At 40.9% G+C, this 71,373-nt stretch overlaps 5 protein-coding genes across 7 annotated transcripts; 2 read left to right on the top strand and 3 right to left on the bottom strand.

Annotated features, from left to right (window-relative positions):
* Positions 1-14,165: 14,165 nt before the first annotated feature.
* LOC6591496 lies at positions 14,166-31,705 on the top strand. Of its 3 annotated transcripts, XM_026994881.1 has the most exons (5): positions 14,166-14,182; positions 30,159-30,335; positions 30,392-30,568; positions 30,643-30,757; positions 30,952-31,705. In XM_026994881.1, the coding sequence occupies exons 2-5, from the start codon at positions 30,260-30,262 to the stop codon at positions 31,091-31,093; spliced, it is 510 nt and encodes a 169-aa protein (XP_026850682.1). In that variant the 5' UTR covers positions 14,166-14,182; positions 30,159-30,259; the 3' UTR covers positions 31,094-31,705. The 3 variants fall into 3 exon arrangements, with proteins under 3 accessions (XP_026850682.1, XP_026850683.1, XP_002016880.1); XM_026994882.1 differs by lacking the exon at positions 14,166-14,182 and having other exon boundaries at positions 30,103-30,335; positions 30,404-30,568; XM_002016844.2 differs by lacking the exon at positions 14,166-14,182 and having other exon boundaries at positions 30,103-30,335.
* Positions 31,706-32,671: 966 nt separating this feature from the next.
* Positions 32,672-33,271, top strand: LOC6591495 (natterin-3). Its single transcript, XM_002016843.2, has 2 exons — positions 32,672-32,693; positions 32,759-33,271. The coding sequence occupies exons 1-2, from the start codon at positions 32,687-32,689 to the stop codon at positions 33,196-33,198; spliced, it is 447 nt and encodes a 148-aa protein (XP_002016879.1). The 5' UTR covers positions 32,672-32,686; the 3' UTR covers positions 33,199-33,271.
* Positions 33,272-34,255: 984 nt separating this feature from the next.
* On the bottom strand, positions 34,256-35,813 carry LOC6591494 (protein HGH1 homolog). Its single transcript, XM_026994880.1, has 5 exons — positions 35,696-35,813; positions 35,402-35,589; positions 34,837-35,340; positions 34,546-34,763; positions 34,256-34,481 (listed from the first exon to the last, which is right to left on the bottom strand). The coding sequence occupies exons 1-5, from the start codon at positions 35,778-35,780 to the stop codon at positions 34,370-34,372; spliced, it is 1,107 nt and encodes a 368-aa protein (XP_026850681.1). The 5' UTR covers positions 35,781-35,813; the 3' UTR covers positions 34,256-34,369.
* A 611-nt stretch (positions 35,814-36,424) lies between these two features.
* LOC6591493 (proteasome subunit beta type-7) lies at positions 36,425-37,681 on the bottom strand. The gene is made up of 3 exons (XM_002016841.2): positions 37,495-37,681; positions 37,228-37,410; positions 36,425-37,164 (listed from the first exon to the last, which is right to left on the bottom strand). Exons 1-3 carry the CDS (start codon positions 37,581-37,583, stop codon positions 36,522-36,524), a joined length of 915 nt encoding a protein of 304 aa, XP_002016877.2. The 5' UTR covers positions 37,584-37,681; the 3' UTR covers positions 36,425-36,521.
* A 329-nt stretch (positions 37,682-38,010) lies between these two features.
* LOC6591492 (seminase) lies at positions 38,011-39,004 on the bottom strand. Its single transcript, XM_002016840.2, has one exon. It carries the CDS (start codon positions 38,996-38,998, stop codon positions 38,111-38,113), a length of 888 nt encoding a protein of 295 aa, XP_002016876.1. The 5' UTR covers positions 38,999-39,004; the 3' UTR covers positions 38,011-38,110.
* Between the last annotated feature and the right edge of the window lie 32,369 nt (positions 39,005-71,373).

The raw sequence follows: 71,373 nt of genomic DNA, 5'->3' as shown, positions 1-71,373 counted from the left end.
TATAGGAGCATGCTAAGCGAATTAACAATTCTGTCACTTTCCATGCTCTGCCATTTCCTTTAGTATTTTCAGGGAGAAGCAACGAAGAGGTTTTAAATTGCCAACATTAATAAGGTTATGAATGGATTATATGAAGACACATTCATCATTCTGCTAGGGTCTTTGATATTCATGTTTGTCTACAATCAGTACTAAAATGAGCTTGTGCCTAAGGAATGTAAGAGCCTCATTAGTGATAAGATACTTGTTGAGAAAAAGAGTCTCTAGTCGAGAACGGATACATTCTGGTTAGTGTTGAAAATTATGCAAATAAGCTGACAGGTCAAGGACTGCTTGATTTAAGAAATTTCCTTCCTCTTAGTGGTTGCTGATTTTGGGAATGTTTGGCCTTCAATTGAGGAGTCTTATCGACCTACAAAATCTGAAAAGGGTTGATGTATTAGACTATCTTGCCGAAATTTCACCGCAGATGAAAGGCCAGAGCCAGAGGCAAGTTCTAAAGGAAACGGCAGCGGAAAGAGGAAGTTGTCAAAATTTCATACAAATTTGTATTGTGTAAATGACTTCCGTTAGAATGATGAGTTTTGTTTATCATCAGATATACATATGTTATATACACGTTTTTGGCGGAACAATACTACCACCACCTTTCTTGCTTTATTATACCCCGTACTGAATGAGTATACGGTACAGTGTCCCTTATTTGACGTAGGCAAAACTTATAGCACGAGAAGATGAAACAAAAGGTTCGCTAGGACTTTTTTCATTACGTAGGACAAATATTTACCTATTCGTTACAATCGTTCCATCCCCCTTTTTTGTAGGACCGGGAAAGATAAATGGTGTAACCCATGCGTAGTTTCTTATATGCGAGTAGAAATTAAGTTAAGTCCATATATATATTCATATATGTACGAATAGAATAATTCATTTCTTCTACATGATCGCATCTTAGTCCTCTCACAAAATATTTATTTAAGGTATCCGATTTTAATTTTAATTGAATTCAATTAAGAACCCAACGCACTACATTCTAGCCACAGTGTTTATTTGAGGAAGCAAAAACTATTGCATATTGCTAGGAATGCATGTTTTATGGATGCTTTTCCCTTGAAGTGCTTTGGATGAACAAAATAAAAACAACAAAATATTTCCATAAAATGTGTTTTTTTTTTTATTTTTTAATGCAGCCTGCACCCGTTGCACTACGTTGGCATCAAAAGCTTCGCTTTAATGGAAAATTCCTTTGAGGCAGTTATGTACGTGATCGAAATAAACCCAATTTCCTGACTGCCATCACATTTTCCAATCTGTTCCGCTGCAACTTGTGTTGCCCTGTTGACGGCTTTTTAATCCAACTTTGTCGACTACGAGGAACCAGGAAAAAAGAAGAGTGAACGGAAGTTCTCTCTTAGCGTGGCCGCAGACTTTCTGCCACAAGATTCCTTGTCTACAGAATGCCCTGGAGGCGGATTTCAACATATCTAGATTAAAATAGATACAGTTTTGGCTACGTTTTATTTTGGTGGGATATCCAAAAAAAGACTTTTGTTTGGTTGTTCTTCTTTCTTGCCTGCACATGTGTAAATGTAAATAGAATAAGAGGTCAGGAAACTTGATTTTAAACAAACACCTATATAACAGAACTAAAAAAAAATTAAGTGAAGACCCAGAGTCAGGCTTTCTTCTACTTGTGCGGCCCTCACTTTTTCTTGTTCATCACATTAGCATCATAGCCGTTTTCGCTTTGGCTTGTTTTTGGCCAAAAGGAAATGAGCTCTCATCAATAGGCTAAAGACGAAATGAGACAAGACTATTTGTTGCTTTCAAAAGATACATGCATACTTTTTATTCTGCAAAATTTGTTGTAAATAAGATACTTAAAGTTTTGGTAGAAAGAAAACATTCAATGGAAATAAAATATGTGAAGCTTGTCATTAGATCATCACTATTAATAATAGACTCTGTACAATTTCTTAAAGAGTCGCGTGTCTTTTCTTGATGCCATGAATCTTCTTCCTTGCGTGTCCGGCTCTAAAATTACATGCGCTCTAGATCGCGTGTTCCCTTCCTTTAGTGCTGTACTTTCACACCATTCTATATATTTTCTATTTGCTAATCACTCAGTGTTTTCTTCCGTGTCATTATTATTCCTTATATGGCTGGCTCACTGTTGCAGTTGTTCATGTAAAATGCATTTCACTAGCTAATATTGTATTACTGCTGAAGTAAAAAAGTATGGAAAGAGCCACTTTTGAAAATAAAAAAGGAAATTTTTGCCTGCGGGCATTGACTGCAGCTACTCCAGCTGAAAGTAGCATGGCCTTGTTGAAGGCATTTCAACATTGCTGGAGATTTTATAACTTTTTAGAGTTGTCGGTTGCATACTTAAGTGCATTCTGCAAAGAGGAAAAACTATGAAAAATTGTTTGCAAGCCTTTCCCCCATTCTAGTGAAAATTAATAGATATGCACTAGGAAGACGTGAAGATAAAGTGTGGACTATAAAGATAAATGGAAGATAAATGAACAGTTATGATTGCTTGAAGTGGTTTTAGTTCTAAAGGCAACAGATTCTATATCTTTTTTCAGTTCATGCGCTTCTTGGAGAATATTTTTTCCTCTTTTTCCCGAGCCAATCACAATGAACAAGGTGTATAAATCCAATGAATAGAAGAGCAACCATATAATGCATAAGGGAGTCTAAAGGAGTCCAATGAATAGAAGAGCATCCATACAATGCATAAAGGAGTCTAAGTCCCACCAATACATATCAAATTGATGTCAATGGCTGTAGAGACTTGCGAGATTTAATCACACTACCTATTATGAGAGCCTCAAAAAAAAGGAGGAGCAAAAAAAGGAGCAGCCCCCAGAGTGGGAGACTTCTTGGAAGAGAGCTAAGGAGCTTTTCAACGGCTATCAACTTACTTATCTACTGGCCAGGAGAGAAATTTTTTAGGAACGCAGAATGTGATTAGCTAATCCCGACATTTAGCAGAAAAACAAAAAACTTTTCTTTTGTTCTTTTGCGTAGGTTGGGGACTAGTATACAAATTTAAAATCCAATTTCCATCTCCGCAAAATTTCTCCACTGCTGCAGTTTAACAAATCTAATTCGTAAACCGCCTTTTGTGGTCGATATATGTATTTATTTATATGTAAATTTAGGTAAAAACCGTGCGCGAAATTCTGGTTTCCCTTGAGGAAAGAACTCATATTCAAATTATAGGTATTGCAAAATACCATGTGTAGTCATTGGATCTGCAGAAGAGTGGGAATACAAATTAGGTAGCTAATTTTACACAGATGCGTATGTATTTTGTTTAATTGTGCTCTATAAGCATTTCCATTTATATATATATCAAATATTTTGGAGGTTTTTAAGCAAATACGAGTATCAGGATGTATACACATGTGATAGAAAAGCGAACATGCTTAGTAGCCTCCGCATCAGCAGCTGCAGAAAGTAATACCATAAAATCGATTGATTTATCCTAATCAAAAGAAAATTCTACTGGCTTATAACTGTCAAAGCTGCTAGCAGGCGAGTACTCGTAATAAATCATTTTGAGCTTGGGAAAAAAGGTTGAGCTCCCATTAGTACCGTAGCCATATTTTCCTTCATAAGTTTACTTATCAAAGATTCCCATCTTGGTCTATTTTCACGCAAGTTAAAACACTTAAACGGGTTTCTTTGTCAATGCAGAATTTTCAGTATATTGATAGGCCCCGCAAATTTTATTAACCACCAGTAAGGATGGGGAGCTGAGAGTCCTCCTTTTGACAGGGGAATTACTAAATAAAACGACAATTTTCTGCATTGAAGAAATTTAATTGCTTTCCAGAACAGATGAAAATACCACTCCCTTTGGTTTTGTCATAAAAGTTACGATGTGCTAACTGTAAAATGGACTGCCCGCGAGGTTGGAGGGTTGCCTGCTTTTCCTTTTCGATTGTTGCTTGCCTTAAGCTATGGTGAAGCCTCACAATTAAGTAACTACTGGTAAAGGAGCATCAGCAGAAGCTGTTCCAAGTACACATTGATGGCCGCTAACAATGGAAAATGGAAGACTTCTGGCGGGATATGAAAAGCGGTGGCACAGTCTTTTATAAGCTCTTTATGGAGCGCAGCACAGACTGGGATCAAAATGCTCTATATGAAAAGCTGGCAAACAAAATGAACAAAAAGTTGACTTCATTTGGTCGAAGACATGGGCGGCATTTACTTTCGTTTCCACCGTGTCTCGCGTTTTCTTGGATACCATACAGAACAGGACAATGTGCTTGGCAGCTCCTTGACTACTTGTTGATTTATTAGCGAATTCGAGAAGAAACTGTTTCTAACAGACTTGATGGAGAATTGAACTCTTACGATAAAATTACATATTACAATTGCCACCTTTTTTTCTTTAAGGCAAATTTATTGTCAGAATGGGAGTATAAGTCTTTGTTTGAGCAGGTTAAGTGTCTGCATCAGATGAAGAAATCCTGCCATTTAATTAAATCATCTCCAGCTTTACTTTTAATCGAAATTACATATTAATAACCGTCAAGAAATCGACATTTTCAGTCATAACGGTCTGTGGTTAAGTCCGATTGCGGCTGCAGAGGGAGATAAATACACATACGCCGTGAGGTCCTTACTCTACTTGACAGAATGCCAGCGCAAGCGATACGTCAGCAGCACAAAATTCAAGAGGAGAAAATTGTATTTTTCCTTGGTATTATCTCGACGGGCTCAATAGAATTGATTAATACAATTGATGAAATTACATTCATCCATGTGCGCCATTGAGGCTGCATAGAACTCTTGGATTTCGGAATCGATTGTATTTCCGGAACTTAACTGAAATTATATCTTACGGAATTATTAGAAAAATTTAATTTAATCCCCTTTATTTGTTTAAAAACTAGAACTCATTTTCACACGTAGCATAAAATCTACATATGTATGCGCATTCCAGACGTATTCATTGTTTTTTTCGAGAATTTTCGTGTCTGACCTTTTATTTGGTAATTAATGTTACTGCCCTTTTCCACGGCTCATGGCCAAAGTCCTTGCCTAGCAACGAACGCTTTTATTGAGGTTCGTAGCCCCGCCATAAAGTTAACCTACTTTGTCTGGCAGGGCAGCGTACAGAGCTTTGTATATGTGTCTTTATGTATGGGGTCAAGTCCACGTGGCGTACAAGCAATAACTTTAATTAAATATTAAGTATCAGGGGGTGAACACCATATGTATATGCGAGAGAGGTAAGGCAGGATAAAATATGGATTTTAATTGAATTTTCCCAAAGTGCTCTGCTCGTAGGCTATTTCACTTTGTTCAACGGCAGAAAAATGCTTTAACAAATCACTCCAGTCTTATTCAATGACTTAAATGGAATTTTACTCGCTGAAAAGTCCGATGAAAGAAATAATTCAACAGACTATTTTTCTTTTGTAACATTTTACGTTATCTTTTAGGTTTTTAAGTTTTCAGAATTTTGTATTACCTTTGGATGAAAATAACTTAGCGATTGTATACTCAAACAATAAAAGTTTGCCGGGGCGGGTGAAATTCTACAAAAGTTTAGTCCAGCATATCTTTGAATGGGCTCAGTGTTACGCCTGCCTTTAGTCAACCCACCTGCGAAGGTTTAAACAATTTGTTTGTGGGGCATAGGCCTGGCATATTTGGTGCAAAATATATATGCTGGTGCGCACCCGGATGTCAGCCACTGCCACATTGACCTCAGTGGCCACGTTCTGTGTCCGCAATGGGCCAGAGGCTGTGGTCATATTTCAGCAGTGCGACATGTTGGTGTTGTTCAGGCTCTAAATTCTCACTGGGAACCACAAAACAATCCAATTAAACCCTCGCTTCACTGCGAGTTACGTGCTAATTGCTTTGCCAAATGTTTGGCCAATAATAAGAATCGATTCTGAATGAAAACTGAATTTGATTGCAGGTGCCATAGGTCCATGTGGTGCGGGAAATTTCCAATAGTTTGGCTATCAATTTTGTGATGGGAAAAATTTTGACCTGACTGTATAACTATTTTAAGCTGTGCAGCAGGATGTGAAAAAACTTCATATGAAAATTGTGAAAACAAGACATTTAGAAAGCAGTCTACAGCTTATCGAATGTTAAGCAGAAAGCTTCCGACTGACTTGGCTGACTTGTTTCAATCATCCTGCGACCAGTATCGACCTGCACATGCCATAAAAAATTCAGTATTAGAGCTATTAAGTTGGCTATAAAAAGTAAAAAAAAGACTGCCGGTGAGAAGTGGAAACCTTAGAAAACTCATATGAAGGATTTGCCACTGAACGCCCCTGTAACATGTATAATTTTGCTGTACAAGAAAATCTTTTGAGAAAGTCAAATACTCGTAGAAAAAAAAGAATAAAGTTGCTTGCTTTGTCAAAATATTTAGCACGGAAATAGCATCCCCAACAAGAGCAGCCATCGCAGAAGAGGATTCGTGATGTGGTGTGATAATTAAGTTCCCACAAAAAGAGTAACGAAACTTTTGTAATCAAGTTGCGGATGCAATGCGCCAAGCGAAAGTAATCGATGGTGGGGCATGGTAGCAAGAACGGTAAAGCGGAGAGTGTTTCTGCATGCCTCACCGAATAACAATCTAATTGTAGCTTTTTGCACACCACAAAGTTATTTTCTATACAAACCAATTTCATGAAACGAGAGCTGAAAGAAAATTGTATTTCGACTTGCATGCAGCAGAGACTTAGCTTGATTAAATCCCCAAATTTACCTTCACCTTACACTAAAACCATTTTTAACATCCAAATACGAATACCTTTTTTCCTGTACCTTTTGTTACATTTTCCAACTTACGGTACCAGCTGTTTCATTGTGGGACCAAAGTAAATATTTATCTGCCGTATTTTAAATTAGGGATTTCGGCAGCAGGTTTACGGTTGCCGCAACTCACGGACAGGACCCCCAACTTTGTTTCGGCTTCATTTGGGGCCTGTTTGTCTGCAAAAGCCTTTGTTGACTGTACGTTCTTCGGCTTTAATTAATTTTAAGATGAAAATGCAGATTTTTTTCTGTTGATATTATTGTTTGCTGACAGGTAGCACAATCTTTTATCGAAGTGTGTACCTTTTCCCCTAATACCTCGCTTAACTCTTCTAAGAGGTTAGGCAGGTTAGGAATTTAACTGAAAAAATACAGTAAAATCTGATTTAGTAAATTTTAGAATCAATGTTATCCATATCTTTCAATAATTCTCAATTATGGGATAAATCGTTCTATCTGGTAACTGTTATTATAATCGTATAGATAAATAATTAAAAACTCATCTTTCATCGTCTATGACATATCCTTCTGTATACACTATGTTGTCTTGATAATCTTTATTTCCCTATGTGTTTAGAAACTTTCAATTATATAAACTCTGAAATTGGTTTATGGCCCAAACGTTTGGGATTGGGAAATTGGGAAATGGAGCGAAAATAAAAAGAGCGTGAGCGTAGTAGATAAAGGTGGTAGCGAGAAATTTAGAGTCTTAAGTATAGGTATATAAACTAATTGGAATCAGCAAGGATTTCTGTGAATTCTCGAGTTTACGAATCTTGTAAATTGATTGTTAAGTGATACCACTTAGTCATAAAGAGATATTGTATTGATTGTGTGGATATCCGATTACGTAAAAAAATGCTGCCCTGTTTAAAAGCACGAAGTTCCGGCAAATCAGTTGAAAAAAATCCCATGGCAATTTGAATGTCGATTTCCCGTCCAACTCTTTGCAGAGGAAACAAGCAATTTCCCGATGTGCGGGAAAGTGCTTCAACGGACTGCGTTAGTGGTTGTTTTGGGTGTTGCCTATTGGTTTTGTTGCTACGCACAATTACGCGGGCAAAAGGCGCATCAAAGCAGCGTGGATGAGGGAATTGCAATAGAGGAAAACTGACAAACAGACAAGTGGGACGTGGCCCGATACACAGACTGATAGACGGGCACAACCTCCACTGCGTGCACTCCAATTTCCGCTGGGGAATGGGGCGGCAGTTGAGTACTTTAAAGTCTTGCTACGAATTTCGGTCACAGTCAAACGGTATTGCTGAAACCCCTTGGCGTACTGCGCTTCACTCAATGTAGTCAATCAAATGTACGTAGCAACTTTAGTGAATGCATTGCAAAATGTATTATACCCTTTGAAACACACTCTTTCTCCCCAAATCGAATTGACTTGCTTGCTTTCTCCAAATTGCATTCATTCCCATCTTAAAGATCCTAAGCCTTTCCGTTTTGTCCATTTCCCTAAACTTAAAGTAATAGTAAGCTCTTGATTTTCAATTTGTAGGGCATTTTTTCAGAAGCAATGAATAAGTTGTAATAAAGTAATATTTATCTTTTAATTACCTGTCCCCCGCCATTCATGGCACACTAGCTATGTTTTTAATTGCGATAAGTTCACTAAAATTTGTCAATTATTCAAACAGCAGGAGGAGGAAGGGAGAGAGTTACCCAACTGCTTCTTCACCAGAGACTCTTGTTCTGTCGTTAGTGTCAAAAAATGCTAACCTTCCTTCTGAAGTACTCCTTGAACATGTTTCCAACAGGCATCGGCCATAAATATGTCGATGTCGCTCTGGAATTGCGTGTGTGTTGGCATCCTAATTACATTTTATTGCCGAATCGGTAATGGAACTCCCTCTGACGATGATAATGTTTATGCCAGAGCATAAGAGCATAAACGCAAAAGTTGTTGACAGATCTGTTTTCATGCGTAATCTTTAATCTTTTTACGAGAAAAGCTACAGCAGCAAGGTAAAAAAATAAAAAAGACACCTATTTCTAAAATACTTGAGATACGTATTTTTAAGAGATTAGAGGATCTATTTCGATTTCCCGAATGGAAAACTCAAGTCAGTTGAAGAATGAAGAAACACGATGGTATAATATATGTATATAGAAACCCGCATATGCATTTTGTGCTCAGGCGGGGAGAATGATTGACACAGAGAAATGTGCGATTATTTATTTTCTTCAGAAAAAGACATCATCTGCATTCGACGCCACACAGCCAAAGCAGCAGCAGCCTCGAATATATACATATCTCATATTTCCTTCCACACCTCTGGCAGGCTGCTTGTGTTAAATATGATGATGATTGTGATGGCAGCGAAAGTAGTTTGTTCTATTGTCACCATCCACTTGACATATTCCGTGCTTGCTTTTTCCCCGTCGCGTCGACGGAGGCATTTGTCTGTGTCCCTATCAGCACTGACACATGTCACACCAGTCCTCCACTCCAGTCCTGAATGACTGGGTAATAACCAGCTCGAATTCCCCATTTCACACGTCGAGCCTCGAAAAGAACCGTGGAACTTGTATAAAAGTGTGGTCATGACACGAGTGTGAAATATTCTTCACATACCTCGAACGAAGATGCACCTTTCTGGTTATGAATTGAAAAATTTGTAAAACTTTCTGAATACAATTTCTGGCTTATAATTTACACATGGCAGTGTGTAACTCCAACCGTGCTTCCCGTGCAGCTGAATGCGTTCTAAGGGACACCATAGTTGTCGTATTTAATGAAAATAATGAAATGTGCATAAAAGCACAGAAAGAAAGAAATAATTAAAAGCATAATAAAGAATAAAAGAAGACCACAAGGCAAAAGGCAGCCAACATTAGCATATATGAATCGACAATGAGAGGAGGGACAATGTGGCAGAAGGGGAAACCGGTAGAGACCCTCCATGAGGCCATGGCAGTTTCAAATTCCTGGTGTTTGTATGCTCCACATTACGTATACGCAGTGTGCACACAGACAAATTACCAACAGTCACGTATTCAACCCCCATTTCTTTGTGTGCAGCTATATGTGTGTGTGTGTTGCATGTATGTAATAAAAGGCATTTTAATAATTGTTGGAGCATTTCTCTGGTACTAAAGTCCTCCCTCTTTGAATTCGGTCAGCTGGAATACGGGTATTGCCCCAGTCAGTGGTAATAAAAAGAGTGCTTTTCATAAAGTTCTGCAACTCTGGGGTACATGAGACCCCAGACCATCAGACCGGAATGATTTGGAAATTCAACAGTTGCATGTGAAAATAAATTAATTATATTCTGTTTTGAAGGATTTTTGGCGCAATTCGATATTGAGCTTCTAAAAATTCATAATTCATAATCATTATTGAATTCCATCAGAGATGCTAACAAAATTGTTTATTAACCTCTTTGAACTTTAATTTGTGTTTCAATAATATTACCTATAGTAGTATAGAACACAGACATAAATGAAAACTTTTGCTATTTAATTCCCAATGATAAGAGTCCAAAAAGAGTGTCTGCAGCAGAAATTTAAAAATTTCAATTTTGAAAATAATGCGCATAAGCAGGTGTTTAGTGCCCAGATTAGGAGGCCGACACCAAATGTTAATGCGGCCTTTTTGTCGGGCGTGTTGAGCCAGATGTGTGGCTGTTAAAACAAAGTTTGCCTCTTGTCACCTGAGATAGACACAACGGAAGGACGACAGACTGCGGATAGCCTCTTTTCTGCTGGCTTCATTTTCATGTTACAAATATTAAAATGCCGTTGTAATCCTTTACACACGTTTCCCGGAAGCTTATGCGACAAGTGTTGTTGAGATATTAGAGCTCTGGATTCTTTGCGGCTGAGTGGCTCATCACATGTTAGTCCTTTTTCAAGGCTCTATCATATTACCTATGGTATTATGTGGTTTAATTAAAAATAGGTAAAAGTGGGGTACTAATTAGATTACCCCTTCAGAGCATCTCACATCTCTCTTAAATTGTTTATTGGTTTATTCTGACAACGAGGACATATTTCCACCACATAATCGACAATGCTACAAATTAATAAATTGTATAAAACTATAATTTTCATCTGCGGTTGCCAAAGGGAATTTTCATTTAATTTTTGTGACGCTGCGTGACAGAAAGCGAAGAATAAGCTGATTTTAATGAAAACAACCAGGATCTGGTGATTGGCCTTCTATTCAAGTTACGGCTTCTGCTGCTGCTGGTCAGTTATATAACCCACCAGTGTGGGCATGTGTTCCATGGAGTTTTGCATAAGCCATCGTTAAACTAAAAACAACCAAAATTCTGTTTTTTATCTGTGCTGGTCACTTCATCCTGTGGCACATCGCCTGTCCGGTGCACACACGAAACCAAACTTTACCTCTATGGAAATGGCATATTGCTGACTAGGATATTTGAGACACACATTTGACGAACATTTCATTTACGAAAGCCAGATTATTTTCAAAATACAGAAATACAGAATATAACAGAACTTTAAGACTTTACTTTACTTAAAAAACTTACGTTTTCTCCAGACTTTTCACTGTGTCTGTCACAGGCAGTAAGCCAATTGTTCTTTCGTCTCTATGAAATGAGCTGGTGGCTTAAACCAAATTAAAGCAGAATATTTCCCATAAGGCGCATATACTCGTGAGTAACTTTCCTAATATGCTCTGGACCATTCGGTACCATTCATGAATAGTTCTAGGGGGTTATGGAATAACATTTTCGCCAGATGTTTTTCTTATTAATTTCTTGTTTTCCGTTAATAATGAAAATGCTTGTAAGATGGTTAGCTTTAATGTTTAGATTTAATGTTATTTATGATCCATAAATGATTGGTAGAAATCAGAGTGCGTTATTTAATTAACAAAAGCACTTCCAGATTACGCCAATGTTTTTCCACGTCACTGCCCTATTTCCTTTTGCTAGAAAACACTTCCCCCCAACATTTTATTCTGAATTCTGAAAAAGGAACAATGCAGAAGTGGGCGAAATAAAAACAAACAGTAGCCACTAATTTCATGAAAAAAAAACAAAAAACTGTAGATAATTAAAACTCAAATTGATGATGGTATTCCATTGATTCATTAAATATTTATTCATATGTATGTTTACATTTATCAGTACAGAATTCTTAAAACAATTTGAAGCTAAAAAAAGAAGTGACATAGATCTTAAGGGAGTCTTCGATGCCGCATCGCCATTTGGTTTAAATTAAATTGGATTAGATTGGGTTACTGGTCAGGATATATTTAGTAATACAAAATTAAAGAAGTATTACAAATCACTTTTGATACCCTTGAGCTAGCGATATCGTCTGCACTCAGAAATCGATACAAACCAGATGAGTGCGCAACTGGTTCTCAGTTTGCTTTAAGATTGGGAATCTTTTTGGCTGTCTGGCATACCAAGTAAGTGTTTGAAAATGTCCTCCAGCAATTGCCCTGTTAGCAGCCAATAAGGCGTATCTCGCACAAAAAAAAAGAACCTTTGTTATGTCTCATTATGCCAGGAATGGTCCCAAGTACAGTCTGTCTGGGACTTTTATTACGCTTCATGATTGTGGCAACATCTGGCAAACGGCCACCACACAATGTAGCTGTAATTGTGGCGGAAATGGATGGATGGAAGAGGAATGGAAAAATGGATTCGTGCCAGCTGGCAGAGGACAAATAGTTGTAGCCGCAGTTCACCGTCATAACGACGAACCATTTTAATATTTAAAATATCGTTTACTATTCGGAAATAGAACAGGGCTGCAGCTGAATAATTTAGCGGGCGAGGATAATAATGGAAGGGATATGCCTGAAATATCCTTCCCGTCTGTCTTGCATATAAATATACGAAGCTGAAAAATTTCTTAGAGGGGTATAATTAAAGTATTCCAATGTACGGTGTCAATAGACTCTTTTCTGGATTCTGGAAATGTGGAAAAAGGTATATTCAGGGCGGCATTAGTTATGCAAATTCAATTATGTACGAGGGAAAAAAGCATTGGGAACATACCCAATAAACTGTCTGAAGCTTTAAGAAAAGAGAATAAATAAGTTAAGATTTAAAAAACGGTAACTAATTTGGAAATCTCACAATATAGGCCATAATTTAAGATTTTCTCAGAAGCCATTTTTCACTAGCTCTGCCTTTGGCATATTTAAAAGCTAATCTTCGGCTCTACATTCTACTTAATCGAAGGACCCAAAAGGTGTTTAAAAAAGTTACAATAGCGGGGGTACATCCAATCATCAGAAATCTCCACCTTTCTGTCAAATTATTTATTGAGAGGGTCGCAAGGAAACACAATTTTTTGTGTGGCTGACCAGAAAGGTTTTTATATTCAATCTGACAATGATGAATGATGGTGATTTCTCACCTTAGAAGCAACAGTCACAAACCAATGAGGTGGAAACACGAGTTTCCTATTGATGCTTGCTGGGTAAATAAGTTGGATAATTCTGTAAAAGGTACATATCCTTAAAAAGGCGAATGAACGGAGGTGAGCAGCCATTGATTTCTTATATTTAAGGGTCTGGCTTTTGCAATCAATCCTCTAAATTCGGCTTATTAAAATGATAAATTATAGTCAATTAACAAAAAGAAAATTAAACACAATAGAAGTGGAATAGTTAACAACCAAATGAATGCCTTAAATGAATGCAAGAAGGCAGCAGGTGTCTTTTTATGTACAATGCAAAATCATTTCATGAGAATATTGTGCGTAATTCATATTCTTCTGAATTCCTTAACTTTAAAGTGATTGTAGCTTGTACATTGCTGTTCGGGTAGAGTGAGCACATCAAATGTATTTTCCACCATGTAAACAGCAAAAGTTAAAAATAGGAGGAAACAGAAAAAAAATCAAAGCCAAACAATGCACGAAAAGTAAAAATAAAAACTCTGCACTCAATTAAGTTTCATAGTGTAATCAAAAGTTGCCCGTATTGCACAAATTATTGAGATCATTTTTGGAAACCAACAGTTGATTATCGACAGTCATTTTGCCACGAGTATCCACATTAATATGCATTTATAATTTAAATTTCCCTAATATTTATAAATTGTATATACTATTAAAATTAAAACTGGGGTTTCCTTTACTTTCAGGTATAAACAGCAACACTTTGGACTTCGTTTCATACCTCTGGCACCATTGGCGTGTTAAATTTGTTTTCATTTTCACGGCTTTTCCTGCGCAGACTCCCACCGCGTGCGTCGCAGTTAGCAGAGCTGCCTCTGCTATAGTCTCTGTCCCAACTGAAATCAGTCGACAGCCCGATGAGACTTCAGTCATTATGCGGCTTTCATGAGCAACGCAACGGAGAGGCACAGCACGCAACAGAACAATACGCCACGTGGCTGAACTACGTAAAGAGCTGCGTAAGGCGACACGTGTATGTGGAACAAAATATAAAATTCTATTCGGAGAAAATTAAAATTAAAAAAGCACTGCATTGAAATTGTAGGAGACCGAAAGTAAATTAACGGAGACTAAAAAGATAAATTGTGTTCCCTAGCACTTTTACTGTCACTTTTTCCATAAATTTAAGTTAAAACACCTTTACACAGTCATTCATATATACCATTCATTCACACATTCATACAGACAGCAGAGCTCCTAGCGCCTTTTATTTTTACCGACCTTTTTACTATCCAAGGAGCGAGGCGCTTTAGGCCTTTCACCCACAATTACTCGCGTGTGCTATATTTTAACGAAAAAAAATCGACCCGCTTCGCAATGAACATACGAGTAATAACCTATGATGGAAAATTTAAATGAAAATCGTAAAGTAAAACGAAGTCGAGTGGCTCCTCTATAAAACAAATCTTTTTTATATTCCCATTGACTTCCTTGTGATGTGAATTACTATCTAAATCAAGTGAATTCCAAAATCCGAAAATACGTTAATTTATAAGAGAAACAGCTGCAACGGAGATTTGAGAATTTTAATTAATTATAGAATTTAGTTAAAATAAAAAAAAAATTACAGTGAGTATTTGTGCAAACAATGAATATAAATATCTCAATAGTTTTCTAAGATAATGCCATATGTTCAAACAGATGATTATATGGAATTTCTACAACTTCACTCAATTATTTCCTAAGACTCAAAAGTTACTCAAACTAACCAAAAATGTACGCTAGTAGCGACCGTTTGGGGGAGGTAACAAATATAATATATAAATATAAATATAAAATATTTGTATATCACCCCAAACACTATTTCAAACTTTAATGAGTATTGTTGTTTTATACAGAGCGTTAGCTAAAGTTATATAGAGCGAACTTATATACCAGAAATAACAATAAAAGGGTAATAAAAAACAAAAATAAAACAATAACGAAACGGAGGGAAAACAACAAAAGAACCTGTAACCTGGCAACATTTGTGTTACCAGAAAAACTGAGGGGGGAGCCACATAAACGCCATAATAATATGGATAAACGCGATGAAACGGTAGGCAGAGAGAGAACGCAAGCCGCCAGAAATCCCATGTGGAACCTGAATGGAGAACCACTCGCAAATGTCGTGCGTTAGAGGTGCATCAGGACATGTTTAGTATGGGGTGCCACCATATTACGTATACGCAGTGTGAACGAAAATTACCAACAGTCACGTAGCAAAGCGAACCCCAAGTCCACTTTTAGTACACACGCGTGACCCTAAAGTATTCGTGTGTGTGAGGCTTAGCCACCATCATAATAATTGTTGGGGGCACTTTTCCGACCAAGACTGACCAATGTCCCGCCCCATCCATTTCGGCAGTCGACAGGAATAATTACATACACATTTGGCTGTCATATAAAGCCAATTTGTTGAAATGTTGAACTGGAATGACAGCCAGACAACATTTGGCACATTTTGTTGTGTATTTTGATAGTCGCAGACCATATCTCTTCTCTCCCACAGTTCGTTCGAAAAGAAAGAGCTCTTGTTTTTATTTCGAATCAGATTTGCATTATATTCAATTGCTGTCATGCTGTCAATACATTTAAGCTCTCAGATCTATTTGCATATCGTTCGATGGAATATTTGTAAAATTTATTCAAATAAAGGAACATCAATAAGGTTATTTTCATAAATTACAGCAAATCCTGTCTATGTTCATACTTATTCGACCAGCAATTAAAAAAAAAATGTAGTCTATATATATACTTAAGGTGTTGCTTATTTTATTGATATATTGCTGACATCTAGGTGCCACCACAAACCATTTTTCTTTTGTTTTACCTCTCTCAATCACCTTCACGACCCGCAGGAATCAGATTCGAAAAATTCCACAGATAGGTGTCAAGTAAGTGGTGACAGCCGCACCAGAAACACCTTTGGCGTTCATCAGCATTAAAATCGAGAACAGAATCCAAAGAACGAAAACGGAAACACGCTAATTTCCACAATAGTTTCAACGTGTCTGTCACTTTTTCAGCTTAACATATGCGCTTCGGGGCAGAGAGAGATAAAGGAGGGCAGGGCTCAAGAAATGGCTGGAATCCTGCTTGGGGACCAGCTGCTGCCGCCTGTCTCTATCCATAATGATGATGTTGCTTGTTCGCGAAGAAGAAGAAAGGAGTCTGACATAAGGACGACTCATGTACCATGCAACCCACATCCAGACACCCATTTCTCAGTGTCAAGACAGCTCGAAGGAATGCATGAATCGTTTGTTGCTCCATGCAACTGTCATTGCGTCAGTCTGTCATTCTGTCAGTACGTTAGCCATCCTCCATGGGCCATGCTTTGAAATTTATGTTCCGCATCCTGTGTGTATGTGTGTGTGTTTCTGCAATGTCATCCGACTGGAGACTTAAATTTGAGAAAGTTATCTTTTCGTTTGACTTATCTACGGTGCCAGATGCAGGATAAGTAACTCAAGCTACTATGCTGGAGGCCAATACATAAAATACAATGCTTAAAAGCATTTTCTACGGAAAATCCCTATACCGCAGGTGTTCTCCGTTTCCATTGTAACCAATCTGCCATGTTTATTGGTCGCCACAATTAAAGAACTGATACTCTGAATGGAAAACCACAAAAACTGTTCAGCCATCCGGTCCTACTCCCCTCACACAAAAAACGTCACCTTCGAAGGATAATGGACTGACTAGACCAAGAAACCTTTTAACATTTGAACAGCCGAAAAAATTGAAAAACAATTTGCCAGAGCTTTGCCACTCGCTCCCTCTGGCAAGGAATTGGTTGAGGGTCTTAAAAAGGATTTCCATGCTGAATGTTTGAGTTTGTTTCTCGACAGCAATTGGATTTCCATGTTTTCCACCTTCTTTGCGCTGCTCAGGTGGAAAATTGACATCATTGATCGGTGTCAGATTGAATATGAAATCCTTACGGAACTGTCACATACTCGTATCGAATTGAATTGTTTGAGGAGTTTGGTAGGTGTTGAGCCCTTAAACTTTTGTGTGCATATTTCTATCGATTCTACATTCCCAATGACAGAAGAGACAGACAGAAAAGCAGGCGAATTCAACAGGTTTAAACTTGTCTTTAATAATAAGATCTGAAGCTTATAGCCCAATAAAGTTTTCCTGTAAATGGGAGCATATATTTCGAAGTATAATTAGATAAAGTGAAAGCTAAAGGCAAATATAAGTATGAAAATTCTTAAAGAAATACGGGTGTTTCGCAATGAAATTTGTATTTGTCTCTGTTTTCTGAGCGGTTCTAAGATCCAAGGAAAACTTTTTGCCAAATGCCGTCGGCGAAGTGGTAAACTTGTTTCGAAATGGCAAAGAAAAACTCATGCATATCATTTTCTTGTCGTATATTTTATTGTCTTTATGCACCCTCCTCCCTTAACACAATTCAAGTTTTCCTTTTGCTCGTAATGAAATTTGAATTTTGCTAACCCGCAAAAACAATAACAATCAGTGGTTGAGGAATGCGGTGTTTTTATTTTTATTTTTTTGCATGCTGCGGAAGTAAATTATAATTTTGACTTTCTTGGCCGGAAAATTTATGGCCTTTCCTTTTCCCTTTTTGCCATGGTGTGGCTCTTTCCCACACGTCGTGTATACACAACAAACGCGAGTTTCCCGTTTGATGGAACAGTTTGCATAGAATGCGGTACCTTAAGTTCCTAGCATTGACTGCTCCGTAATTTACATATTTTATGACGTCCTGCAGCGATTTCGGTGTGTCCTGTGGTGGCCTGGCTTAGCACTATAAGACCTCTCCTGTTGCTGCCTTCTGGCAATATCCTCTCCTCTCAGGACATGCGTTGGGGCTTTCATATGCAAATCACTTGAGCTATAAAGATTCCTCAGGCCTGAAAATATTCCTTCTGTTATTGTTGTCACTTTTTCAGGCGGCTCTGCTCTTCTGATATTATATTCCATGCACTGTTAAATGTCTTTTTTAGAGTCGTACCTCTTGGTCGATCCTATACTGCTTTAAGACAGTGGCCTTATATGCCCTGATGATTTCTAAATGGATTATTCGAGAAATGGCTTTTCTTTTCTGAGCTTTGGTGTTTCAACCCATTCTAGACAAAATTTACATTCAAGAGAACAAAATTCAGGAAATTACATACTTGAAGGTATTTTATTTTGTGGCTACTTTGAAATGCAAAACACGTATATACTTCAACACTCGTATAAAACTTAGGTTTTCGTCTTTTAACCCCTTCCTCGTAGGGTCATGTGCGAGTCCGGGCCCCAGTCCTGACATTCGAGTTTATTGTCTGCAAATTTCTAGCCATTACTCAAAGACTTTGATAGAACGCAAAACACACACTGGCCAAGTTTTGTAATAAATATATGAGCGGACATCAAGCAGAGGAATGGCAACTTCTGGACTCTGTCAGACATCTGCACTGCCTTTATTAATGATACCTTGACATGGTCCGAATGGATCCCAGAGACATAGCATATGGTACTCCGTTTGTCAAACAGTTTCTTAACTGTTTCCCTTAACTTTATGAAGAAGCATTTGTTCCCATTAGGGAGAGCTCATTTTCAGCAAGGGGAGATCAAAGATCATCTAGTTAGATACACAAATATAATCTTTTGATTGCTGTCGATTTACATTTCGCTTCACTTTTCTTTTTTCTTTTCTCATACTCGTTTTTTCCTCTCTGCCTTTTCGATTTTCTCTTCGTCCCTTTTCTTTTTTCTCACTTTGTTTGCTTTGGTAATCGTTTCTGGCATTCTGGCTTTCTGTCTCACTTCCCCATTCATTTCTCTCGCCTGTAACTTGGCTCTCCGGCGTCCAATTCAATAAAAATGGAGTACGTGTTTCTTGGGCTAATCGATGTTGGCTTGGGCTTTGTTTTTCCCCAGTTTGACCCACAAAAAAGTTACTTTTCATCAGGGAAATGGACCACGGCCAAGCCTTTACTGGGGCATTTGGTGAGCATGTAAGACAAAAGGAAAACAATGCAGCTTTTTTAATTAAATCGCATGAGACTGTATACCATATAAGGCGAGATCTTAAGTTGAATAGTATAATATATATATTATATCTGATGGAAGCTGGATTATTTGTTTCTTCAGAGATAGACAAAAATGTGCCCAGACCCCATAGCACGTGGATTTCTAGTATAAATTGCAAGTTTATTAGTATTTACTACAAATCGAAGCAGAAAATGTAATATATTTCAGAAAGGAAATTTCAACAGTTTGCCGAAGAATGGCTGCCAGGACATAGAACATGGTGTCATTTGTTGGTATAATCTAACCACTTTTTGGCAAATTCGCCACATTTCTCGGGGAAGAACAAACATAAGCATGAAAGTGAGGCTAAAGTTTTCCTCGGTTGCCAACCGCCCATCCTACCCATTCTGTTATGTCAACAAAAGAAAAAGTGTCAAAGCAAACAGAGAAACAGAAATGGGAAATGGGAAAACCGACTATGTTGCATTGTAAGACTAATGACGTGCAAAATGGGTTGTGTTTTTTTCATTCACGCCTCAATATAAAAGTGCTTCATATGGTTGACTTTTGAGTAACGTTTAACCCTTCCCATCCTGAAATTTGTTCATTGATGCCATTAATAAGTCGTTAACTTGTTTGCACTCTATTCAATCAATTAATCAGAATTATCCTGTACTTAAACTTAATTTAAAGTCAACTGCCAGACCACTTCAAAGAGACCACAAAGCAGCTGTTTGTCTGGTCAGCTCATTAATTTTACTCAACCCAAAGTGAATACGGGAGACAGATGCTTGGGAAAATAATAATAAAATCGCCTTTGAAAACTACATTACACCCACCAGCACACAGATGATGGGGAAAGTGCCTGGCAAGCAATTTTACAGGAATTTCACAGGACGCTCAATGGGGTCTGGTCTCCTCGACCCTCCTCCTTCCCACGAAACTTTCCCATTTTGCAGCTGATGCTTGTTGTAGTTTTTTGCTGTTTGCTCTGTGTTATGTGTTCTGTGTTCTGTTAGTTTATTTTTCGTTGTTGGATACCAGTTCTCAGGGGAACAGACCCATTTTCCTTTTCGGTCTGGTCTGGCTTTTGTTTAAATTTTTAAACTAGCATAGTAAACTTTCTCCAACCAGCTTCCATCATTCAACTCTCTCCAAAAGTTTGGCCATTCATTGTTTCGCTGTTGTTTTGTTGGTTTATGGCTTTCGCTGCTATTTTTTTGTTTAGCCACAGTATCTTTTTATTTCGTTGTCTGTTTTCCATCTGCCTTTCCAGAGCAGTTTTCAACTTTTAGCTTTCTGTCCTGGACTTATTTCATGTCTTGTGGCTTAGTTTCCCTTGGAAGGTAGGCTTTACACCCCAATTTGCAGTTAAAGATCGTTTAGTTTGACTCTAATTGGCTGCCACTTTCATTATCTCTTTACCCTCTTCGTTGCCTGGCCATTTGCGAGCACGTTCTGGCCATAAAGCTCAAGTCACTAAGCCAATTTCAGAGTGTTAGTTACACGGGGCAGTGTGCCTGTCACTATGAAGAAAGACGGCAATAAAACAAAACTAAGAAAACTCTGTTCTGTTAGCCAATCTTAGGTTCACCTAAGTGGATGTAAAGTCGTCACTTGCTGACAACTTTATTTCCTTCTCTGGCAATTCCTTCAGGTGTTACAAAACAGGGACAATGAATAATGTGAACCTAAATTACCATCATTAATAAGGCGATGAAGAACATGGTACACTTAGCAGCCATTGCAGCGTTTGGATTAAGTCTTGGCTCTCTATCCTGTAACAAACTCATTTGCCTTTAGGATACGGAAGTGCCTCATCAGAAATGAAAAATTACTGAAAGATATAGAATTTTTTAGGGAAAATCAAGTACGGCCACCGGAATTAAGTGGCCAGACCTGCCATTATTGAAATGAGCTGTCAGGTGAATGCCCTTGGTTTTTTCTTTTATTTTTAAATTTCCGGGTTTTTGGAGTTTGCACAAAATGAACAAAGGGTTGATGAAATTTCGCACTACCTCCTCGTAATTTTCTCCGCAGATGAAACGACATCGCCAGAGGCAAGATCTGAAGGAAATGGCAGCGGAAAGACTCAGTCGGCAACATTGCTTCAAAATTTGGGTAGATTTCTTCCGTTGGCGGATGGGTTTTGTGTATGTTCACGCCCCTTAATTTAGGGATATTGCAAACACTTCCTTCTCCTTTCTCACGTAATTTTTCATGCCGCCTTGTGTACTTATGATTTATCGTGGTACTAAAAAGTATTGAAGAAATTACGGACCTTAAAAATAATATTTACAAGTGTAGGAAGGTGGCACAAATGGAAATCCCTCCATTAACATTTCCAGCTAATTCCAACAAAGTGTCGCACAATTATTGAAATCCTCTGCACACTGCTAACTCCTCCAGGCTCCACCTCCTCTCAAGGTCTCTGCCATTCGAGTGCTAATGAAATTTTGCTTGAATAATTATGCAAATTTATGGGATTTTTATTGGCTTGCGCCTGTGCCGTTTTACTCATTTCTTGGCCACTTCTGTTTAGTGTTTTGGTTCACTTTGAATTTTGCAGTGTTTTCGTTTGGTTTAAGTAAATATTATTCAAAAGTCTTTAGTATAAATAAATGAACTTGAATGAAAAATAATCAGTAAATAAGAACATATGCTGAATGTGGATGAAGTCGGAATGTTTTCGTGCTGTGAATTCTATTGATAACATGAATGACCTGACGATATAAATATTTTTCTCACACTTTAAATATACAATAGAAGAATATGTGACTCATCAGTCCCGAGAGAGCAAACAACTGTGAGGCACCCAAAAAGGAATCAGACCACTAAACAACCTATATACGAATATTTATAAAAATTACAGCTTGGTTGATATCATGTAGATGTTTAGTTTTGTAAGAATCTCTACAAAACATGATGAATGGGGATTTAGTGGAGTAGTTAGAGCGAAAAGATTGGATCTTATAGGCCACCACCGGCAAACTCCCAAAATGTAACCCATTTACATTCCATTCAATCATCCGAACAGCCGCAGCAGCATCAAGAGTTGCACTCAGATTGAAAACTCCTCTCAGCCGGCTACGTGCCCGAAACAAACCCAATGTCCTACTGCCAATCCAATCTGTCCTGTTGCAGGATGAGTTGCTCTGTTGACGGCTTTTTAATCAAACTTTGTCGAGTGCCAGGAACCAGAAAAAAGGAGGTAGAGTGGAGTTTAACTTTTGCTGTGGTAGCTGACTTTTTGCCATAAAATTCCTTGTCTATCCAAGGCCCAGGAGGCGGTGCTCCTGTACACAATTCTCACAGGCAGCTGAAGGTGTGCGTAAAAAAGGTCACTCCACAGAAATTAATTTCATGGCTTTTTAGGTCTCGTTAAGGTCCCATTTTTACACATAATTACAATAATCCCTGATGTGGCTTTTGTTAATTAATATTTGTGTTTGATATAAGTTTTTATACCATCATTTTTTGCATAACAAGTCGGGAAAAATTAATTACTTGTGTGAAATATAGTAATTTGCAATATTTGTTTATGTGGCTCAAATATTTTGCAGTATGCTTTTAATAATTTTCTGCGATTTTACAAAAAATCGAACAATCAATTAAATGAAATTTATGTAATAAACAAAACCCTGACATAAAAGAAAATTTAGGTAAGCCCCCAAGAGCAGGAAAGCTGTGAAATTTGACGCTCTCAAGTTTTTGTGGCAGAGAAAATGAGGCTCAAGTGGAGGAAACCTGACGTTGTTAAATCTGGTGCCAAATTAATTTTGAATAAAGGAAAAGAATCTCTAGAAAAATTATGCGGCATTAAGAGTACTTTTACCTCTCTAAACAAGTAATAAACTGCGGATTTTTTATAGGATGATATTCCGCTGCCATAAAGCGACCAAAGCAAATGTGAAATACATGTACAGAGTTATTCAGTTCATGGCACTTTTAAAGTCCCATCAAAGCATACCAAGACAATTTCCCAATGTCCTTTGATATACATTTGTGTGGAGCAATACCTTTTGATTGATGTAACCCCTTTTATGAAATTTCAGACGTACGCGTAAGTCAAACATCAATCGCTTATGCAATATTTATTTGTATTTTTTGCCGCATAGCAGCCACGCCCTCGCCCTGTCGTGAGAATGGAATCACATAGCTCCATGTATTATTTATTTCAAACCTTTTCCCAAAACAAATGGAGGAGGCCTGAAGGCTCCGTCACCAACGACTTCCTGGCTTCCTTTTTATATAAATTCCTGTTGCCCTTTTTATGGTCGTCTCGCTTTTTATTGCGGCTTCTATATGTACTTCCATAAACAACATGGTAGTACCTCTGTTTGTGGTGGCATCGATTTCTCTTCGATTTTCCCGACTTCAATCGATGAAGGCGTTGGCTACGACTTCGACCCTGATGAGGTTGAGGGCGAGGACATCGACATCCTCGGGTTCATTACTCCAAGTGCCATTGGCCATTGACTGCCTGCGTGCAGTTTCTGTTCATATTGATGATTTTTTCAATTACTTTTATTGGCTGATCATAAATTGTTGTGTTTCTTGTGTCCTTGGCAGCCGCTTGCTACACTCGGACTCTGATATGTACATATATAAATTTTTCAACTTAAACCTCTTTAACTTCTTCTTCAAGCCATTATCCCCTTGACTGAATTCGCTTCGGATTGTTTTTGGCAGGTCCGCGTATTGAAAAACTTTCGCACCGACATCTTCTTTGCAAAAGTTTCACGGAAAAGTTTCACTTAAATAGCAACAACTTTCTGCATTTTCAACGGCATTTCATAATTTCGTGGCAGTTTCTCCTTCTGCTTCCCAATCCCCTCCGTTCTGCAGATGAATTTCAACAAGTCCATTACTTGTTCAGCGCACGCCTTAATTATTTTTTTATTTCTGTACTAAGACAAATTGAATTCCTTTAAGTGCAAAAGAGTTAGTTGGAAAAGGGAATATTATCATAATCTTTTAAGTACTATCTGTTATTAAGAAATGGGTGTGGTGTGGCTCTTGAATAAAATAAATTTTCATAAATTTCTTTGGAGAGTCGTAAATAGGCACATAATACGATAAATCTTCTTTCCATTTCACGTTTTCTGCTCTGAAGTTGCATGTATGCTTTTAAGGTAACTTCTGCAAGTGTCCTGCTGTTGCCATTCTAATCAATTATTTTATCTCCTTCCTCTATTATTGTCCTACATGTGCCCCAACGTACATGCAATTTAATTTATTTACAATGCAGTTTCACTGTGGAAAATAAATATATATTTCTACTAGCTAAATTCAGACTTAATTCAACTCGACTGCAAATTTTCTTAGCTCCAAATGGCTCTGGAGGAAACATTTATACATTGTTTCCAGAGAGAATTTCCAACTTTCCACTCTTGCTAGTTGCGTACTTTATGGCATGCTGCAATGTTTTGTATAAAGAGAAGGAAAAACTAAGAAAAATTGGTTGGGCACCTTGAAAAATATACTATAGAGAAAATGGGAGAAAAGAAAGAAGAGACAAAAAATTATAAAGTTTTTAAAGGTTTGTTTTGCAATTTTGTTTCCTTAAATTTTCTTGATAATTAAAACCAGAACAGAAAGAACCCCTTCAAAGAACAAAGAACATTTTTCTTCGTTATAAGAATTATATTATGTAATTATATTACCTAATTAATAATGTGAATTCATTTCGTAAATTGTGAAAATTGGCCAGTGAATTGTATTAAATTAATTAACCCCGCATGAAGACAATTTAATATTCACATTTGCAGACTAACTTCAAAATATGAGTTGAAAGCTATGTACTTAAAATGGAAATGTCTTAGCAAGCTGTTAGAGATTGAGATTGTTTATGCATTTTTATGTGGGCCATAGAATCTCGGTACGAAAGCATCCGTTTTCAGCTTCATCGGGTTTTGTGTTGTGCACTCAAAATGTTGCCTCTAAATGTAATAAATTGTTGCAAGAGAAATGTATAGCTATGGCATAAATTTCAGGTCTCCCATGAGCATAGCGCAAGATTACATACATGTCGCATATGTGGTTCCTTCCTTTTTCCTTCTTACCACACTTTTCTGGGTAGTATATTCTCATTGAAATGCATTGAATAACTCAGAATGTATTCTTTTTTATGTGTGTATGTTTAGGTGGTATGCTTCTCCGACCGATCAGATGCACATTCTGTTTGCTACGCATGAAATATAGTTGTTCATTTAATGGAAAATTTTTAGCTGACGTATGTATGCACAATAAAATAAATGAATGTGCACTGAATGTAAGCATTCAGAATTATAAGAAAACCACACACCCAAAGATGGTTGAAGTCTCTCAATTCTCCCATACACACAAAAGGATTTTCCTCATAGATAACCATTAAAACATTGAACTTCACACGTTTTAGTTTTCAAATCCCTTCGGGGGACATCACACAAAGGGTGGCCATATAAAGTGTATTGCCGTTTTGGTTAGAACTTGTTTTTATGGCAGGAGAACTTTCCGTTTGTGGCCAGACTGTCAGAGAAAACTCACTCAGTTATTCAATATGACATTGAGTCATGCCAGCACACACTCAACTGAACTTTAGATTGAGCTCTTTTGAGCAAAACTTTCGCGCACCAAAGAAAGTAAGTCATAGACAGAGAAATTTCGCAGAACTTGTTCCGCTTTAAATGCATGGATACTAAACACAGAACTCTGTTATTCATAGAATTTTAAAAATGTTTTTTGTAAGGGAAACGAGAGCAGAAGTTAAAACAAAGTCAAATTGTCAATTTTAATTACAGCTACGCTGTTTATTCCGCACTTCCATTTAATGAAGAAATCCTCCTAAAAGCGAAGATCGACATTTAGAAAATAATTACATTAATTGGAAAGAATGTTCTGAAGCAAGAGATAGTCCCCATTTTCTACCACGGCCATTGTTTTCCTGTTTGTCTATTGACTAAAAACCGCAGAAGAAGCCAAAACCAGTAAAAGTGGATAAAACAAACAACAGGCAGTTCCCCGGCCCCACCTACCCCCCACTGAAATAGCGATGGTTGGAGTGAAGAGTAAATTCATTAACTTAGTTGACCAGCAGCCAGAAGAGCAGAGTAAACCAGCAATTAAATGTGTTTTCTAAGCTCTGAAAAGAGAGAGAGAGCTAAGGATTGTATCAGAGTTACCTTTACCATCTGACCAGGCTTTGTTCCCTTTGCTTTTGACCATTGAAGCGTACGGGTATTGAGAGCTGAATAAGTGTCGAACAACAATGAACGGCGAGTGGCAGCGTTGAGTGACGCGTCGAGAAGAGCATCGATATTGGTTGTTGTTCAACCAATTGCGGTTGAGAAACATTGAACAGTGTACACACATTGATCTCCATGGCTACACCGCAAAGAAAATAGTTTGATAACAAAGTAAATATTACAAAAATGTATATAATGTAAGTCAATAAAATTGATTAAATATCATTATTTAATAACACAGTCATCACAGCCTCAATTAGCCAGACAGGGCAGAAAAACGAGAAGCATTCAGAGCGAGGTGAAATCCAAATGTCTTAAGCAGCTTTGCCCTCTAGGAATGGCCACTTCGAACTTAGATTCTGGATTCTTGTCTGAAGTAATTAATTTGATTGACCATTGACCTAAATTCTTTGGACTTAAGTGAAATTTGGTCCGTCAAAACGAACTCATTTAAATTTCAGATGAAGGAGGAAAACTGGCAAAGTTTTCTCAAGTTGAAAAACTTTAAAGGAGAGTTTTATTTGTGGTAAAAGTTATCCAGAAGAAACCAGAAAATTTAATTTCTACGAGTCTCATGACTCACAACCATTACCCAATCAATACGAGTCTCATGTATCCCCGTGGTAGTTCAAACCATTCATATTCGTGTTTTCATAAGCTGCCTTTCCACTTTAAAATATAATCCTCGTACTCGTATTCTGTGGCAAGGATTATATAGATTTAAAGGCTCCAGTTCTCCCTATAGATGATTTTAAATTGGCTTGGTTGTCCAGACTTTTCATTGGAAACTTTAAAACAACAAAATCAGCAAAATGGAAAGGCTTATGTGCTTAACTACGGGTAAGCATAGCTATAAGCCCATCGACAAATATTTCCACACTCACATGGGACACATATCCACATCGGTAACCCTTATCAATGTAAGCCCTATGTCCGACCCAAGACATAAATCGAATGCCCAATCGCTTTACGTGTGTCTCGAACATTTTAGTTTTCGGTCCATCACAGTCCATAAATAGTCAGGGTCATTAGAAGTTAATTGGCCTTGAAAGCACATGCCATGGCGATAGCTGGAAAGGGGATGTGAAATTATGAGCTGCTAGCTTCATACATTTGATGCGGTAGTCATCTTTGTCAACGTGTTAAGTCCAACAATGTATATAAAATTCTTTGACTGATAAATAGGAACCCAAGTGAAGGCAAAATAACGTAAATTAAATGGCTCCTGAGTGTGGAGGTCGGGAGTACATCGGAGTAATACGAACTTCATAAAAAACCTATTCAATAGCAACAAAATCAAAGAACTTCTCGCCCTGTACAGTGAGTATTCAAAGGGGCTAATCTAGAGACTTTAAGACCTTACCGTAAGACCTTTGGACCATCACTCTCAAGCCTGGTATCCTAGGAAATCGCTTAATGAAAAGTAAGCATCCATGAGAAGGGTGACCTCATTTTTATGCCAAACTTGCTTTGCCCCCAGGTGTTGGTCACTTAATCAAATCTGACCCAGAGCCTAATGAGGCCTTCCTCAGCCTCTCCGTCTGCCTCTCTCGCTTCGCACTCCGCCTGGGTTGCCATTTACAGGCAGATTAAGAAATTAATGGCCTCCAATTGAGCGCAGGCTCTTTGTCAAATGCAGATTTGGGCACAACCTTAAGTTCATTTTTCATTTTTAATGCTCGCCACAGGGCAAGTTGGTCCATGAATAAGCGATTAGATGCGATGAACTTTGTTTAGAATTGTGAGGGTGCGGTGCAGATCTGACTAGCGATTTCGCGGGGAATTATTAAATGTCCTGTCAAACGACAATTTTCAACGTAGGGCTTTTAATTGTTTGACAACACCCACCCACCACCCACCACCCACATACCCACACACAAATATTTCTCTTTCCTAACTGCCGTTGGCATTGCCTTGTCGTAAAAGTTACGATGTGGCAGCTGCCAAAGAAAGTTGACTGGCTGTCCGGCTGGTCCCTTCATTCCTGATTCGATTGTGGGTTGGTCCCCAAAGCCACGACGAAGCCACACAATTGATTAAGTACTGGCAAAAGAGCAGCAACAGACGGTGTTCTCACTATACATTGAAGGTCGTTAGGCGAGGACAATAGTAGACTTCTGGCTGGATATGGAAGACAGTGGAAAAGTTTTATATACATATATAAGGTATTTATTAGCCAGAGACGAGCCCGAGAGTACAGTTCTATGCACTGAAAGACGACAGCAAACAGAGGGAACAAAAGGTAAAATTCATTTGGCAAAAGACGAGAAGCCACTGGGGCAGGATGGAGGCGGCATCGACTTCCGTTTCCGTCAACACTGCCATTGAATACCACATCCGCTCTGTTCTTTCTCTTCCCTCTGGCCCCCCAAGACAGAGCAGCTCGGCAGGTCGTTCGACTGCTTAGGGGTTAATTTGCAAATAGATGTACATGTGCCACATAATTATTACTCTGAGAGTAGACTACTCCTATAAGCTGATTGGAATTCTTGCGATTTAATTATAAATCTCTTCACCTTCATCTACCTTGAAGCAGCAGTTGCTTTTAATTACATGACTTAGCGTAGAACAACCATCAATCCTCTCATCTTGAGTTTAATACCAAAACATAATTTCATTTTCCGAGCTGTTCAAAGTGTCAAACGTTTGACAGACTCTGTCAAAGCTGTCTGTGGGTAATTCTGATTGCCACACCAATCCACAGATAGACACTCAAAATCACATAATTAATGCATAGCATTTTGCGGCTGCACAGGATGTTACACCTACTCGTATGCCCTGTGGATCCGTGTGGATTTGGAAACACTTAAATGCCAGTGTCATAATCTCCCATAAAAATTGATACACGAAGGTTTTACAACAATTCTCTGGAAATGTTCAAATTCTGCTGTAGAATATCGGCTGTGCTGATGCCACGAGCCAGTGATTGACACCGATGGATTGATACCCTCCCATTATTACCAGATGAAGCATTTCCAACCCCGTCATATAGCTGCCATAAGAAATCGATCGATATGCAAGGGTTATTAAAGCTTACACCCTCGAAGAAAGTGGTTACTTTCTTGTATAAGGCTCTCACCCGTAATCCTAAAATCATCCACTCAGTCTACACGCATTATCCACATAAATTCCGACCACCAAGTTTAGCTACAGTTACAGCCCGTAAGTCAAAATCATTTGTCATAATTCGCTCCCAAGGAGGGGACCGAAGGAACAAAAAACAAGAACCCCAAAAAAGATTGACCCAAACAGAACACCTTGGGCTATCAAAGTGGCCATTAAAAGGGACCCCAAAAAAGAAAAGAAAGGAACGAGGAACGAGGAAAAACACAGAGAGCACATGGCGCGCATTCGACACGAAAATCGACTGAAAAGCAATTATTTACACTTCGGCAATAAAAATATGGAACACGCAGGGAAACCGAAAGAAATGGAAAAATGCTCCCCCACCTACCAGAGAGAGGAGAAATTGTGTCAGAAATGGCGTTGTGCAATTTATTGCCTTTAATTTTTCTTGGCTGGCTGTCTTTCGGGCGGGGTGACTGTGGGACCCCCTCTCGGTGTCACTCGCTGAAATTGCATATCTGCGGATTGTGGATATAATTTTTATGACCATTTTTCGTTCAACTTTTTATGAGCTTTTTAATCATTGAGCCGGATATTTTCGGAAAGAAATCGAAAAACTTTAGGAGCCCTTTAAGAATAGGAGAGTTTTCAATCCATTTTCTAATTTTGATGAATTTCCCTTTGCAGGATTCGCATTGAAATGAACCACGAGGTGTGTCCGTCATCCGTCTATCGCCTTATACTGTGAGTTCTGTGATTTTGCCCGACTGAAGCCTAAAGCCTGAATAATGGCAGCGCCCACTTCAATCATGGAAATCCTCGGATGCCTGACCCTGCTGCTCTTTGTCCTGCTCGTCAAGAGCGGTAAGTGCTACGAATTAATAAGATGGCAATTGAATTTGATGTCTCGCATTCGACAGGCTATTGCATAGACTGCTTCAAGTGCATCTCGTATAATGGGGCCAACAAGGCGTGCGACGATCCGTTCCACAACAATTACTCCACCGCCATCCTCGAGTCGCCCTGCATGGGCGGTCGCAAGGGCCGCGACGGCCTCTTCCCGGCCACGGCCTGCATTAAGATCGCCGGCTATTATGGTAAGTGAATTTCTCGGATGATGAACGAGGATGCATGGTCTTGACATTAATATAATTCCTACCCCTGCCTGCAGATGACACCGGCGAAACGATAACGGTGCGGGGCTGTGCCCTGGACAGCGGCACCCTTACCACAGACACCGAGTTAATAAGAATGTCGCACTGTGGAAAGTTTTACTACGATAATAGGTTCGTTGAAGTGGATCTTACACTCAGAGAAAACACGCCCACAATTCTAAAAAGTGAGAAACTTTGGGAGCCCATTCCATATAAAACATTCTAAAAACTAATAATGTGGTTTTTTTCTGAGTGTATGGAACTGATAACTTAACATTATCCGACATTTTTCACCAACTTTTTCCGCTCTTTCGCCTCCCCTACAGATACGTGCATGGGTGCCTTCAGAGCTGCAGCGATGCGGATGCTTGCAACACGGCCACGTCGCAACGGCATCCAGCGAAGGCGGAGGCGCTAATGCGGCATCTGCTTAGCTTCGCGGTTTTGCTGGTGGCAGCTGCAAGGTAGCAATAGAAGTAGCACATTGGACGAACCATAAGGATGTGAAAGAAGAGGGGAAAGGGAAACCCCATAAAAGTTGAGAAGATATTGAAAATGAAGTGTGGAAAAAGCGTGGAAAATCATTTAATATAATTCAACTGCGAGTGGAAATACTTTTTTCCTTTGGTTCGGCGACGCCGATGCCCCACTCATATGCTCCCTATCCCGATGTCTCTACCTGCATGTCATCCCTCACCTCTCAAAACTCTCTCAGTGTCTAGGATTGCACTTTACAATAATTGCACCAGAGCCACAGCAACAAGGACAGGCAACAAGGACACGCTCGACAAACGAACCCACAGTCAGCACACAGTGGCAATGGAGCATATTTTTATGGAATTCATCAAGCAATTATGTGATTTATAAACGAATACTCAACAACTATCTTACAATAATTGATGGCGAAACTTGAACTATGTATTGTATTTAGGTACATATGTATGTATATGCTAAGCATTCGAGAGTCGAAAATCAAAGGCAGAAATTCAAATTCTAATTGCAATTATTTTTAGCTTCTAAGCAAAATGAAACCTAGATTTAAAAGCGTGCTACCGCTGCTAAGTTTTCATCAAAAATTAAGCGGGGGAAAACGCAATGAAAATGTTTTTTCGATTTATATGCGATGCGTTAGAGTATTTTTCGCCTCGCCTCCCTAGACGACTATTGTACATACATATGAAAGAGCAAATCGAATTATTTGTTACAATGAACGCTGAATTTTAGGCAGATTATAGATTAAACAATTGTGTATAAATAAATTAGTGGGAAAAATCGTGTAAGGAAAACTGCGAACCAACGCTAACAGATCTAGAACTCGCCCAAAACTTTGCGCGGAATAAACATTATCAGATCAATTTATCAATTTACCAAGAAGCAGGGAAACTATTTCATTTAAGTACATAGGTCACTTTAATTTGTATTTCCTAATCACATAGTACTTTTCACCAATTAAAGAGAAACAAGTGAATTCCGGCCCTGCGCACACCTTAAATCAAGCCATAAAAGCCAGTCATAAATGACACACAACGTTGTTTATAGGGTTATCAATGTGTGGTAGACACCAATCCGTCCATAGTTACCGCTTTTCTAAGGCTATCGCTGCCGGTCTTCTTGAGTCACCACACTCAAAGAAACCATCATCGTTTCCTACCCAGAAGATACATTTTTCTACATATTAAATGAAAAAAATTAAAAAAAGAAAATGTGGCTACTAAAGTTAAAGTCTATTAACAATCATTCTGTCCTCAATTATGTGAAATGTACTCCTCTTTTTAAATTACTTCCACATTTTAAACTTAAATTTAACATACAGAATGTCAAGAAAATGTCTGATTAAAAATTCTTTTCAGAGTTCCCGCAATTGAGTAGTACATTTTTCGTTTCTTTGAGTGTGGTGTAACTAAGGAGAATTCCTAGAAAGTTTACATTCAAATATGTATACTTTTTTTGAGTGCATCTGATTCGTTATCGGGCCAGACCGGGATAACCTGATAACCCTATCGCTCAAGAAATACTTCCCTCGAATGGGCTTGCCTAGTACATTGCGACAGCCCGAACGAAATGGATGGTAAGATGGATGGCTCTACCACAGGAAGCCCGTCTCCTAAACCTCTACCCGCGAATCCCTTCCAGGTCACTCTTGGTTGCACTACAGTCACGGAACTGTCCCCCAGAACGCCGTAGTGGCTGGCCATGATTCGGATGGCGACACCATCTACGTCGGACGCGCCTTCTACTGCAACGACCTGCTGCCGGCCAAGGTGATCCCCAATAAGGGCAAGGCTTACGTGGCCTACGCCAACCAGGAGGTGGAGCTGGAGAGCTACGAAGCTCTCAGTGGCCAAAACTACGAGTGGCTGTCCGCGGAGAACGGAGAGGTTCCGCCCGGCGCCGTTAGCGTGGGACACAACGTCGATGGGGAGGCCCTGTACGCGGGTCGTGGCTATCACGCCGGAGCTCTGACCGTGGGCAAGGTGCATCCGTCGCACGGTTGCCTCTACATCCCCTACGACGGTGAGGAGGTGAAGATCTTCGCCTACGAGGTTCTGTCGCGCCGCATGATGGCTAGATAAGTCCGCCGAAAAACCAATTTTGAATCGTTAGCTGATTTCTAAATAAATTTGACAATTTTTCGTATAAAACCCATGAGCGGTGCTTATCTGATTCTGAATGGTTGTAAAATGGCCAGACCTTATCTTTAAAATGTCGTCAGATGATTACCCTATTTATAAATGTGGCTCATTGTCCAGTGATCTTGAAATTTGAGTTCGCAGTTTTCCATGGTGCCCTTAGCCCCTTTATGCAGGAAACAGTTCTAAGTTAACAAAACCAAAATAATTATGGGAGTAGTGCTATTTTAACGACTAAGTTCACAACTTGCAAAATTACACCTAGCCTAGAGAATAATAATTATAAAGTCTAACTAAATTTTGATATGGTGACGAGGCGTAAGAAGAACCAATAGGACCAACTAAACAAATTATGAAAACGAGTACATATATGCAAAGCTAGGAATCAACAGCAATAGCATTTAATGAACACCCACACAGAAGAACACAGAATATTTGTATGAATTTTCAGTTGGAATTCGAGTGGTTCGTACTTATTAATTTGACTTTATCGAGTCTAAGCGAGCTTGCAATGGTTTCCGCAAATAAGAAATGACAAAATCCACAGCAATCAAACAACAATTTTGATAGAATCAAACGGTTTTTGCTTTCGGGCAGCAAACACTCAAACACAATTTCCGCTGAAATCGCTTGCTTGCAGTGCAACTAAAATTACAACTACAACTTAACTAAAACTAAGCGCAAACTAATCAAAAGGCAAACAATTAACACGCACCTCGAAACCCTCTCACACGATGAACGACCAAGCAAATGATTGTTAAAATGAAGTTTCATGACATTTTTCGAACGCATGTACGAACGTATCTAGCACTTAAGAGAACTTTATACATATACAATACAGAAGGGTGGAGCATAATTAGATCAACTAAATAGATATCGCGCTACTTGAACTAATCAAAAATTGAATTGAAATCGATCGAAATTGTTTCTCTTGCATTTAAGTGCGTGCGTACAACTTTTCTAGGGCAAAATTTTGGAGCAAAGCATTAAACAAATGAACTATCAGCATTTCTGAATAAAAACCGCATACATATATTGAAAATTCAATACCGTCCATGAGTTTCACTAACACTACGCGTATTTACAGTCAAAACGGTGGGTCATTGGGTGGGTTTTAATCTAAAAGACTCTTAACATATTCGACATCTTCCTGAACAAACTTCTCGGCCTGTTCTGCGGGCACCTCAACGTTTTTGTAGTTATCCAGGCCGATTTCTTCCTCTTTTCTGGAATAAAACAAAGAGCGTTACAGAAGACATCGTCGAGTATGGGTATTCCTTCTGAACAAACTTGATTAAAATATCTACGACATTCTCGCAGGCCAGCAGACAATCACGGTCTAGGCCCACTCGCGCCTCCCACTTGTGGTATTCGCGCAGGATTTCATAGACTCCCTTGGCACGCAGAATCTCCCGACTGCCCCGCGTGGAGCACAACTGGAGGAGGCATTCCAGGAGCATCTTCCTCAGATCTGGATCCGTCTCACGTGTCTTGCTTTCGGGCAGGTACTGGAGGAGCCAAGGAAAGACGTCTCTTATATATGCGACTGGATAGACGGGGAGCGCATAGGCCCTCACTCACCTGAAGCTCAATGGGAAGCATGTCGTTTTCCTCGTCGCTGAACTCCTCCGGACCGCACAGCGGTTGCAGAATAGCCACCAATATGTTGTCATCTTCGCCGAGTATCACGCCGTGGTAGACCGCATCGAAGCAAACGTTCTTCAGGATGCCAATGGTGCCGCCACGACGCACCACATTCTCCTCATACGAGGCGAAGGGCAGCAGCTTCTCCAACAGCTGGTATCGTGCGTGGCAACACAGCTCCCGGCCGCGAGCAACCTGCGTCAGGTTGCAAAAGATGGGCGCCAGGTAGTGCAGCCGCGCTTTCTTTTTGTTGTAATCCAGCTGGGCAAAGGCTTTGGCTAGCCGCGGCAGTGTCTGCTCGCCCCGCTCCAGAATGTCGAGTATCTCGTGTACCAGGCTCTCCACGCGCGTTAGATTGCTGAGCACCATGCTCCAGGGATCGGCCAGCGGCGACTGCTCGTCACTGATTTGTGTGGCAGCCACCTCCACAATGGCGAAGGGCTGCAAGTAATCGCGGGGGACTATGAGTATGTTATCTTTAGGGAGTAGCTGCTTCTCTTACGGGCTGGATTCGCTTGGCCAAATGAAACACTTTGGTGGCGCACTCCTCGTCCGCCGTCAGATTGATTAGGCTGAGCACTGCATCCTTGGCCACCGTGTGGTTGTCGTCGAATGTCAGACCGAAGATAGCCATCAGCATGTCGTCCAGGGCCAGTATAGCCGCTTTTCCCTCGGCGCTGCCCGTAAGACCTGAAAATGAAAGCCAGGTGACGTCACGGTTGCCCAAAATACACGAAAACATGCCGCACGTGGAGCGCCAAAGGTGGCCCACCACCTGTTCCTTCCCCTCACTCACCCAGCACGTGTGTCAGCGCCACCGCCTTGAGGTCCAGCCGTTGGTTCGGCTGCATAAACTGCACGAGTTCGCCCACAACTTCCATTCTTTGCTTTTTTTAACTTTTTAAATTTTATTATTGTTTTGGTCGGTCGTTCACCAGTGTGACCGCGGATTTAACAATACAATATACCGCCCGACACTCAGAAGTATAGTCTCATTTTAAAAATATACCGTAAATATACTGACGAATTTAAATTCTTTTATACATATTCCTCGTTTTTGATATTCCGTTGAATATTATCAGCTAGATAGAACCCTCAGCACCGCCCGCATAATTTTATCCGATTAATGAAATAATTTCTAGTTAAATGACCTATTTTAAATACTGGCTTTAATTGGATTTGGTCTAAAAAAATGGTTTTAAAATAACCGAAAGCTAATGTGCCAGAGCTCAGCGCAATGTCCCAAGGTATATTTCATGGAAGGTAAGGAGAGCGCCTGCCTTACCCCACATTTAATAGACCTTGCAATGGGCCCAACGATGCAGTCATCGATACATGAATTAATATCGATGCAAAGTATCGAATCTGATGCAACACTGCTGTTCGCTTACAGAAGCTGACCGCTTTTTAGCAATGAGCAAATCGAATTCAAATCCATTGAATTGATATTATGAATATTTTTGTATTATTTGCTGCTGAGAGTGGCTATAGTTGACAGCTATAATTTATAGTAACAACAATTCAATGAGTTTAGTTGGGTTATAATAATGAACAAAGAATGAGATTAAAAACAACTAAAACTTGTTATAGCAAATGTTTAACCATCGATTTCCGTGGTGTTATTAGTTTTTTTGCTTTTGTGGCGTGCTAATGCGAGGGCGGTCGGTGTGCCCTTTTGGCACAACCTGATCGGATTCTGGTGGAGATTTAGATAGCCTGTTGGCAATAGGTTCCAATGCATGATCAGCAGCGAAAAGAACTTTGGGTGGTTGGGGCTTCACTCTCCATACTGGTGATCTGGGAACAGGACTCCCAGCGAAGATCTTGTCGTACAGTGATACCGAGTAATCGGTGCGGATGACGCAGATATGGATGGGGGAGCATGAATACAGATCGTTTTTTATGCCTGATCTCACGGCATCGATTGCCAGAGACTCTGCCCCTTTTTCGTCGAGACTTTCTCTCCATCGTTTTTCCAGCACCGTCATGGCGGCGAAGTCTCCCGATCCGTTCGATGCGAACGGAACCTTCTCCGTGGTGCCGTCGAAGTGGGTGGAATAGAGACTAGGCCCCTCATTGTCAACCCCACCGATGATCAGGTTGATTCGGATGTTGCCCTGATAGTCATACAATAGATGCTTGACAAACTGGTTAGCGCAGACGACAGGCACCTTGCAACTCATTTGCAGTCGGTGAAGATCCATTTGGGCGCGAGTGAGGCGTGCGACGTGGTGCAGATCGCCGTAGATCCCGGACCCACCGGCACTGCGTTATCAGAATGTATTGTAACGATACAAGGACATGGCACAACCACCATCAAATACTCACTAAATGTTATCCTGCAAGCAATATATTTTCTTCATACAGTTTGTGGTTACTATGCAGTCGGCTGTCCCCTGTCTGTCGGTGGCAATAATGACACCGTCACGGTACTTTATGCCCACGGCAGTGGAGCCGGTGGTCGTTGGCGGCGTAGGAATAAATCCCTTGCGCCCTGCAAGTTGGTTGTCCCTGCAGATTGCGGACGAGGGTAGGGAAGGGTAATAACTAGTCCAACAAAAAATAATAGACGGAGCACGGGAAACAAACACTTACCTTTCGCGATTGACAAAGCTGAATTCGGTTGAACTTCTTTGGAACAACGATTGGCTGGGCGCCGGCAGCATGTGTGATGCTTTTAACATTTTGAGTTTGTAGAACCTTTTATTTGATATTTTTAATAATATTCCAATGTGTCGAGCTGAACCTTAAGGGCCGAGAACCCCAACAGATTCCCCGACACCCGAAGACGATGATGAAACTATCATCTAAATCAGATCCCAGATACCGAAGCTAAAACCCAACGAATAACCAAAGATTTTTGTAGCTTAGGAATTAGAATTGTATCAGCTGAAGTTTATACATATTTACATCTCCAGGCCTCCTTTGACGGGGGTGACGCTAGAATCAGAACTTATATTATTGGGATACTGTATCTATCCTGTATTTTTACCATTTAAATTGATGGTGCAGACTAAGTGATGGTTTTCCCGTTTTTCCATACTTACTTACATCGCTTATTATCGCTAATATTATTTCTGTATGCCTTTCTTTTTGTTTTATTTCTTCAGATGGTTTTCGAAAACTTTATTCTCATAACATCAAGTGAAGTGCCACAGGTTAGTGTGGGGTATTATACATTGCATTTTATTATTGTACATAATTTACAGCACTATCGGGCCCAAGTGCGGTGCATTTTTTTTGGGCGAATGCGGCGTGTTCGTTTTGAGAGCTGTCGGCTGTCTACATAAACGCCGCGTACCACCTTTAGGATGAATCCTTTGACCTGATAGATGTCAGTGAAGAGGCCAGGATGTTCGCTTTCGAACTGTGGTCCCCAGGCCACGATGCCGCACAGTTCGTTGTTACCGGCCGTCACGGGGCATCCAAACTCGTACATGCGGTACCTGTAATTGTTCCACTCTCTGACACAGGCAATCGTCTCGGAGATCCTAAGCTTGTCCTTATTGTATAGCGGCTGGCAGAACCTTTTCGGCATTATGGCGACATCATCGGTGGCGGTGCGATCAAAGGATCCTCCCGGATCTACGCCACAGGCCACTGCCGTGAACTTTGGGTATCTTCTCAACGGCTGCGAGCAGAGTCGAACAGTGTCCGGACTGCCGGTCAAATTTCTGCGCAACTTGACCACCGCAATGTCCATGTAGTTGTCGGGATATTGATAGTTTTTAGGCACACTGACGCTCTCGATATGGGCGATTTTGTTCTCCTGATCCATTCTGGGATTCACGTACTCCACGCTGATGGTGTTCAGGCTCTTCCGGTACCTGTACATACAGTTCGCCGAGGTCAGCACATACAGGGCGCTATAGTAGGACGCCCCGCATATGAACCGCTGTCCATTCATGATGTGGACCAGCCAGTAGCCCACGTCGCCCCCTTCTGTCAGCTGGAAGCCATTTGTGTTCACGGTTCGTACGGCTGGCCTTACATGTAAATTGGAATCCGAGACAGCGACGGCCTTGGGCTTAACTGCCAGCCCTCTTGCCAGGAGCAACAGCAGCTGCAGGCAGAGAAATCTTCTGTAGATGGGATTCATAGATGGGACCGCCTCTATTCGTAAAGGTGGGTCAACTAATTCTAACCTTGCAATCCATAAAGAACACTTGACAAACGTAATTTTTTAAAATCTAAACTGTCACGTTTGTTTGGCCAGAACTAAAGCTCCGACAGAGGGGATTGTTGGAAATGTTATGTATGAGCTAGCCTAAATACCCTATGATCTGCTCTTGCATAAGAGTTAACCGCATAGATCTTATCTATAAAGCATAATCTAATCATTTCATGGCAAATTCGTATCTAATGAACTCATTTTATTGTACTCTTATCCCTATACGAAATCTTTTGGCAGGTACCTCTTAAGAGGACCTCTTGATCTTAGATTTTAGATTGTTATTTCTTTATTTTACTTAAGATTTACTTTTATTTTATTTAAGGTACTAGTCACAAAATTATTTGTATCTTCCATTTATAATAATTTAGAATACCAATAATATTCCTAATCTTGATTGATTTCTTTTGTTATAAATTTTAATGTATGTTAAGTATTTTGGTTTTATTATATTTTATTTTCTTGCATCTAATTATTTTTTTTCAATAGGTCATAAAAATCCCATGCGTTCTGTCTGCTCGGTTCAGGCAGAAAATAACACACTTATCAGAAAAAACCAGTTGATTCAGTGGCTACAAATAAAAGATCCCAAAATTGTAGTATTATTTTTAGGATCAACCCAACCCTGCGCTAAGCGAGTGCGTAAGTGGATGGAAGTATCTCAGAGATCAGCGATGTGCTTGTGTGCAGTCATCAAAGATGCGGTCATTGTCATTGTTTCACTGGAATCGTGTTTTCGCACAATAAATATCGGACTTAATTGATTCTTAAATGTTGAACAAAACAAAACAAAGATGATTAATGAGGAAAAAACGAAACTGGTTCAGTTTTGGACAGGCTGTGTCCAGCCGTAGTTGTACGGTATAAGCCATTAGTATAAAGTCGATGATAGCTACATATATATACAGATATTGTTGCCATCTTTTCATCAATTTGGACTACATCAAATGGATATACCAAAGGTTTCCCTGAGTTGAATGTATTCTTTATGAACCTATGTATTCACACCTGCCCAAAGACAGAGGACTGCAACTAATCGGGTAAGGGGCGTGTCAATCGATCTGGGTCTCTTATGCAATGCAAGCCCCTTTGACGTGAATGTGAACACTTCCAACTGATCCGAGCCCGATTCGTTCGGGCTGGCTGCGTTAATCATCATCAGCCTCTCAGCGATGGGGAGTTCAAGTGTAAGTTCGGGTACAAAAAAAAACCCGCTTAGCAAACACCGTGCCCGGTGACATCACAACCGGGTTTCGGCAATGCGGCCCACTTGCGCACTTGCCCGCCTAGCGGTACTTTACGTTCTGGCCAAAAATACCGAGCTTTTGGGGGATGTGCCTCGGGGATGTGCTGTTTATTTTTGGTATTTCGGGAACTGCGTAATTTGGGTTTCAAGTACAAAAACTGGACACTGAACCCGGTCGACGACGTCGATCAACCGACTTCCTGAACGTAGGGCTCGTAGGGCAAGCAACTCTCCCTCTTCCGGCTGATGGCTGATGTCCAGTCGATCACGTAGGCCGCAACCACAAACGCAACGGTGCCTCTGTTTCTCACTGGACCATCTATCCCGGTATTGTCAGTCCATTCACGATGTCTCTGCACTGAGTGCGCACCCATCGCCGCAATATCTGGACAATCTGCCATCGCATTTATAATGCCCAACATCAGACCGGTCGGTTCGCACGCCCCGTTCCGGCGTACTTTTTATCGTACATAATTCGGCGAACGTTCCCGTGGGGTCTCCGCCTCGCATGCGAAATGAGGCGAGGAGCGCGTGCGCGGCCCGCTTCTGACGTTCGTTAACCATTTGCCTATTTAGCCAAGTCGTCGCAGCATAGCACCAGGAAGCCGATTAGGGCGGTTAGTGGAAATATTCTCTCGTTTATTTTCTGTGGAAACGATTTTGATGAGCAGAAACTGGGCTTTGTACTTTGGAAAATCTTTCCTATAGTATCCGATAAAGTCCGATAAAGCGAGTGCGCAGGGGTCTTGCCCAATGGACTATAGGCTACAATGGAATAAGTATGTATAATCAAAAATGTCCTATTATCCCTGTACTCGAAAGAACCTCAGTTGTCGTTATCCCAATGAATAATTACCATTTGGTTCTTTACATGCCCATCAAATACGAAAATCCCCATTTTATTCCGCTCTGTTTGTTGTGTTAAGTCTTCGCAGCCAGTCTGCATACAAATCGTTTGTAATTCCGTACAAATCTTGGGCTTTGGTGCCGCCGTGATTTGCTTTTGTTTCGATTGGCAACAACTTCCTTCATTATGCTGGGTTTTCCCTCTCCGTGTGCGGCAACAGTTTCTTATTAAAACTGAAAAGTCCCGCATTTTTAATGATTTCCATAGAAATGACTTTATACATTTTGCTATTGTCGCATCAACAACAATAACAGGAACTTTTTGCTGTGGCAGTGAAAACAATTCTTCTTCGTTATCTGAGGGAGGAGGTTAGGGGTGGGAGGGGCGTTTTTCATCTGATATCCGTGTTGATGGCTCTGCTATTGTCCTGCAGCTTTTATTGCATAGAAAATTCCGCAACGACGCAGCAGCAGTAAGGAAGAGGCACATTTTTTTATGAAAGATAACAAAAAAAAGGTCTGTCGTGTCTGGTTAATGTTATTTGAGATGGTTAGTGATCTTTCGCCAGGGAACACATCTGTTGCTCCGAGACTGGATGTGTAATTGATTCTTCAGGAAGCTAAAAAAAAAAACATCCCGAAGATCCATCCGATCGAGTGCAGACAGATCGGAAGCAAAGAGACAGAGATGACGTTGATGTCTGGATCCGGGATCCGGATCGGGATCGGGATCGGGGCAGGGACTCTGGGTTCATTGATCAGTGTAATGGTCTTCCTTTGATCTTGAGTTACAGTAAGGACTTCGGAGTCTCTTTCGTATATGGGTGTTCCCAACTGTGAGACGGCATTGACAGTTTCATTTCATCTAGCAAATTGTAGGTGCTTCCTGTGGACGATGTCCCAGTTATGAGGGTCCCTGTTGCCATGCCATTTTTCCATAAATGTTCTCAGCCTGAGATCAGCTTGAATAAACTGGGACCTGAGTCTGAGGTTAATAACTTGACTGGCGGGCAGCTGCGTAACCCAATACCCCCGTCATCTCTTGAGAGAGAGAGAGGTGCTTGACCGACGTCTGGTTTGAGATAAAAACCTCTTTTATGCAACAAAAAAATGGTCCACACCTGTAATCGAAACTTTTATGAGATCCACCTCTGAATTGTCGGAGAGATGCTGATGCTATGATGTTGCTAATGTGACCAACTGACCTTTTCGGCTGCCTTAAAAGCCCTCAAGTATCGAAGCTAATGACCGCCATGAACTCTGGACATGTGATAGCTCCATGATAAGGCTGGACCCCTAGGAAAGGTGCATTAACGGCACCCCCAAGACCCAATTAAAAGCAAAAGTTATCTAACCCATTCGACTGGGAGACGGACGCCTAAGCGTCTCCCCCAAAAATACTCTCAGCCGGCGAAGTTACCACTGAGACGTAGCTGCGACATCGAACGTGTTGCAAGCGAACTTGCAGCAAAGGGATGGGCTAGGGGCAGGTCTGGGTGGGTGGCTGTAGTGTTGTGTTGTGTTGGTCCTGCACGTTCCTGCTACACGTTTTATTGTTGCGGTAGTCTTTGACGTTTCGGGGGAAGTGGCGCGTGTAAATGAAATATTGGGAGCCCCGGAATCCGAGATACAGCAGGGCCTGAAATGTAAGTGTGTGTAAGTCTGAGTACCTTTTGAACTCCAAAGATACCTGAAGATAAGTAAGTACAAACTCTCGTCTACATTCCATTCCCTATAGCTGAAATCAATGTACATATAATCAATAAGGCCACCCCACAAAACTTTTGCAACTTTTCCGTAGAGTCTGACAGAAACTTGCCGGAAGTTTCCGGTTCCATTATCATGTCAACTGTAAAGAAGCTGCTGTCAAAGATTGAACTTTCCACCAAGTTACACAGATAATCGTACGACCACTGGTACTGGTACTCGTGCACTTGCACAGCAACAATCACAACAACAACAATCCAACAAGTGTCGCCGACGAGCAAAGAGTTACGTCACTCGAGAAAGGAAAGTGCCCAAAACGTAGCTGTCACACAGCCACATCCATGTTGTGTTTACCACCCAATTCGGGAGGAGTGGAAGGAGCTTGCAACTCGAACGTGTGTGCAGGAAGTGTGGCCCCAACAGAGTGGGTCAGAAAAAACAGTCCAAACAGTTTCGACCCGAACGGCAAGCAGCAAGCAGCAAACGGCTGGCTCCGAGAGACCCCGTCTGAGACGCAGTACGAGAGTCCCCGAGTTCGAAGCCCGAACACGAGACCAACTCCCAGTCCCAGTCCCAGTGCCAGTCACACTCCCAGTCGCAGTCCTGTCGATATGGCAACACAGAACGAAGAAGAGGGGGTTGTTGTTGGTAACACACTGCTGTGGATGGATGTCCTCGTTCCTGTTTCAGGACTCGTTGCGGTTCGACTTCGGGTCTGGTTCGGTTCGGTTTCGGCTTTGGACCCGCTGCACTCGTTGCGCCAAGAATTTTGAATTTTCGAATCAGTCGCCGCCGACTTGTTGGGTCATTTGCATATAAACGAGACAGCGCCTGCATATCCTCCATCGACAGCAAACAGTCCCGTCCACAACGGAGTGCATAAATTATCGCATCGCAGCCATCAGTAAATTTTATGATTAATTAACGATCAATTAGCCTCAGTGCGCCTGTCATAACATTTGATAACTAACCGACTGTCAGTCAATTCTGATATTGAAAAGTGAAACTCGATAAACTATTCTTCCGGTCCACACCAGAAAACTGAGTGAGTATTTTTTGTCGTCTTTTGCCATAAATATTTTCCATTTACCTGTTTCAAGCTGAATAGTTTTCCCAACTTTTGCTCATTGAGGCATTCAAAAGTTTTCCCCCGCAAGTAATTTAATTAAAATTTGAAAATATTTTCCTCGGTTTTTGGTGTGAATTTTGCGCAGCAACCAAAGTGCTTTTTGACCAAACTTAATTGGTGAGGAGTTTGGTCATGAAGGACGACACTCCTGGATTCTGCTTTGCAATTATACAATGTGTTGTTTAGTGATTCCATTTGAGAGTTAACCAGGAGCTTTAGATGTTACTAGTTTAGTGGAACGGGATCGGACAGCTTTAGAAGTTCATATTTTCTGGCAAAGTGTGAAAATGTTGCCTTATTTTTGTGAATTTTTGTTTTATATATTATGGGTATGTTGGGCTATTATGCCGCTGTTTTTCTGGACCAATATTGTTGGGCTTTTCTGCTTGAAATGATACCTATTTTATCCTCACAAAGTGTGCTTAAAACAGTTTGGTGCTTAATTTTTTATCGATTGTAAAATAGTTGATGAAAACCCTCCGCCTACAATTGTATATATACTTTAAGCGTAATAATAAAATATTCCGTTTGGTCAAATTATAAGCATTTAATAAAGTATAATTTGAAAAAAGAATTATGCCTCTAACGGGCTTGGTTTGTGAGCATTGGCGGGATAGAAAACTGTCTTAGTGGGGTGTCCTATTCAAGTGACGAGGAATGTATAATCACGTCAATTTTTTATCTGAAACAATTTCGAATTTCTTATATAAAATTCTTAAAATCTTAGATCAAACGTAGGATATAGAAGATTGAATATGTATTCCATCCGTACCAATTTAATTTTGGAGTAAAGTTTAATTCGCTTCAGTTTCGTTAAATGCTCATCAATTATTTGAAATCCGTTCAATTACAAACCTCTCCGATTGACAAATCTGTTCACTTCATAAGCCGATCTGCCTGCCGATTAGGCTGGCTGGCCTAATCCTGCCTTTTTCACACAAAAAATTTCCTTGAGGATGCCACAGATGCCAAAGTGTGCCTTCTCCGTACACACAGAAATTTCGCCGATTTGATTAGCAGGTGCACAGCAGAAGGAGTCAAGCCAAGATGAAAGCGACTCTTCCTCCTCGAGCAGAGGCGACCATGAAATGTTAATTTAACTTACAGCCCTTGTATCTGTGAGAGTGCGTGCCTGCTCCTAGTGTCTGTGTGGGCTCTGTGTCAAGCCAAAGACAAACATTAACAGTACGTGCCTTGGCATACAACTAAAAATAAAGACAATGCAGTTTTATAGCCCCATTTGGCAGCGAACGCACCGCGTCTTGTGAGTAATTTAAATGACTGTACCCGGTATTGGGTGGGTATGCAGTACACTAGTATGTAGATACAAGATATATGTGCCGCAGGCAGAAGGTCGCCTAACAACGTGCTGTTATTGGTCATCAAAGCCGAGACAATATTTCGATAGCAGTGTGTAAAAGCCTGTGAGTCCCAATGGCTTAACGAGATTCCATCTTAGAAAATCGAGAAAATGTCAAGGTGCCCAAGGCCTTTTGAGGCTCCAATTTGAAAGAGATAGCTTCTGCACAGTCTAAGTACTGACTATACAGACGTTTTACTGGTTGTCTCATCTCCAGAGTAGTAGAGGGAATCGGGAGTATCGTAAAAAGGTGATGAAAAGAAAGCATTCAATATTTAGTAGATCTATTAATGGATCCCTGATGCCATCATCTAATCATCGTCTAATGATTATAGGAAGAACAAGTATAAAACTTATTTTTTGGTGTGCTCAAGTCGCTTAAATGATTAGCGGCTATGCCACAGTCAAAGTAGAGTGTATACCTTTATCCCCTGAATATTAGGTAAAAGAATCGACACTTAAGCGGGGCAAGAGACGGTGGGGCATCAAAAACTTAATGTTGCTTTTTAGTGTGCATTTTTTTACATGTACAAGTAATGCTGTGTGCTTACTTTCAATTAGGCGAACGCACGAACCACCGCAGAGAGGGAATGGCAAGAAACGGAAGGAAGTTAGGGAAGGGAGGGAGCAACAGCAACCCAAACTAGTGGTAGTCCTCGTCCTAACCGACACTTGGTTAGAATCTTTCTCTTTGTGCGTGTGTGTGTCTATGTTTGCTTGTGTGTGTTTAATTGTACATTACATATACGCCACATTTGACGCATTGTGGGTCCTGCGGCTGCTCTGTTGTTGCTGCCATTTTGCGGCTTGTATATTTTAATTAGCGCCTGTGAAAATATATCCATGTGTTTGTCTGTTTGTTTGTTTGTGTATGTGTTTTTGTTATTTTTGTGCCCTGTTTTATGGTCAACATTAGTCGAAAATTGTCGCATGTATTTTTATTCGTCGTTCTCGAGCACTGTAGTACCCGGGCCGTTTAATGGGGCCGAAACGAAAACATTATAGATGATAAATTATTCAGCCGGGAGAGAGAGTGATAAACTTAAAACAAACCAAATGGCCGAATGGGCATTACAATTGCATTTAATGGCCTTCACTTATAGGTTGGCAATTGCAAATCTATTTCGAGAGCAGCCGCCGCCCACAATGACAGGGTCGGAATGTGGCAATTAAGTGATTGATCCATAAATATGATTTACTTGTAAAAGGGGCGCATGCCCCATACATTAATCAAATCCTTTGGCTGATTACTGAGTGGATGTTATGTTTAACAATGAGTTTTAATAGTGTAAATATCCCGCAAAGTACCTATAATTTACATGGTTGATGAATTTCCATAGAATTACATTAAAATATTTCTGTTTTTCTGCATGAACTAACTTGACATGCCCCAAATGAACTCCGCCCTAGAAAAAAAAGGCCAGATGAACTTGTTAACAGGAGCCCAGACCCAGACCCTGGCCAGCCCCCTATATCATATTCAAAGCTTTCAGTCTTTGTGTCCGACTGTCACTTCACAAAAATTACGATTCCAAACTTCTTTTGTACCTTTTTTTTTTGTTTGTTTGGCTCTCTCTATATCCATTCCCGGCTGCCTTTTAATGAGCCAAAAATATAAAAACGAAATATATACAAAGTGAGAGACTGACAAACATTGCATTGGTTGTTGCTGCTGCGATTTTCACGCTTGCATGGTTTTTCCAAGTCCTCTTTCCTTTTTCCCATTTGTTTCTGGCTTTTCGGGGGTGTTGGTAGCGGAGCCGGAGGCTGCCGGTGCCCCTGCCGTAAAATATTTAAGCACCTCTGAATGCACTCACACATTTATGAAAGTGTAAATATTTAATGATGAATTTCCTCCTCCGCCACAGAGTCAGATTTTTGAAAGTCTGTTCAATGGCTGCCTGGCCCTAGGTTCTTGGGTTTCGGGCCCTCTTTTCTAGTCGGAAGTGTTTTACACACTAGGACACACTGACGTACGACCAACAGAGGGCAATGGCTGCTGATGGTGTCCTGCCAGGTCTTTTGTGGCCCGTTAGCGGTTTATCGTTACATGTAGCGTATGCGTAATGCCTCTCAGTCGCACTCTACCGGCGCCCAAATGGTCGAGCATGCATTATTAACTTGCCTTTGTCCAGGCCCCGCGCCATTAGTAGGCCCGCACGTAAACGTGACATCTTTAATAAGAGGATGGCCGAGAAATTATGCGCCTCGTAATTAAATTCCATGATAAATGAGAGTTGACGCCATATTTGAGCGCAAGACGGATGCCAGAATGATGGCCGCCCGCCGCCTCTTAATCAACTCACGCAGAAAAAGTCAGGCAAAAGGCAGCGAAAGAACAACAGAAAAACAAAAATGATGAAGGTAAAAGTAAAAGTAAAGACAAGACGAGCGCAAGTAATAAAAGCCATTAAAAATGGCGACGGTTTAACTGGAAAATCGATAGGCAAGGCCCGCCAGTGGAAGGCGTCAAAAGTAAAACAGAATAGAATGCAGGCCACGTGGAACTATCTGTGGATGTGTGTTGGCCCGGAGACTACACCCAGTTCCTTTTCCTTTTTTATGGTTGTCAAACACACACACACTCACTCGTAGAATTTCTAGGAAATGATATACGTATGATGAAACGGGGTATGTCCACAGCCACGTATATTATTATCATTGATATTAAAGTCGTGTGTTAGCTGGTTTATATTTAACCTGTGCTGCTGATGATATAACCGGCGGATAGCATGCACAGGAACCAAAGGAGTAGAGTAGCCAACCATTAGCTGCAGGTGTTTCCGAGGAGGTTAATTGGCCAGGTCCTTGAATGGCCACCAACTAACCGAGTTTATCCTTTCCTCGCCCTCTGCGAAGTGTTGCAGCACGCGAAAAAGTTCCATGAGAAGACGCTTCAGGTAGAGGCAGTGGCAGTGGCAGCAAAAATATATTTATGGCCATAATTCAGAGAGGCACACAGACGCATAGCAATTGATTTCGCTCTGTCATCGCCTCGGCATGAATAATTCACGCTAATGTGTCCGCCAGGGAATGGCTAATGAAAAAGCTCCGTGTAGGTAGGAGTCGGACCCCCAATCCATGCTGCCATTGATATTCGTTAGTTTCTGATTGACTGCCATTCATCTTTAAGGCAGTCTTGTTAGTCGTCTTTTCTTACAATCAATCCCATTCCTGGTAGCTCTTGTCCCCTTCTTTCGCACAATCCATTCCTGGTAGCTTCTGCCCCTGTTTTCCTTATGCTGACACACAAGAAGCTATTTTTCTTGCTATTTTTCAATGCTAATCCAAGCAGCACCTGTGTGACAACATGTCCACGCGCATTCCAATTGTGTCAACCCCGTCTTACGCAATGCTCTGCCAACAGCTGGTGCTCTCTTGGCCCAACCTCAGCGACATCCAGCCCCCCCGGTCTGCTCGACCATCCATCGAACTTGACAACTTGGCAAACACAGTCGCGATTGAAAGTGCAAGGTAAAAGTGCATTAAAAATTCATTAAATATATGTACATCCCAGTCACAGTCCACCCGCTCGAGCGTGCTCGTGCCACAGCCCACCAGGGACAAAACAAGTGTCCAAGGAAACAAAAAATTTGATTTGCAGGGAGGAAGGCCAGAGGGAGGGCTCCCCATAGTCGTCTGGCCATGTCAGGACGCCCCATGGAGTCCCATAGACCAGAAACAAGGCGCCTCTAATTGGCACAAATTTTCAATGCCCGATGCATGCTGCGTGATCGGACCCTGTCCATGGCCAGTGGGTGGCCCACAGCCCAGAGCTGTGCGGAATTTTTAATGCCGGGCACGTAGAGGAGTGCTCTAATGGAATTAAACAAATTACTTTATTTTTCGGTTTCGCGGCGGTTGTAGGAAATGTAAAATGTAAAACAGCAGAGAGGTCCAATTCCAGAATTCTTCAGGTGAGGACACTCAGAGACTGGCTGCAGGTCCTGGCAGTTAGTCCTTAGTCCTAGGGCATGCAAAACTAGTTTCGCACCCAAAGAGAGGAGAGCTTTGTACGTGACTATGGCGTGTTGGTCTTTGCTCCTTCTGATTCTGCTTCTCCATTTTTACTGCTCTTCAGCTCGCAGGCGAATGTCCTGGCAATCGTCAAGTTCATGCCGAGCTCTGCTCTGTTCTGTTCTGTTCTGTTCTGTTGTTCTTGAACCTTGTGCCAACTGTGCGGACAACTGTGGCAAATAATTGCATGGAATCCACTTCGCCTCTCAAGGTTCACTGACATTTGCCAGGGCGCTCAATTTGATTAAGTGCAGCGTAGAGCTGAGGATGAGTGGGGATTGAGTGGGAAAGCTCCCTCCGCACTGGAGCCCCAAGGCCGGGAACGGGCAAGGAAACGGCAATCACAATGAAATGCAATTATGTGCAAGCTCATGACACCCTCTCAATGCCAGGACAAATTGCATTAGATCTCGCAGCTGGAGCTCAAGTTCAAGCTTTCCTTTCCCTCTGTTTATCGCGAAAATTGTTTATTAGTCCTTACTCTCTCAGCTGGTTTTGCATAGCCAAAGATAGTCAGCAGTGTGCGTGGCTGTCCTTAAAGCCAGAAGGAACCAACCAACCAAGAGCAACCCTTTTGTCCTCTCGTCCAGGACATGTCTGGCATACATTTCAGCGAAGGTGAAATGCCAGTCTACGCTGCTTGCCCTCTCTTCTCAACCTTAAAATATGCTACTGTCGCACACTCGACCAAAACGCTTTTGTCCCTGCACAAAGACAGCAGCAAAAAAAAAAATGTGCGTTGAGGATAGCCCTGAGAAGGTTTCTGTGGCGTGTCTCTGCTCCGAGTGCCAGAGGTGCCAAGGAGCAGGGACTGGGGCCAGATTCTAACGACATCACACAGACACTTTGGCGGTGGTAAATGCTTTTACTTTTTCTATTTTTTTGGAGTACGATGTTTGTACAAGCCCAGTACAAAAGAACACCGAAACGCAAGGCGTATGTGTGCATGTGTTTTTAGCACCCAAGGGTCAGTGATGGCTTAAGCTAAGCCACTGCTGAAAAATATACAGAGTTTTCATTCTATCCACAGCTGGGTTTATTCCAACACATTTGCAGCTGTCTAAAAAAAGCCAAGCATTCCAGCAACACTGCGGCTGGGTCCGGCAAGCACTTAAGCAGCTCTCACTTACACACATAAGCGAAAGCAGCTCTCACTTACACACATAAGCGGAAACTCATACTCGTACACATCCAAGAGCTGTCTGCCATAACAAAGGTTGAACCCATTTCCGTGTGGCTCTCGGGGAATTTTGATTTACGCATAATTACTTAAATAAAAAGCTTGTCTGGGTCTTGCTGTGGGGTATGGATGATATACGAGTGTGTTTGCTAAAGCTGAATCCTTTCAGGAGTTGTGTGTCCTGTCAACTGTAAGCCCAAAATTATGCAGCAAAAGTCCAGGCTAATATCTAGATAGGATGTGGTACAACTGCTGCTGCTCCGGCTGGTGCTGTGGCTCTCAGGGCCAAAGTCAGAAACTTGGCTTATTTGCTGGTGGTTCTGTTGCAGCAGCTGCTGCTGTTGCCTGATGCCGAATCAACAGAGCTGCCCCCAGTGTGGACTACAGTCTGGGCTCCTTGACAGCCCTAACTCGGTCAGTGAATACAGCTGAGGCAGAAGAAAGCCAGAAGGCAGGAGTGCCACAGAGCCAGGGAGCCAGGGAGCCACTCTGAGAACAAAGCCAATAAAATTTTTGCATGACTGCGGGCATCATTTTTGTTTTTAACTGTTTTGTGTTTCGGCCGGAAACTCTTGTATTTTTTGATGGCCAAACAGTTTTCCTTTCCTCCTTTTTGTTGGGTTGTATTCCCAAGAAATATGAATGGTAGAAATCACAATCTAAATTTAATTAGTCCGCTATTTATTCTTCATTCATAGCCCGAATCGAGTTGTGTTTGCACCGGGTGCAAAGTTTTGTCGGCAACTTGAAGGACTCTCCAGCCACACTCGCACTCTACGGCTAATGGCAATCAGCATTCATATGCATATGAAAAACAATAAAACATGTTGAATATTTTTCTCCGTCATTCATTCGGCATTCTTTTTGGTAACATGCGGCTCTGGCTCTGGCTCTGGCACTTGATATGCAAATTGTTTGCCATATCATGAAAATATGTACATTCATTTTCATTGCTTTTATATTTATTTTTCCCGACGACTAAAATGTATATATATCTGGACTAAATGTGTTATTCCCTCTCACGTGTTCGCAGACACGCGAAACGTGGGGAAGCATTTTAAAAACAGTACAAAAATGAGAGACGAGAAACCGTACGCGCTCGCAACACGTGAACGAAGCCCAACTTTCGTGGTGCCTGAAGGCAAGTGCATAATCACATGCAAAACACTCGCTCTCTTCCTCAGTATCAGCGTCAGAGAGGATTTACCCAACCACCACCGACCTCCACGTGCCGACTAACCGTCATTGGTGGCGTAGGGTCTGGTCTGGTTTGGTTTGGTGATGCGGCTGTCAATGACAGATAGCAGTAGAGACCACACTGCGTATGAGTGTTATAATTTACAATGGGGCCACAAATAACGAGCCAGCCTCGGGGTAATCGCTGACACACGAGACGACAAATTGAGCGACAAATATTAGATGTGATGTTTATCCACGTACCAGTAATAAGCAAACATATGATGTATGGTCTGCCCTAATGTCTTCCTATGTCTAGACATCAGCCAGAAGTCCATGCATTCGTCAGAGGTAGCAGAAGGTAATGAAAATAATGAGAAAATATTTATATTCGGGTAGGAAAAGACCAGTGGAGTATCTCCTGCTTTCTCTAATCAAATTGAGTTCATCAAGTGGTCTACTGTTCATTCTTCTGAGACCTCAAAGAGGAAACTTTAATCAGAGACCTAACAAACCACAAACACGCCATCCCTCCGCCGAGCGAAAACAATTTTCCACTAAATTAATAAAAAGTAAAGTAAAAAAAGGAAACACACAGCAGTGAAAGTTTGTTCCCGATATGTGCATTTGCTGGCAAGTGGCCAACATATTTTCACAGCAACACCAACCACAATAAAAAGGAAAATGGTACAAAAAAGGCGTGGAAAGTATGATCGGCAAACTCAAAAGGAGTCCACAGAACAGAATACTTTGGGGAAATGTTTACTGCCTGCGCCTGGCATCGGAAAGTGCAACATGGCGTATGAGTGACACATAAAACTTTAATGCCTACTTTGGTTGTGTAATTTTCGAAGGAGAGAAGCCACAGATAGCGGAAGCCTGCAAAGGTGCAGATTGTGGAGGCTGGCGGCTCGTAAATTACACAACGGCGAACAGCCTGTCATCCTCGAGGCCCGTAAGGTATGTGGGTGTGTGCATGTGAAAGCAGACTCATAAACTGAGATGTCTTCGTGCTGGTTTTGGCCAGGCTTAAGGGGAGGCAGAGAGCCCTACCTGTCAGGCTCTCAGACTGCCGCTAATTGCATTCATTTGCCATGCTCCAGCCGTGCCACAGGAAATGCAGTTTCCGCCGCTCAACGCTTTGATGCAATTTCGCCAGCCAGCCAGCCAATCGCTTTGGCATTAATCAACCGAGGCGTTGACATGGACGAAGGCATGGAGCTGGAGCTGGAGCTGGAGCAGCCCTAAGCCGGAAATCCTTGTGCACTTTCAAGTGCATTTCCGCTACGGAAAATATAACGAGCAGCAGCAGCAGAGGAGTAGTGAGTGCCTGAAGCACGACGAAGCGAAAATTGTCATTTTTACTGAAATGCAACGGAAATGGCTTTGAGTAGTCACCGCTGTTGGCTTTTATGAATTGGCCAAGTGCCTGACGCAATCTGCCACCGAGAAGCGCGTGTTCAGTGTCGCGTTGCGATGCGCTCGAGGGTATGCTATACATTCAGCCAGCCCAGCCAGCCCCAAGCTTAGTTGCAGGTCGTTACCAGGGCCGGTTGCCTAGCTGAATGCCCCCATTCTATTCTCCTCATTTTATCTATTGAACAGCATGTTTGTGCGGAAATTAAAGTTAAGCTTTCAACACTTGCCAGCATCGTCTCAGCTTTCATTTTGCTTTGACACTCGACACTTTTGCTGCATCCGGACATAGACCTTTCCCCCATTCGTAGAACAGACTCTCGTTCATAACGATGAAGCGTGTCAGATGCGCGCACAAATATTTCAAAGGACAGAAAGGAGCGATTCTTGGAAACGTTAAACTGATCAATTTTGCGCATGATTGATGCCCAATTGTGCTGCATTCTTTGTTTGCTCCGGATCAGAGTTTTGGCATTTGTCATCAACGGCATGGCGCTCTTTTCGAGAAGCCATTTTTGTTACGGTTCAATGCATGGCATGGCCAAGGCAAAAGTTGAAAGCTCTGGCACCCCATAATCGCATCATAGAGCGCCCGGGGCGCTCCGTGTCATGTCATGTCATCCATACCTTTTTCCACTTGATGCAATATCTGCCTGCCAGTGTACTCCCTGGTTGTCTGATTGGCTTCTGCTCCGTTGATTGTCATATTAAAAATGCCACCAACCAGAGCTGCAGCTCAGAACAGTCCAGAACACTGTGGCAGCTAATCAAATATGAAAATGCGCAAATGTGTCTTTGCATTTGTGGGGCCAGGGCCTGGTCTCCTTTGCCATTTGACGGACAGAGCAGCCCCAGAATCTCATCAGAAAATCACACTAGAAATTGCCCTCAAGTGTCGGGGCAATCGGTATTCAAAATGGCTCAATACCAGATGCCCGACGCTGATGCCTGATCCTGTTGTTAAGGATATGCAAAGACCAAAGTGAAAAGTGCTACTACAGATTCGAATCAATTGACCGTTGGCATTGGCGGGGGGACAGTGGAACAGGAAAGGCAAAGGCAATAAAATGAAGCAACTTGTGTGTGCAATAGGGCGTATGGTTAATGCGCTCAAAGTCAGGGGGTCAATCAATCATTCGGAAAGTGTTTAAGGCAGGCGCTGCTGCTGAGTTCCACTGAAAATGTGTCCCATTTGTTGCCTGATGCTATGCTCCACAAGTCACATAAATTTCACTACCATTTCCATTTCCCCATGTGCGGCTCTGCCAATCGAGAAGATTAAACCTGAGTCCCAAACAAACGAGTCGTGCTCTCGGTTTCCCTGCGAATATGGCAAAAAAAAAGAAGGAAAACAGGAACCCGAGGGGGGTTATTTGCACATTCAATTGACGCAGTATATTTTTGGCAACAAATCAAACAGTAAAAAAAGCACACTCGTAGAGAGGGACTCAAAGTGTAGCAACATGCGTGCGAAAACAGCTTTAGCCCTGCTAAATGGCTGGGCAAACATTTTTATAGCCCCACCGCTGCTGCCGCTGTTTTCTTGGCCTTTATGAATATTGATCGCTAATATTGATGATATGGCACCACAACAACAATAATCACATGTCGGAGTATATGATCGACTCAACTCTACTGTCGAGCGCATACTTGTATAATTATTTTGTGCGATATTTTGTGCAGCTCCTCTTTTCATGATTAAGGTAAACTTTGACGCGTGGCTGAAACTGGGTTGGGTTTTGTGGGGCTTGTGGTTCGCTTAAGCAGCGGTTTCTGTTGATGGATGGATATGGGGCATTAGCCTGCTGCCCGATTTCACCTTGAAGCCCAGCCACCGAAGTGCGGAATGTGGCATATCTGCCAAATGTTGGCGCAATATTTTGGCGGCAACTGTACGCAGGATTGTTTTGAATATTTAAGTGTTAATGGATTCGTAGTTGAAGTCAGCTATTTTCCAGAAATTGACGATATAAATTATTTAAATGGCCTTTTAATGAATCAAAAAGGGAGAACTTTAATGCAACTTTAATACTTCTTTAAGTCGAAAAGAATTGAGTTCACTTCTTTACAGATTGCCAATGCTGAATTCCAATTAGTTTAAGAGCAGATTGCATACAAAAAAAATGTAACAATCTTTATGCAAGAAACTATGTATTCAAAAAATGTGGACTTTCATTGATTCATGGAGGAACAAAAACCTTTAGAAAACCTTCATCTATTGATGCTCTCTACCTCTGCATCATTTCATACAATATTCTTCTCAATATTCTTGTCGCTTGGTTGACTCACCCCTGATTCCCCTGTGTGCACCTTGAACTCGGGTGCTGGGAGACGCCTCCATTGTCGCCAGATGCCTGTCAATGCTCAGACAATAATAATCCTGAGGCGCAGAAGAGAGAAGAGCATGCCCCTGCCCCTGCCCGTGTCCGAACTCGTGTGTGTGCGCGCCCTTCAACCTTAAATTTCCAAAAGCCAATGCACCTTAGCGAGGGGGGAGGCGGATGTTCAGCGGGGGAACGGGTGGGTTATAGTGGGGTGTGGGTGTATGGGTGTATGGAACGGGGTAAGAAGTGCAATTCTTGGCGTGATATTTGCAAGAATGAAAATTGCTTGCATTTATCGCATTTATTATGAACGCTATTTGCATATTATTTATTTGCACGAGTTTAATGAACCGCACTGTTACCTCTGGGCTCTCAGCCCCTTGTCAGTTTATCCCTATCCCCTCTCTGAGAGCATCCCCTGGGCAGGTCGTAGCCTAAGGCAAACAGTCGAAAAGCTTTTATTTGTATACCCTTGTAGCGGTTGTAATGATTTTGCGCAGACATATGCTACAAAGAGAAGGAAGAATCTCGATGCCGATCAGCATTAACGTAAATATTATCATGCATGTTATTTAAACAATTTCTTTCAGCAAAAGCTGATTAAAATTGGTTGAATAAAACTTATATCTGATATGGAAACAATCGGTGTAAGGGTATGTAAATTCAAGCCTTTACTTTTTGTTTTTTCTGCTAAATTTTCTGTTCAATTATTTCCGTTTAACTCGAGCAAATTGTTTAAGCAAGGGAAAATGCAATTTCCCATCGGCAGGAAACTTAATGCAATATTTAAATAAATGTATTTCAATCAATTGAATTTGGCGCCATGCAGTAATTGTGTTTGCCGGAGTGCTTTTAAGGCCAGAATTGCGACTGCAGCTGGAGCTGCTTCTGGCCCACAGCAACAGCCTTCTGTGGCAATCAATCAGCCGTACATGCGTGTAATTTACCTAGCATTTTGGGTGCAGTACTGGTGGGCCAACGCGGCGTATGATGGATGTCGGAGAAGACCAAACGAAAGCTGCATAATTCAATTTGTAATCAATAATGCCATGGCGCATGCATCATGACCTGACACGGACACCACACACAAGCCACACGAAGTCCGAACCGCACGAAAACGTACGATCGATGCCCAATAGAGATTTTGAAAGGAATCTCAATAGTTTTGTGCCAGTAGCCCAGATGGAGGGACAGGCAACACCAGAGGTTAAGGTACGGCAGGACATTGACCCACACCTCACATTACACGCTGAGACTGAGACTATGGGTAATTCAATCCTTTTGTCAGAAGGCTCGTCCAGCCAGGCAGCATCCAAGTAGTGGAGATCGCTCTGGGCGTATTAAGTTCGCTTTAGCCACGTGCCGGCATCCTGTACCACTCCGATCTGAGGGCGGGGTGGGGGAATGTTTTTTGTCTCCTCTGTTCTCCTCTGGGGTCTCTGTTGCTGGATCCGAGCTGATTTGTTTGGCTGGTTCACACTCTGTCGCTTGTTTGTCCACTTGACGCTCGTCACGTTTGGCTATTAAGGCCATTAACACCTCAGCTCATCCCCACAACAATCTCTCGGTCTCAGCCTTTTGACTTGGTTTCGTTTTTATGGTTACTTGCCTGGCTGTGGCTTGTTATACCCGATACTTAAAATCAGTACAGGGGTATATTAGATTTATGGTGAAAGTGGATGTGTTTAACGTCCAGAAGGAAGCGTTTCTCTCTAACACACACGTTTCGTCGTCGGTTTCGCCTATCGCTTACGATGAGCGCCTAGGTCTCAGGGACTAAAAGAGCTAAAGCAACCAAAGTTGGTATCTACCCTCCTGTGATATCGAACCTGTACCAGTGTATTTCATAATTGCAATATGCAGTGGCTACGCAGCGCCCGACGACCCGTTCTGACTGATTTTCTGTCTGGCAGAGGAGAGCCTTACTGACTAAGTATAGGGTATAAGTGTAGAGTTGCGGCCATAGCAGCAACTCACAACGTTCGCCCTCGTTTTTTGCGTCGTTTTTTCATAAGGTCTTATAAGTTTGTATGCATATGGAAATCTGTGTGTTGTGTGGCTCCTCTCTGAGATTTTTCAACAAAGCAACAAGTTTATGGTGTGACTAAGTTGTCTTGGAAACTTGACAAAAATGAAAAGAAAATATCGTCAAGAGAAGACACATGTTTTTACAACATTTTAAATAAATATGTAATTAAAGATAGAAATTGTTAGAAGTTTTGTTTCACACATCAAATCTTAATTTTGTAATTGATTTATCTAATCTAGAAGTCTAATAATAATTTTTTTGCACATCTATTTATTTTTTCTCTGATGCTTCATATGTGGAATAGTCAAAAAATAAAATTGCTAATTAATCATTAAAGAAAAGAAAAAAGAAACAAATGATCTGCAGTGCCATATTTTTATATGATGTACATACACGTTCAGCTGATTTCACTCTTGCGCGATTTTTTATTGAAGTTCACAGCTTCGCACATAATAAAATCGAAATGAAAACATCTTTTAACATGCGTGACTTGAGCTCAGAGCTCGTGAACTCCCTCGAATCCATCATGCATTCAGAGCGTGCTCGCCAAAATGTTTCCAGAAGAGTTCCCATCCACACACCGAAATCGATTGTGCAACCGCAGAATTCCCCCAATTGATTTGCCTCAAAATGTATGGCATCAGCTTCATACATTTGTTTCAGAAAACCGTGTGACGTTCATAAATCAAAGCCCTAACTGTTCTCAATTAGAAATTATGCCCCGACAATTTGATTTAAAAGTATTTTGAAAAAAGTGTCTACGGAAACTTTCCCAGTCAAAGCATTTTTCGAGCACAATTGGCCCAGGGCTCGAGCTCGGGCAGGAGCACTAGCAGCTTTTTTAATTGCCTTTCAATGTCAGTGACAGTAACAGGAGGGACAGTGCGGAATAAAAGAGAATGAAACTGAGAAAGTTTAGACCCCAGAGAGCCCAGAGCATGGAGAGCGTGTGCGTTTCCATTTGAGCTTATGCAAAAGTTGTTATTTAATTTGCTAATTGTTGCACTTAAGGTCGAGGCGACAGAGAAATGCGAATTTTGCGTGCCGCTGCCTGTCGCACATCAAATAATGGCTCCGACGGGAAATTAGTCCACAAAAGAGCAGGCCAGAAGGAGGAGGAGGCACCCACTGACAGTAGTGGCTGCACGAGTATTTGAGTTCTTATGAGCGCGAGATACATTAAGCTGTCAATCTTCATTCAACACACGCACACACACAGAGCAGAACCCCCACCACAACACGAGCCCCTGAAAATATTTTGGTAGACCTCTCAATAGCTGGGGAAGAGAGAGACCTCGTTGAGTGGCACTTTTTGAACTTTGACGTCGCTGAAGTTTCGCTTCAATTGATTCGAGTTTGGCGATGGCAATGCCAATGCCAAGAGACACATTCTGTCAGTCAGTCAGCCTGCCAAAGGGCCGCAAACAATTTCACTAATCGACTTAAATGGGACCACTCAAGATGCCTTCTCAGGGAGACGGCAACGGCAGGTAAATGAGAAATGGAAACTTCACAATTTGTCATTGACAAACATCACCGGGGAAAGGTAACAGAATTGATCAGCCATCAGAGTCAACTGTTGTGAACATTGGCTGACATAACTTGAACTTTTGCCCTTGGACAAACACGAGACCTCTGTTACCACACAAGGGGCCGGAGACCTAGTTCATAATCAGAGTCCTTTTCGGGCCAACGAAAGCCATTTCCATTGATTTATGACCTGTAACCCTTGCTTCTTTTGGGCCACTTCTATTGTCATTTGAGAGTTTTCATACAAAGCATTAGACTCTGGCACCTTTTGACCTTTGTTACGTGTCACAGAAAGGGCTTCTGCCCCACAGAAAATTGAGTTAGGTCCCAGCTTATAGCTGAAGAGACTATAAAAATATTATTGCTTTTGCGGTGAAATATCTTTCCGCTCTATAGACAGAACTATTTAGCGGAGAGCTTGTTTATTGTCCTACTTCAATTGGCATTCTCGTTTGGAGTCTCGAGTCGCGCATAAAATGTTAATAAGTCAGGAGCAGGCCCAGAGTAGGCCAAGACGCCAACGCGCCTGCTGGCTCTCCCACTCGGGCTGCATATTAAACTGCTGTTTGCCTGTTTATTTTGCAGTTTGCCTGCCTGCCAGCCCACAATGTCAAGGACATCGCCTGTTGTCGTTGCCATCCACTCGACGGGGGCTAATTTCATTGGGGCTTGAGGGGCAGCCAGGCACGAGGCAGGCGTTCGAGAACTCAGCCAGAAGGGTAAGCAATTGCCAACAATCCCCAATAGGATGGGATATATGAGTGGGCAATAGGCCAATCACTGAATACCCTCTATGGGGACACCATGTGGAGGTGATTTGTAAGGATAGGCGCAACCCAACCATCCTCATTCAATTATTATGGGAAATCACTTTGTTGGTATGTGGATGGGAAGGAAATGCATTCTAAAACTTCATTAGAGGTCTTTTCTTTTGCCCAGCTGTCCTTTATCCTATTGTTGGCTAAAAGTATGAATGAAAAAGGAATGAAATGAGTTCAGTCGATGGTGGGGACAGAGCCAAAAGGGAATACAAAAGTCAGAGGTACCCAAAAGAAATATACTCGTACAGAAATTGTCCAATAAATATGTAAATAACCTACCAGTCCATGTGGCAATGGTAAAATAAACTAATATTGAGGTGAAGGTAGGGAACACTGTTCCGCATTCAATTATTACCAGAAATCACGTAGGTTTTTTTCTGTGAAAAGAAATTTACTTTTAGTCCAACTATTTCTCAGAGCTCCTTTGTCCTTTTGTTAGGAAAAATGAATAAATAGAATCGTGCGTATGTTCCGGCTAATTTCAATTAAGCTTTGGGGGATAGGGATACGCGGTAGAGGACTAAACCAGACGGGTATAGAAATGCAATTGGTACGCAATAGAAATGACTATACATATATAGTACTAGATAATAGTTGAGCACAGTGGCTTCTGGGCAGGGTAGGACACTCTTTTGTAGTCTTTTGTTCGATCACTGCGCAATTGTTCACTTACTATTCAAAAATGTCCTACACGGACTGTGGCAATTATTCTTAAATTCTGACAACAGTATAGTTAGGGAGAAAAGAATTTCATATTAAAAAACTAAATTTCAAACGTCATTGAGTGCATCAACAATTAAACAAATTTTTTAAAGCCTATTGGTTCTAGAATATAATGTATTCTCTCTAGCGAATTTTCAGTGGTCTTATTTACTCCCGAAAGTTCCTCTTTTCTTAATTAGTGCCTATTCTTGACAGAAAGAGTATACGACTGTTTGTTAGGCTTAGCCTCGACATCCAGAGCAGTTCCTGAGTCTGTTGTCGCCGAAATTTCAATCAGCTTTTCCCCACACACATGTGTGGCTGTGTGTACTATTATTTCCGAAAATCATAGTTATTTTCCAGGCACGTGCACACAGAGAGAGAGAGGGAGAGTGAGCGAGAGGGAGCAGGGAGCAGGGATGTGAGGGCAAGTGAGAAAGAATCCCCTACCAGGCCAAGCTGCTGTCGAAAATTTTATGAAATTCTCCTGACATTCGAAATCCGCAAAAAGTTACATAAAGCCTTTGGTGCTGGCTCTGGCCTCATTGTTTCGATGGAATTGCAACTTTTGATTAGCACTCTGATGTAATAATCAAGTTATAGGCTTCTCTCGTCCTGCCATGGTCAGGGGGATGAAGAGGCTTACATAAACACACGCTCTGTATTATTGTTTGATTGATGGTTCCCCTTTATTCTCTCGTACTGTTATTATTTCCCTGCCACTCTCTGGGGGATGCCCGACGAGCACTTGAGCTTATTTATTATCGTTCACTATTTATGGCTGAGTGGCTTCTTCAAGAGGCTTTAACATTCTCTAAAAAGCAGCTAAATAGCAGCATTGAAGTTTTCCGCCATTCGATTCAAGACTCAAGTTGAGTTCAGTGATCGATCCTATGTTGCCAGGCGGAGGAACTGCAAAACTATTGTATATAAGTGGCTCTTGGCTAGGTGAGGAGTGGATTGGGAAAGGTCGCACAGTTAATAAAAAAAATATAACAGAGCTAATTGCCCCTTTCCAGATAGATTAGTTGATAAACACACGTCTGGGTCCACAATATGCAAACTAGATGCTAAATAAGACCTACCCTTTCTGTTTTCTGGACTAACATATTACATCATTTAGAAGCTGCTCTAGAATGTTCGACCATATGATGTAAGACGTACACAAATAAACTATATTTTAATATATTTTGTCCGTAGATTCGAATTCCAAGGCTAGCTCTTATAGCTCTCCATCGATCAGCCCATTATTTCATGGAAAAAATGGAATTAGAAGCTTAAGATAGCCTTGCATTCTTCTTTGGTTGATATATTGTACTTTGAAAGTGCAGTTCTTTTCTATACCTTGTATATAGATTACACGCTAAACAACCAAGCAAAGAAATACACGCTGTAATCTCGTACTTATCTTTATGATGATATTGTCTGAGGTCGATGAGTAACTTACTTCTTATCAAAGGCAGCTCTTCTGCTCCCCTGCAAGTGTCAGACAGTCTCTGCTGCTCTGCTCTGCTCTGCTCCTCATAAACGTCCAATGCACAATTGCTTTTTACTTTGAAGTGCAATCTTTTCGCCCAGCTTGCACATTTTATAGCCGATTCACTCTCTCACCCTGGTCCTCTCTGCCCGGTCGAACTGGAGCTGCTAATGGCTCATATTTCCTAGCTGGACCCTGTTTATGATGATATATTAATGCCGCAGCCAAATGCTTGCCATGAGGTGCCATAAAAACGAAGCCACTTGAAACCACTTGCTTTGTGAATCTGTTCCAGCCATCAACAAAAGTGCTCCTCTCATATCCGCATGCTCTCTCTACGAGTATTCATATATGTATGTATAATATTAAACGCTTAGTTATATGCTACTTAACACTTCTCTTCATTTTCGCTGGAGAGCGAAAATTGTTTATTTTCATTGCCATAAATTTTGATGGCCAAGCCCCGGCCAAGCCATAAATCTTTCAGTTTAATCCCTCTCTATATCCCTCGCCGCTCTTGGATACATGTTCGCACCACCATGTATAGGGTCTTCTTGGATTGTATGAGTGGCCGAGTTCTAATTGCTTTTCCAATCAACAGAAACGACTCTGGCCCAGAGTCAGAATACTGGGTGGTCTCTGTGGTCCAAAATATTTATCGACAAAATGAAAAATCGCTCCGATTGATATTCCCCCGACATTAAGATACTGCCTACTTTCATTAAAGGTAGCTCCAAACATTCTAGTCGATTGGATCTATAGCTAAGTAAAAGTCAGAAAGATAAAGAAGTATACCAAAATCAATGATTATAATAAACCATATGGCAGATGGCATATAATGTCCCCCTTCTGTTCTACGAGTAGCTGGGTACAAAAAGAAACTCATGCGTCAGTCGAGTGTCAACTTTTTGAAATTGCTAATCATACGAGAAGCGCACACAAAGCCGGAGAACACCAAGGAAGCGGCCAAATGACGTTATATGTTTGTTCGATAAACAAAATGTTGCGGCTATAGAGACGTTTTAGTACGCTCGCCTAAGCAAGTTCGAGTACACACAGAATATATGGGCAATATTCATTTTTTTTTTTTGTTGTATACTTATATGTATTTTGCTTTGTTGGTTAAGCCAACACACACCCTCACCCCTATTTAGTATATGGGAAAATAGGTAGACACAGAGGAACTACTAGCTGGAAAATATAGGTCACTCGTACTGGGCTTTTAGAAGGTCTTTTTGTGACATTTGAAGTTTGAGAATCTAGCAGAATTTCCCACGTTAATAATTTCCGTTCACTGTAAAATTTTCCAACAAGAAATTTTCCTTCTCTCCTCGGTTCTATATAAAAAGCGACGCCAAACTTTAGCTATTCTTAGAATTTCGGTTTACAACACATAAATTAATGAACGCAAACGCATAGCACGGAACTTTTTCTATCAATACGAAAAATTACGCATACGCACCGTGTGGTGCGTCTGCTTATTAACTCAAGCTGTGCGTCGGCGATACTTCCTCTGACTCTTCGCCAGAATTCATTCAGAGAGGGAGACACACATTGCATAAGTATATGTACGAGTACGTTTCATTCATTAGAAAAAATACATTTGCTTTTTGTCTTTTGGCTGGCTGCCAAGAGTAAACGAAGCGAAACTCTGCTCACGTTTTCAGCCATTCAGTCAGTGCTATCAGTCAGAGAATGCCGACCTTATCTCAGTGCTGTGGCCACTTTCTAATCATGGCCAGTACTTATGTACTTTTCGCTTGGGACATGATTGAGGCTTTCTCCATGTCAATGTTGGCCTCATCTATCACTCTCTCTGGTATTGGGGCCTTTGACTGGGACTTTGACTCCCACTCAGATTCGGATTCAGATTCGCATTCGGATGCGGATGCCCAAGGTGCCAGAGGCCGCGTGACGGACAGGGGCTGTCCCTGGTTCTCCTTCATGTCATATCGATTGTCACCCTGCCATGTGCCTCCAACTACGACCATCTCGCAATGGTTCCTTTCCCCCTTTTCGAATTGGACACGAACAAGTGTCAGTTGACTGACGGAACTCGTGTTTGCAAAATTGTTCGATTATCTTGTCTGCGAATTGTTCTGGTGTTTTTTTTGTTCTTTTGCTTGTTGGTTTTCGGTTTTCGCCTTTGGCTTAAAGGTGTTAACTTTATCAGCGTGCCTGACTGGCCTCTGGTCAGCAATTGTCTCAACTTTTTGTGTGTTTACACTGCAAACACTTGTTCTGCGGAATTAAAAGCCATTTGATATTCAATTTTTTTTTCCATCAACGACTCGGTGGGTTCTTGGGCTGGCATTTCACCATTTTATATAATTTGTTTTTCATTGAAAAACATGAAATATAAATTCCTTTTGGTTATGCTGTGGCACGTACCATTATCCAAAATAAAAAGAATGAAAATTGACGGAATAAATCAAGGAAAACAAAGTTTCGAAGCAATCGAAGCGAATAATTCGGTTGAGTTCGTGTAATTTAAGATTTAAAGTCAGTTTTCGCAGTGGATTGCTACAAATACGTTTCAAATTCGATTTGTTTTGAAGAAATTGAAGAAGCTGCACAATACTTGTGGTTTAATTTGAGTCCCTAACGACGGAAATATTTGTAATTGATACTTTTTGCATGCTTAAAGAATTTAGTAATAAATATTACCTTTTTGTTTACAAATTCTTGGTGAAATTGATAAAGAAATACATATGAAAGTGGAACACCAATGGGGGATTTCCTTAGACTGTAAACTCAAGTCAAATTTATTATAGAGTTCCGATTGATTATTTTTATTACCACATATTTATATGCAGTATTTATTCAGAAAAGTATCTACTACCTGATACGAAAAGGTTTTCCCCACTTTAGGAAATTTACAGAATAAATTGATCCGAAAGATTAATATATAATGTAATTTATTTGATTTTAAAAATCAAATTGTTTTGTATTTGGATAAAAGAAATAATAACAATTCTTTAGTAATTGGACTTTTGTTTGTTATTATTTTTAAATACATACTAGATTTCAATCTTTCAAACTCTTTTAAATTTTAATCGATTACCCTACAGTAATACCTTAATTAAATGCAATAACTTCTAAAGTTTGACATCTATTGACCCCTCTATCCCTCCCATTTATTCGAATTCCCACCTTTGTAGCTGAATATTTAGCCCAGTTCATGACTTGCACTTCAATTTATGATGTAATTTCCACACAGAATAAATACCTAATAACAGGTTCGGGTGGAATGTCTGGCCGGGTCCGCCTTTGCCAATATCCGGAGTGAGTACGAGTAGCACCCATTAGAGACCATTGGAAAATTGCTGAATATGAATATTCAGTGGTTTGAGTATGGATCAGTATCGCCTCTAATTGGGCACTTTCCATGTGATCAGTTTCCAGAAACTTCGGAGACAGCCACAACCTACGTCATGGGCCAAAGTTTGCCCTGCTATGGTTATGGAACTTTATACAAACAGTTTAAGTCGATTTCTGTTGAAGGCACTTTTCTATGACGCGCTGTCACTGCTCGCTCATTTGAGTATATTATTTTTGGCCGTAGTTTTTTGCAAACTTGCAATTTTCTACACGATTGCATTTTATGACCGCAACAACAGCAATTACCCAAAGCCATGGATGGCTGGACGTTGGCCGGGCTGGGGAGTAGAGGAGGAGGAGGTCTCCAAGCCGGCAACCTGAAGCCCAAGTGGCAACTACTCCGGCACCGAATAGAAACCAGTTCATTGAACTCCTGACTTTCGTTAGAAACGTCATTCGATGGAAGCCGCAAGCGTTGATTGCCCAGAAATTAATTTGTTTGGTTTTGATCGATTTTGGTTACTTTTTTAAGTTTGAGAATCGCAAACTTCTAATGGAATTTTTCATTGAAATCGTACCCACACGATACGAGCTTTGGTGAAACTTCGCCACAAAATCAAAACTCTATAAATACCAAGAGATTCAACTACAAAACTAACTTATTTTCGACAAGTTCCCTAACGACTTACTAGTACAACATCAAGTTGGGTTTTATCTTTTAGTACTTTTGGCCATTTGCGGGGTAATGCAACATAATTGAATGGGAAGTGTTTTTGACTTTTCATTATAAAATAATAACATAAGAAAGAACACAAAATAAGGAAACTGCTTGACTAATGGATATAACATTGGCCTTGATAGGTTTCGAATGGGAATCTAAGTAGATTTTGTGTTAATCAAAGAACACAAGAATTAGATGACTAATTGATTGAAGTTTAATTCAACTTTAAGGTTTAAAGGCTTGCATTTTTTGGCAAAGATTTTCTTTGTAAATACTTTGTTGATTAAATATTTATTTGCATAGAAAAAGTAATAAATCTGAAAGTTTTAATTTTTGAATATTTATTATCATTTATTATTATATTACTATTCCAATGAAATTTATTTTCCTTCTTATTTCCGATTCGCTACACTACCATTTGTAGAACAATATGGACCTACCAAATCAATTACTCAGCTGTGTTTATGTGTGGCCATTAACAGATCATTCAGCTCGAGATCTTTAACAAGATTTGATTGATTTCAGTGCAATTAGTGTTCATTAACAAAATGCAATTCATTCTCACATTCAAATGGCTTTTTAAAGACAGAGCTGTGTTAGGGAATGTACAAGTACATATATGTATATTTCGTAATTTACTAGGGTTATCACAGGTGTCAATAAAGATGCCACTAGGAATGATAGGAGTAAACTCAAGCGGAGTAATTTACTATAAATTACTCATCTGTTGCGATAGAGCAAAGACGAGAACTTGCCGTAGAGCATTGAACTGTTTATCTGGCTGGGACTTTTCTTTTACACGATTTCCATGCAAGATTTGCGCCACTGGACGGCCTTGAGCATGGTGCTGGCTGGGGTTTTTTCCTCTGGCTGATTCAACACAGCTCCGTAAGTAAGGGAGGCCAGCAGGGAGACTATTAATAGCTGAGGCAAGACGCCAAGAGGTCGCACCAAGTGCAGCGCCAAGCAATTATAAAATAATAAAATATAGAGATACTTTTTTGGTTAAACTGTTAAGCCAACCCGATTAAACTCTGTTTAAATAAACGCACAGATATATGTATATGTAGGTATACGTATATTTATTCAGCATTTATTCTGTTTTATGAAGTGCGGCAACAAAAGGCCTCCATTGTGGTCGACAGCTGGGGTTGCCCTACTGCTACTCGGAATCAAAGGAGAGGCAGGGGTTTGCTGGACGGCCTAGCGTGCCGCTTAACAATATTATTTAGGCCAATAAAACTAAACGGTTCGGTTAGCCGAACACACTGGTACCCGCACTCGCACTCGTAAATGTAAGTGTGAATGGGTTTTAATTAAGAAAAACCCTCAACCCAGGCCGTAGTCAAGTGCAACAATTATGAATTTAATTAATGATAGCCACACCCCATTCATGCCTTTTAATTCGCACTCTTTGATAAGACGAAACCTTAGAGCAGGGGCGGGAATGATAAGAGTCGCATACTAATCTCTGGCAGACATTTGGGTCATTATATGTGGGTGGCTCTAATGAAGGGCGGCTGCCTAAGGCCCCAGTCCAGACAGGTAGCAACCGACCAGAGTCTGGCAAATATTTACTTAAAGTTCATCGTTGAACAACGCCTTTTTGTCTCCACTCCCACCCTTTCCCAACTTTATCGCTTGACTGATAAGTCAGAGGGCCCAGCCATTTGATGGTTATCACTGGTATCTAGAAAGAACCATCAGCCAAACCTAATGCAGCAAACCCCCAACTGAGACTCAAGAGCCAAGGTGACTGGCAAGCGGAAAGTGACAAATATCTGGGTTTGTGATCTCAATTGACGGCCATAAAGACCTTAATTGCTTTGTGATGGAAATTCACCAGTGAACACAGACATGTGATAAACTTTATTCTAGTCAGGAGATTTTGTTTGCTCAATCATAAAATATGCACAACGGATATCAAGAATTTATTTTAAGGAAAGTAAAAGTTCAAAAACAACATGATGAAATTAATTTTCTGCCACAGACTCGTAAATAGAATAGGTACATTCTTGTCTGCTGCATGACAAGAGTTTAAGATACAAGATACACCAAAAAGATAACACAACTGATAACTGATAAGAATTGTAAGGGATACTTTTGCCGGCACAGGCAAAAGTTTACAAGATTTCATAGAATTACCATACGAGAATATTCGAGTTTCCAGAAAATTTGTGCCTTGGTTCATTAGCATAAACTGTTCCACATAAAATAGTTATACCATGCGTTCAAAGGGAAAAGTACTAAAATTCCACGTGGTCATATCTAGAATTTTATATCTTTGGCCTATGATAAGATAAATACATATGTATATACATAAATTTCCCAGAAAGTAATGTTCATTTTTACAAATTAACTTTCTATAAGCTCCATTCAGCGCCAGCCGCTGCCATCAATCAAGTATATAAGAAGTACATATATGTATCTGATTTATCGAAATTTGAATATGTTGATTCATCCAGCCACGTGCTAGATAGGACCGTCAGGTTGAAGAACCCATCTTATCTAAGGTGCGGAAAAGGCAAGGACGGATTTCGTTAGTTCCGCCCATAGCGATGGTATTGGAATTTATAATTAACGCTCAATAACTCTTTTCGATCTCGACACACTTGCGTAGAAATTTCGAATTGTGAAATTTAAAAATGCTTTTTGTGTGTTCAATGCGCCAAACTTGTCAATCATATTTCTTGGCCTGACATGGTCGTGGGTCTTGGCTAAGGTCAAACAGACTCGGGGGAAACTATTTTGAACTAAATGCTCCAATATGTTTTCCTATAAATTATCAATGGGGCACAATCCGCAAATACCCGCAGTATATTTTCCCTGTCTGCTGGGAAAAGGCCAAGTCAAGCGACGGAACATGTAGGCCTCATTCTTGATGGCTGACCTCGCTCCGGATAGTCACAGAATAGGAAAATAATTGGGTCACGATAAGACAAATAAAACTGCCAATTAGTCGGGGACCCGTCCATCCATTAACCGGCTGTGTGTGACAAAGGCAAGCCTCAAAATTCAATTTAAGTTCGAGCACCACTAAAATGTCAATAGCCCCAGGACGAGAACGAAACCGAGACAAGAGCTGGTCCGATGAGTGCCCTGGGGCTCCACTTCACATATGCCGAAAAAAAAACACACTTTGACCCCAGTTCCCCGGCCCAGGCACCAGTCTCAGCCACCAGCCCCAAGCTCTTTGTTGTACAAGTAGGTAGTTCCATTTTGATGAATTTGTCGCCTCTTGCCGCTTGGGTAATTTGAATCTGAAATTCGATGACAATGCTGCAAGTGCGTTGAACCCTCCCAGCACTCGTATGGGGCATATCCATAAATTCGAGTTCGCAGCAAGCAAATTACCACATCGATGGGACAACGTCATGCAAATAAGCTAATGCATCCATAATATCATCAAAATGCATTATCTAATAATATTTTGAAACAAGTGATTGACACATGATTAGTTTATTGTTATTTATGAGTTTTTAAAGGCTTTACCTTTGGGTATTCGTTAGGAAGAAATATATAAATGATAGGAATAGGAATAAAATATTTATGAAACGACAAAGCGACTGTATATATTTTCCATTTGAAATTTAATAAATTATTAATAATAACTTGTTATCAAGATAGAAAAAAAGAGGAGTACGAATTTCTTCATTTTAAAATTGGGATAATTATTTAGGTAGGGAAAATTACCTCATGTTGCATTGTGTATTCATTGAAGAAAGGACAGATGGTTCGACTATTCGATTAAAGACAAACTACAAGATGATAATTAATTCTGACTACTTGCTATCTGAGTCGTAAACCTTTTGGTCTCGTGCTGGGTATGGCCGTTCTCAAGCTGTAATTGAAACCAGCCTTTGAACAAGTTAACTAATTATGCTGTCGACTGCCAGCAACTAGGTAATTGATTAGCTTAGTTAGTCTCCAGGCATCGTAGAGGGTCACGGACGGGAGGCTTGTCAGAGAGGGAGAGAGAGAGTGGAATGAGGATTTTGACAGATACAGCAAATATTTCCAATCAACCAATACAGAGCGCAGCAGCTCTGTTGTCCACAGAATGCATTGACACGACACGTCTTTCCCCAACCCTAATACTTTAAAGTTTTAATTGAATTCATCGCATTTGTGCGCCTCTTGTACTGCTTTGTTCTATTGCTTTGTAATCGATATGGATTTGAATTGAGTTGGGCTCTGACTCTGGTTCGAGGTCAAGATTACCGAGGCATTTAAACCGTTACGCTGCGTAGTTATCCCCGTTGTTAGCCATGTTATTGTTATTGTCTGTCTACAGGCAGACTCCCCCAACGCAAAAGTCGCATCAAATTAACCACACGCGACCACTTCTGATTTGCTGACCACTCAGCAATTGCAGTGCATTTGCATGTTTAATTTCTGTGGACTTGTACTTATTATTTTTTATTTTTGCACAATATCAATTTTTTCCACTGCTCGATAGGAGGCAAAACGTCACACAGAATTGATGACAGCCAGACAGCGACGACAGCAAACAGAGACAATGATGTTAATGTCGGGGCTGCCAGCCAGTCAGCCAGCCAACAAGCCATCGCCAGCGCCAGCGCCAGCGAGCCTGGCAGCAGCCTATTGTTGTTCCAGAGAGTTAACGAGTTAATGGAAAAGTTTTCCACTAGAACTAATAGGGAGAATGAGTGGACATAATGCCCATAAGCGCCTGCCTCCGAGCCATGTTTGCTCTGTAAGTTTTCCATTCTGGAAAACATGAACAGCAATTAAATCGTATTCTTCGTTCATTTGCATACGCGCTTACAGCAAAAAGCCGAACAGCAATTACAATATATGTTTATGAGCGGTATAAATATTGTGTCTAGGAAAAGTTCCCAACTGCAATTCGTTTTTTCATGGAATTTTCATGAATCTGTGTTTGTGGCAGAAAACTTTATCATACTTATAGATACACTGGTATTGATAGCAGAGAGTGTAACCCCATGTCAGGGTGGATGGCCAAGGAGGAGTGGGAGTGCCATCTGGAGCTGACAACAAACTTACATCCCTCAGATAAAAACTTGCGCCAATATTTGCCTTTCTGCTTTCGCCTTTTCCGTTGCCTTTGCCTTTGCGTTTGGCAATGCCAATGGCATTGGCGATACCGCATTTGATTCAATTATAAGCGGATAAAAGAAAAAATAATGTTTATATATACATATATTCCCATATAAAAATCTATCACAGTGAGTGAAAGTCTAAGCCCGAAGGGTCAGGGCTAATTGAATGGGATTTGCGGGTGAGTGGCCAATCTGGGCTTACTCTCTGATTGTCTCT

This window comes from Drosophila persimilis, unplaced genomic scaffold, assembly GCF_003286085.1.
Source record: "Drosophila persimilis strain 14011-0111.01,24,50 unplaced genomic scaffold, DperRS2 tig00000000-arrow-pilon, whole genome shotgun sequence".
In the NCBI taxonomy this organism is placed as follows: domain Eukaryota; kingdom Metazoa; phylum Arthropoda; class Insecta; order Diptera; family Drosophilidae; genus Drosophila; species Drosophila persimilis.
This window is presented reverse-complemented; position numbering and strand designations above follow the sequence as displayed.

Bases quoted from the DNA above. Each gene is read 5' to 3' on its own strand.
- LOC6591496 (XM_026994881.1), top strand. From the start codon at position 30,260: ATGGCAGCGCCCACTTCAATCATGGAAATCCTCGGATGCCTGACCCTG. The intron at 30,336-30,391 runs GTAAGTGCTACG...CGCATTCGACAG, and splicing joins TGTCCTGCTCGTCAAGAGCG to GCTATTGCATAGACTGCTTC. The intron at 30,758-30,951 runs GTTCGTTGAAGT...CCTCCCCTACAG, and splicing joins AAGTTTTACTACGATAATAG to ATACGTGCATGGGTGCCTTC.
- LOC6591494 (XM_026994880.1), bottom strand. From the start codon at position 35,780: ATGGAAGTTGTGGGCGAACTCGTGCAGTTTATGCAGCCGAACCAACGG. The intron at 35,341-35,401 runs GTAAGAGAAGCA...GATTACTTGCAG, and splicing joins TGGCCAAGCGAATCCAGCCC to CCCTTCGCCATTGTGGAGGT. The intron at 34,482-34,545 runs GTTTGTTCAGAA...GTTTTATTCCAG, and splicing joins GTCGTAGATATTTTAATCAA to AAAAGAGGAAGAAATCGGCC.
- LOC6591493 (XM_002016841.2), bottom strand. From the start codon at position 37,583: ATGTTAAAAGCATCACACATGCTGCCGGCGCCCAGCCAATCGTTGTTC. The intron at 37,411-37,494 runs GTAAGTGTTTGT...CGCAATCTGCAG, and splicing joins AGCTTTGTCAATCGCGAAAG to GGACAACCAACTTGCAGGGC. The intron at 37,165-37,227 runs GTGAGTATTTGA...CTGATAACGCAG, and splicing joins TGCTTGCAGGATAACATTTA to TGCCGGTGGGTCCGGGATCT.
- LOC6591492 (XM_002016840.2), bottom strand. From the start codon at position 38,998: ATGAATCCCATCTACAGAAGATTTCTCTGCCTGCAGCTGCTGTTGCTC.